This window comes from Salmo salar, chromosome ssa18 (genome assembly GCF_905237065.1).
Source record: "Salmo salar chromosome ssa18, Ssal_v3.1, whole genome shotgun sequence".
In the NCBI taxonomy this organism is placed as follows: Eukaryota; Metazoa; Chordata; class Actinopteri; order Salmoniformes; family Salmonidae; genus Salmo; species Salmo salar.
In genome coordinates, this window is record NC_059459.1 from 14,084,116 (window position 1) to 14,155,545 (window position 71,430).

The following is a 71,430-nucleotide window of genomic DNA, read 5'->3' on the forward strand; positions in this document are numbered from 1 at the left end:
TGTGAATGCTGGGCATGTCCATATAGCACAATGAGGCAGAGGCCTTTACCTAATACCTGGCCTAGTGTAAAGTAGATCTCTGTGGCAATGAAAAGCCTTTAAGTCCTTTTGATGGGGATGGAATTATCTTTATCCCCCACAGTAGCCCCTATCCATGCAATGCTGTTTTTATCAACAGTGCTGTGTTTGTGTTACCAATGATAGCTTCTCCTTTGGGTGTTGTGTTCAGCAGCTGTCCCCATTTCTCGGATCACTGACTGGAGCCTGGCAGCGGGCAGGCATTATGGAATGTTATTGTGCATATCACTCCCTCTGCTGATTGGGGTTGGGATTACAGTCTCATGTGGTATGTTGTCTCTCTCTCTGTTTCCTAATGTCCTCCCCGCTCCATATGCTTATGGCTGTTATGATTTTCATCTTGAATTTTTTTACAGATTGGTCTCTATGCAGTTAGTGCATCTGACGGAAGTGGCAGATAGAGTGAGAGCAGGTGAAAACGGGACAACAATATTTTGCTATTCAGGGATCTGCGATGGGTGTGAGGGAGTATGTGGGGCAGCAGAGGAAGGATTAGGTAATGTGGACCAGGATGAGACTGGGGCACTGTGGGTTTGCTGTGATGAACTGTGTAGGGATATACTGAGCCTGTGGGTGGCAGCAATACACCATGTATTTGTGTAGTCTGCCAGAAACGGAAAGGAAGAAGATGAGGAAGAGGATCACTTTCATTGTCTAGTGCTGCAAGTCGTGGTTCCAGCAAAGAGTGTCCATGTAGAGTGATACCAGAGGAGGCTGGTGGGAGGAGCTATAGGAAGAATGGAATAAATGGAATAAATGGACAGAGTTTGATGTGTTTGATACCCTTCCATTGATTCCATTCCAGCCATTACAATGAGCCTGTCCTCCTAAAGCTCCTCCCACCAGCCTCCTCTGATATATATACTGGTTGCGGTGTAGTTAAGGGGGTTAATCCTGGGTCATGTCCTTATTCTACAAACGCCGCTTTTCCTTTCTCATTTCTGCCCACTAGACGCATAGATAGGGATCTCTTGCCTTCGCCAGTCCATCTATTCCAATGGGGATGACTCATGAAAGAAAGAAGATGATGAAAGGAAAGTTCTAGTGCATCGTTAATCTACTACTTTGTTTATTTACTCGTTTGTTTAACCCAGACCTTGGATGTGGGGACTTTAATTTGCACATGGATTGGGTATATAGCTACCATGTGTTTTGTCCTCCCATAGCTAGTAGTTCTTTAGACAGTGGATCCATGGCAGCTGTAGGGACATGGGGTTTCTCTCAGCCTGATTACCACTGGACAAGATGCTACGGACACTGTAGAGAATGCCATGGCAGGTTGGCATGAGTTGGAGTTGATGACCCACCGACTACAGTTAAGCAAAGCAGCGTTTCTATTTAGATTTTTTTTTAATTACATTATAGTAATTTATCAGACACTTATTCAGAGCAACTTACAGTTAGTGCATTCATCTTAAGATAGCTAGGTGAGACAACCACATATCTCAGCCATAGTAAGTACATTTTTCAGCTATAAAGTAGCTATCAGCAAAGTCAGAGGTAGTAAGAGAGAAAAGAGTCAAGTGCGAGTGGGCACAAGCGGGGAGCCCAGCCAACAGCAAGTTGCAGGAGTCCAGACGGAAGTTGACAAGTGCCTGGTTTTGGACCTGCGGCACTTCCAGTGAGGTAGTGTCGTACTCTACAGGTGTTGTAGAACATAAACCTGCAGGAGCATGTTACTTCTTTGATGTTTGCAAAGAGTGACAGAGTGTTGTCCAGGGTCACGCCAAGATTCTTTGCACTCTGGGAGGGGGACACTGTGGAGTTATCAACTGCGATGGAGAGGTCTTGGAGCAGGCGGCCCTTCTTCGGGAGGAAGAGCAGCTTCACCTTGTCGAGGTTGAGCTTGGTGGCCGACATCCAAGCCCTAGATATCTACTAGGCACACAGATGCGTGTCCCCACCTGGGTGTCAGAAGGGGGTAAGGAGAAAAGTAGTTGAGTTGTCATCCGCATAGCAATGATAGGAGAGACAATGTGAGGATATGACGGAGGTGAGTGACTTGGTGTATAGAGAGAAGAGGAGAGGGCCTAGAACTGAGCCCTTGGAGACACCAGACGTGAGAGTATGTGGTGCAGACACAAATCGTCTCCACGTCACCTGGTAGGATGGGCCTGCCAGATAGGATGCAATCCTAAATTGTGCAGAGCCTGAGACACCCAGCCCTGACAGGGTGGAGAGAAGGATCTGGTGGTTCATGGTGTTGAAGGCAGTGGATAGATCTAGGAGGATGAGAACAGAGGAGAGAGAGTCAGCTATGGCAGTGCGGAGAGCCTCCTTGACACAGAGAGAGCTGTCCCGTTGAGTGACCCGTCTAGAAGCCTGACTGGTTAGAGCCAAGAAGATTGTTCTGAGAGAGATAGCGAGAGAGTTGGTCAGAGACAGCACACTCAAGTGCTTTGGAAAGAAAAGAAAGAAGGGAGTTATTGTAGTTTTTGACATCAGCAGGGACGAGTGTTGGTTTCTTGAGGAGGGGAGCGACTCGGGCCATTTTGAAGTCAGAGCGGACGCCGCCAGTGGTCAGGGGTGAGTTGATGAGGGAAGTGAGGAATGGGAGAAGGTCTCGAGAGATGTTCTGGAAAGGGAGGAGGGGATGGGGTTGAGCGGACAGATTGTTGAGTGACCGGACCTCACTAGTCACAAGATTTCATCTGGAGAGAGGGGGGAGAAAGAGGTTAAGGCGTAGAATGGTTCTGTGTGAGTGGGACCAGTGGATTCAATAGGCTGAGTGAATGAGGAGCGTATGTCGTCAACCTTCATTTCAAAGTGTTGACAAAGTTGTCTGCAGAGCGGGAGAAGGGAGGGGGAGGGGTGGAGGATTAAGGACGGAGGAGAAGGTGGAAAAGAGTTTCCTAGGGTTAGAGGCAGAAGCTTAAAATTTAGAGTGATGGAAAGGGGCTTCAGCAGCAGATACAGAGGAAGATAAGGTAGAGAGGAGGGGGAGAAAGGATGATAGGTCCTCCGGAAGTTTAGTTTTCCCTCATTTTCACCTGTTCTGTAAGCTCGCAATAAGTCACTCAGCCATGGAGCAGGAGGGGAGGGTGGAGCCAGCCAGGAGGAAAGGGGACAGTGAGAGTCATAGGATGCAGAAAGGGAGGATAGTAAGGTCGAAGAGGCAGAATCAGGAGACAGGAGAGAGAACGATTCAGCAGAAGGGAGAGATGACAGGATAGAAGAGGAGAGAGTAGTGGGAGAAAGAGAGTGAAGATTACGACTGCGCATAACCATCTGGGTAGGGGCGAACAGCCTCTAATAAAGATGAGGTCAAGCATATTGCCTGCCTTGTGAGTGTGAGGGGACTGGGAAAGGTCAAAAGAGGCAAGAAGGGGAAAGAAAGAGCTGGAAAGAAATTAATCAAAGGCGGATGACGGGACCTTGAAGTCGCCCAGTACGAAGAGTGGTGAGCCATCGTAGGAAATTAGCTTATCAAGGTGTCAAGCTCATTGAGGAACTCTCTATGGTGGGCGATAGATGACAACAATGTTAAGCTTGGGTCGGCAAGTGACAGTGACTGCATGGAATTCAAATGAGGTGGTGGACAGGTGAGTGAGGGGGAAAAGAGAAAATCTCCATGAGCAGCCCTGTGCCACCACCGCAAAGACCAGGTGCTCTCGGACCATGAGAAAAAAGGTTGTCAGATAAAGAGAGAGCTGTTGGAGTAGCAGTGTTCCCTGGGTTGATACATTTCTCTGTCAGGGCCAGAAAGTCTAAGGACTGAAGGGCAGCATAGGCTGAGATGAACACAGCGTTCTTGACCGCAGATCGGCAGTTCCAAGTATTGCTAGAGACCAGGAATTCCACATGGGTTGTGTGCGCAGGGTACACTAAATTAGAAGGGTTGCAGCCAAGGGGTGGGGAGTGTCTGTAAAGCAGACAGAGAGAGGGGCGAGCTGGGTTAAAAACACACATATAGTTGCAAAAGAGCAAAATTAGATCATCTGAAAATAACTAGGTAAGACACTCAAGTGAGAGAGTGGTGTGGCGGTCTTAGTTTTGCTGAGTTATTCCTTCCTTGAATAACTCAGCAGAACCATCTTTGTTTCGGTGGCGGTCTTAGTTTTGACGACGAGACCTCCGCTGACACTGATTAAACAAAACCACAACAGTCACAAATTGCCCTGCCCCTTAATCCTGGTTGATGTGTCAACAATCATCTGCAAGTTATGAGCAGTCATCAGTTCACACACCAAGTAGGCTACTGGGAAGACAGGCAGCATTTAAAGTAGATGGTCCTAGCTAGCAAAAACACAGTACTAGACAACAACAGATTAAGGCAAAAAAAATCAGGAGTCCTCTAGCTATAGAATGAAGCATAATGATAGTCTTGTGTTTTTTCCAGAGGTTGAAGATGACCCAGAGACTGGGCATCACATTGTGGGGAGGGGAGGATTCCCTAACAGTGGGGGAGTGTGATGCTGCGATCATGGAGGGCATCGCCGGCAGGTTCGGGGAAGTCACAGCACTACGATGGTAAGAGAACCACCTGCTGAAACCACTGCCATGGGAAAGAGATATCTTTGAAAATAAATACTCATAGGGAAACCCATTGATAAATGTTTTGTCTGTACGGTATGAAAGTATGATTTCCAGCGTTGGGGCTCCGGTGCGGGTGGCTTGTAGGGTGATGGACAGGATCCCCCACAGTCTGCTGGTTGGTGATGGAGCAGCAGCTTTCGCCAGGGAGAAAGGCTTTACTATAGAGTCCAATGACCACATGCTGAGTGCAGTCAGCCAAGGATTACTAGGTACCAATACTCCATGGGGTAATATGGCATGGCTAACTATTTTAAATATAAATTACAGATATTGATAAACTAAAATTATAACTCATAGTTGCAGGACTTGCTGGAACAGAAGCAAAGTGTCAGTGGACATGACACACTTGGTGAGAACGGAAACTTGCTTTTGAAATGTTTTATTTATCATGATCTTCCTGGTCATTGTAGAACATTGAGTGACAGTAGAACACGTAGCTATCAGAGGGGTTAAATGCAGAAGACACATTTCAGTTGAATGCATTCAGTTGTACAACTGACTAAGTACCCCCCTTTCCCCTTCTCTTTATTGTAACATAACTGAAAACGACTGGTAATGTATGACTGATACTTGTGCAGTAAATTGTTTGGTCCGCTAAGGGGAGACCTAATCCATACAACCACATTAGTCTGGGTTGTCTATTATATCATTTATGAGTCCCTAACCCGACACCAACTGTTTTGATCTGGAATCACTTTATAATAGTCTTGATTCCATTATCTCCAATATGAATGTTTCTCATCTCGGTTAAATAACCCCAGTTTCCCTTTTTTTCCATAATTATGATTACTGACAATTCCTGCAAGGAAAGTTGGTACAGTACAATACATCTGTGGACCCAGGTCTAAAAGTGCAGTTTAAGTATTTATTAGTTCACGTCTAGCACCTTCTCATCTTCCCGTTCTCAACAGGACTTATAGTGGCAGTTAGACAACATGGGGAACATAACTGTTGGTGAGGAAATTGGTGTCTTCTGTTTTTTTGTTTTGCTCTTTCTTCCTTATTATGTAAGGGTGTTTTCACATATAGTCCGCTTTAAAGGAACCAATATCAGCCCTTTTCAAAGGAACCAATATCAGTCCTCTTTAAAGTGAACTCTGGGGTAAAACAAAAAGCTTATGAACCCAGTTCTCTTTGTAGTCACACTGCATTTGCCTTTGAATGAGGCCTCAACTCTTTTGCCAGTTCACTTCAACTACTTTGTGGACTGCGTTCTCTTTGCATTCACATTGCTATGTTTATAAAGGAACCAATATATTTTTCCAACATGCACTCTGGGTTTTTACAAAGTGCAGGACAAGCTATTCAATTAGAATGCGTTATCAGACAGCTACATACACCTACTTACATTTTGGAAGCTAATAGATTGCATTGAGTTCAAATATGACATATAATAATTGTAATCAGAAGATACTATTAACATGTAAATTTGATTGGTAACAGAATAAATAGCATTAGAATAACTGCAGAATAAATAATGCTGTAATTGGGGCTAGTGCCCCTTGAAAATCTCTTAGCCTATAGATCACATATTGCAAATAAATAATCTGAACTAAAAACTCCATACATTTTGGAATTTCTGTGCATCCTTGACAATCGCTAATGAATATACAAAATCAGCACACATTTTTTTGCGCAAACCGGCACATCGTCATCTTCTCTTTTTTGTGGCACCAATGTGAGGGTTTATGGCAGGGGGAAACGGTGTTGCAGTAGTCTAGTGTGTGGTTTGGGAATAATGACAAGCGAACCTGGGGAGCTTTGCGTTCACATTGTCCTAAAAAAGGAAACCATGTGTTTGATGCATTTGATGGCATTCCGCTCCAGCCATTACCACGAGCCTGTCCTCACCAATTAAGGTGCCACGAACCTCCTGTGGTGAAAACACCCTAAAAGACATTCATTGACTATTTATATTCCGAATTTAGAGATACTTACATAGTAGCTACAGTATGAGGTCAGGTTGTAATATTATCATTCAGCGGATTTTCTCTTGTCCTATTTTTCAGTTGTTTTTACTTCAGGTGCCCCCTTCAAATCACCAGGGAGGGTGGAAGACTCTCCCCTATTGGGCTGTCGCCTATACACTGAACACATGGCAAGTTGGCAGCTACCAAAATTAACTCAATCAAAGAACTGAACACACTGATTAACTTTTTCCCCTCAATGTTTTAGTAGCCTTTTCTGGAAAGTTGTGTTATGTGACATGCTACATAATTAATTCATGTTACTGTATGTTTGTTAATCCTACAAAGACTGAAGGTGTATGTAAAGTTTGAATACATTATTGTAATGTTAATGTAAACAGTCTATTTAAAACAGTACAATATTCAATGGACAAGTGGAGCAAAAAAAGTGAATGTAGAATTGTTGGGGCGAGGGGGCAAATAATTTTGGCCTTATTCCAAGAACCTAGAAACAATCTCTCTTTGACCAGGATACTATCGCCTTTTCACATAACCATGTCTCTGTTTCAGTACGCTTGAGGGAAACTTATTCATAGACAATTCACCACACTCCACAGTTTAGCATCTTACGATCAATAAGAAAACACAAGAGCAAAGGAAGCGCATGCTGAATTGAAAGAGATGTGAATATTAAAACAGGCTTGTTGTTTTTCACGTGGGGGCCACTGCAGGTACAGTATGTGAACTACCCTAATCATGTAGTAACCAACAAAGTTTGAGATTGTTCAAATAGCCACCCTTTGCCTTGATGACAGATTCACTCTTGGCATTCTCTCAACCAGCTTCTCCTGGAATGTTTTTCCAACAGTCTTGAAGGAGTTTTTTGATTTGTTTAACACTTTTTTGATTACTACATGATTCCATATGTGTTATTTCATAGTTTTGATGTCTTCACTATTATTCTACAATGTAGAAAATAGTAAAAATAAAGAAAAACCCTTGAATGAGTAGGTGTTCTAAAACTTTTGACCGGTAGTTTTATATATATATAACGACCCTAAGCACACAGCCAAGACAAGAAAAAAAATAGAACAAAAATAGAACAATAGAATAATATATATATATTATTCTATTGTTCTATTTTTTTTCTTTGCATGCTCAAATATGCTTTAGACTATACATTCATAAGGGGTCTTCTCTTGTCAGCCAGAGGTGATGGTGACAAAACACTGTGTCATTGCCCAAGCTTTCATGCTGTTCAACTGATGAAACAGGCAGTGTTATCAAATTATCAAGCCATAAATCATTTTACTTTGTCAACCTTATACTGAGTCAGGTGTAGGTTTGATGTGCCCTGTGGTTAAGATGTTTGAGCAGCACCACTGTCCCATGAAATCTATCCAGCTTTAATTCACACAGCATTAGCCTGCCTGGAACTTGTCCTCCCCCTTAACTCAACTGACTCTCTGTCTCTCCCTCAGGAGTCATCATCCAATGAGGCCTGTCACGTTGTCCTGGATGACATCCTCAGGAGGATAGCCCCAGACAGGTGCTTTAAAGTTGGACTCATCACCCTGAACGTGAAGATGTCTTTTCTACTCTTAGACCTATATTATAGAAATTGAGTGGTCATTGGTATATATAGTGCATTCGGGAAGTATTCAAACCCCTTGACTTTTTTCACATTTTGTTACATTACAGCCGTATCCTAAAATGTATTAAATTGTTTTTTCCCCCTCATCAATCTACACACACAATTCCCCATAATGACAAAGCAAAAAGGTTTTATACATTTTTGCAAATGCATTAAAAATTAAAAACGGAAATATCACATTTACATAAGTATTCAGACCCTTTACTCAGTACTTTGTTGAAGCACCTTTGGCAGCGATTACAGCCTCGAGTCTTCTTGGGTATGATGCTACAAGCTTGGCACACCTGTATTTGGGTGTTTCTCCCATTCTTCTTTGCAGATCCTCTCAAACTCTGTCAGGTTGGATGGGGAGCGTTGCTGCACAGCTATTTTCAGGTCTCTCCAGAGATGTTCGATCGGGTTCATAGTCCGGGCTCTGGCTGGGCCACTCAATGACATTCAGAGACTTGTCCCGAAGCCACTAGTGTGTTGTCTTGGCTGTGTGCTTAGGGTCGTTGTCCTGTTGGAAGGTGAACCTTCACCCCGGTCTGAGGTCCTGAGCGCTCTGGAGCAGGTTTTCATCAAGGATCTCTCTGTACTTTGCTCCGTTCATCTTTCCCTTGATCCTGACTAGTCTCCCAGTCCCTGCCACTGAAAAACATCCCCAAAGCATGATGCTGCCACCACCATGCTTCACCGTGGGGATGGTGTCAGGTTTCCTCCAGACGTGGTGCTTGGCATTCAGGCCAAAGAGTTCAATCTTGGTTTCATCAGACCAGAGAATCTTGTTTCTCATGGTCTGAGAGTCCTTTAGCTGCCTTTTGGCAAACTCCAAGCAGGCTGTCATGTGTCTTTTACTGAGGAGTGGCTTCCATCTGGCCACTCTACCATAAAGGCCTGATTGGTGGAGTGCTGCAGAGATGGTTGTCCTTCTGGAAGGTTCTCCCATCTCCACAGAGGAACTCTGGAGCTCTGTCAGAGTGACCATTGGGTTCTTGGTCACCTCCCTGACCAAGGCCCTTCTCACCCGATTGCTCAGTTTGGCTGGGTGGACAGCTCTAGGAAGAGTCTTGGTGCTTCGAAACTTCTTCCATTTAAGAATTATGGAGGCCACTTGCGCTATAACACCTTCTTTACTATTAGTCCACCTTCTTTACTATTAGTATGTCGAGATCCTTCTTCTGCATGGAATTCACTGCAGACTATGGGACATCCACTTCCATCTCCTCTCTACTCAGTCCTTCAGCTATTTTCACTGCCTCCACATAGGAGACCGGTTGGATTGCCCTGATCCTAGCTACTGCGACCTCCATCATCCGCATATCTCACATACTCAATTTTTACATAAGTTGGGAGAACGACTTCCTTCTTTCTATCATTCGATTCAATCGACGTGCGTCTACCACTCCTGGAATGTTAACCCTAAACCACACAGCCCCTATGTCCAACGAAACACTAGAGATGACACCTTTAACCGGTGCCCTACTCTAAAAGTCAAAGCTTTCCACATCATGCGTCAACATCTTATTGAGCCACAGAGCTTTCTCCTTTCGTGCTGTTGACACACACGAAATCAGCATCATACTGCTCCTGGTCACTCAAACTGATTCCACTTCACCCAATTCGTCCTTCACCATCTTTGAGACCGCAAACGGGTCACCCAAAAACATCCAACTTAAGCCCTTTTCACTCCACTCTTCTTCACCATCGTCCACTCATTCTCATCAACTGTACTCGTGCCAAGAGAATCACACAATACTTCCGGTCCACCATTGCTCCTCCAGTCATCCCCTGGGACTCCCTCGCTCTTTGCTGTGAAAGATGCAAGAGTTTGTGTTCTCGAAGTAGCACCCATATTGTTCTCATTCCAGCACAGCTGTTGCTTCACCAACTTTTTCTCCATTTCATCGGCGCTACTCGCCGCGATTTCCCTTCCTGGTCATGTCCTGACATGCATTGTCAACTGTGGGACCTTATATAGACAGGTGTGTGCCTTTCCAAATCATGTTCAATCAATTTTAACACAGGTGGACTCCTATCAAGTCGTAGAAACATCTCAAGGATGATCAATGGAAACAGGATGCACCTGAGCTCAATTTCGAGTCTCATTGCAAATGGTCTGAATACTTATGTAAAGAAGTTTTTCTGTTTTTAATTTTGCATTAAATTTGCTAAACATTTTAAAAACCTGTTTTCGCTTTGTCATTATGGGGTATTGTGTATAGAGTGATGAGGAACCTTTTTTATTTAATCAATTTTATAATAAGGCTGTAACGTAACAAAATGTGGAAAAGTCAAGGGGTCTGAATACTTTCCGAATGCACTGTAGAAACATTAAATTGCAAACAAACCAGCTTGGGTCTTTCTGTATCCTTGACTCTCTAACACTAGATTGAAACCTGTCCTCTGTCCTTTTCAATGGAGTTTCCCTACACATTCTTGAACCAGGGGAATTATTCTTTGGAAACAAGTAATCAGCTTCCACATTCCAAAGTAACAGAGGGCACAGAACAATGTGACACACATGTACAGTGAAAGAAAGGGTGTCATTATTATCAGTGATTTCTTGAATTGTATTGATATTATCAGTAATAGATAATACAACTATTGTATGTTTACTATATATAAGGGACTAATAGTTCTGTCTGAAAATATACACTGCTCAAAAAAATAAAGGGAACACTTAAACAACACAATGTAACTCCAAGTCAATCACACTTCTGTGAAATCAAACTGTCCACTTAGGAAGCAACACTGATTGACAATAAATGTCACATGCTGTTGTGCAAATGGAATAGACAACAGGTGGAAATTATAGGCAATTAGCAAGACACCCCCAATAAAGGAGTGGTTCTGCAGGTGGGGACCACAGACCACTTCTCAGTTCCTATGCTTCCTGGCTGATGTTTTGGTCACTTTTGAATGCTGGCGGTGCTTTCACTCTAGTGGTAGCATGAGACGGAGTCCACAACCCACACAAGTGGCACAGGTATTGCAGCTCATCCAGGATGGCACATCAATGCGAGCTGTGGCAAGAAGGTTTGCTGTGTCTGTCAGCGTAGTGTCCAGAGCATGGAGGCGCTACGAGGAGACAGGCCAGTACATCAGGAGACGTGGAGGAGGCCGTAGTAGGGCAACAACCCAGCAGCAGGACCGCTACCTCCGCCTTTGTGCAAGGAGGAGCAGGAGAAGCACTGCCAGAGCCCTGCAAAATGACCTCCAGCAGGCCACAAATGTGCATGTGTCTGCTCAAACGGTCAGAAACAGACTCCATGAGGGTGGTATGAGGGCCCGACGTCCACAGGTGGGGGTTGTGCTTACAGCCCAACACCGTGCAGGATGTTTGGCATTTGCCAGAGAACACCAATATTGGCAAATTCGCCACTGGCGCCCTGTGCTCTTCACAGATGAAAGCAGGTTCACACTGAGCACGTGACAGACGTGACAGAGTCTGGAGACGCCGTGGAGAACGTTCTGCTGCCTGCAACATCCTCCAGCATGACCGGTTTGGCGGTGGGTCAGTCATGGTGTGGGGTGGCATTTCTTTGGGGGGCCGCACAGCCCTCTATGTGCTCGCCAGAGGTAGCCTGACTGCCATTAGGTACCGAGATGAGATCCTCAGACCCTTTGTGAGACCATATGCTGGTGCGGTTGGCCCTGGGTTCCTTCTAATGCAAGACAATGCTAGACCTCATGTGGCTGGAGGGTGTCAGCAGTTCCTGCAAGAGGAAGGCATTGATGCTATGGACTGGCCCACCCATTCCCCAGACCTGAATCCAATTGAGCACATCTGGGACATCATGTCTCGCTCCATCCACCAACGCCACGTTGCACCACAGACTGTCCAGGAGTTGGCGGATGCTTTAGTCCAGGTCTGGGAGGAGATCCCTCAGGAGACCATCCGCCACCTCATCAGGAGCATGCCCAGGTGTTGTAGGGAGGTCATACAGGGACGTGGAGGCCACACACACTACTGAGCCTCATTTTTACTTGTTTTAAGGACATTACATCAAATTTGGATCAGCCTGTAGTGTGGTTTTCCACTTTAATTTTGAGTGTGACTCCAAATCCAGACCTCCATGGGTTGATAAATTGGATTTCCATTGATTATTTTTGTGTGATTTTGTTGTCAGCACATTCAACTATGTAAAGAAAAAAGTATTTAATAAGATTATTTCTTTCATTCAGATCTAGGATGTGTTGTTTAAGTGTTCCCTTTATTTTTTTGAGCAGTATATTTTGAAGTAGGCCTACACACAGGTATGACGTTATAATGGTATGTAGCAGACACTTTTTTCTCCCCAATCTGTGGTATGGACGTTTCTAGCTTTAAACTGTGAAATGTTGAACTCTTTTCACATGCACGGTTTACGTTATGGACTAACTGTGACCGGCATAATCATAATTACTTACTTGCGTCCTCGCTCATCTCAAAACCCATTGGATGAGAAAGCCAGATGTCACGCCCTTCTGACCTTCTCCTCCAATAGCTTTTGAGACGGAGGCGAGGAGCTAACCTTTGTTGATATCTGATGTGGCTGATCAATTTCATAAGGGAACTGGACTGTGCCTTCAGTTAATTTTGCCATCCTTACATTGTATCCTCCCCAATGGTGGTTGTTGTCGTCTTTATTAATTTACTAATTCAAAACACTATCATGGTCATACATTTTGAGAAAGTAATGACAAAGAGGAACAATTTGTCAGTTGTTTTTTTTAGAACTAATCTCAGAATGTTTTTAATAAAACAATCACAGGCTTGATTTAGATTTGATTAAGTCATACGGAGAGCAATTTATTTATCCAGTCCAGACTGGAATTCATGCCAACATTTTGCCACGTTTCACTAATGACGTAACCTCTCCTTAGCTTTGACAACAAGCAGAAGGGGCAAACGAGTTGGAACATCGACCAGCCTAGTTGCCGACATTGTCAGTAGGGCGCTGTAGTCATATTCTTCACGGCAGAACATACTCAATATTTGACGACCCTTTAGGAACAAACTACGATTTCCGAAAATCGCTCAACTCTCTGTAAGGCTTCTCTGTTTGTGGAGTTGCTATTTCCTGGTTGGTAACGTTACTAGCAGCCATTTTGGGTTTCAGACAACTAGCCTGTTTTTGGAGGAGTAACTTATCACCTAGTTAAATTAGCTAGCTACTTTTTTTTATCGAAGGAATTAGTTAGCTAAGTATTTATTTCGATTTTTCAGAGCGGAAGGGGGTGTCGTTTTATAAGAAGAGGGGATTTACTGTGACGAGTCCACGATGAATCCCGAATAGTAAGTAGTTAGCCAGCTAACCTTAGCTGATCAACTGTCTAAGAAGTGCAAGCTAGCTAACTACTATTGTCACTGTGTTGTTTATTGAGCGCATAATAACGTTTCACACAGGTGAATTATGTTTGCATACAGTTGTTGTGAGTTTGCTAGCTAGTTGCTAAGTAGCATCTATCTTAGCTAGCTAGCTAGTTAACGTTACCTAGCAAGCTAGCCTACGTAACGTTACCAAACGTTCATCAGTTAGTTAACGATAAGTGCTGTTGTCAAAGGGAACATTACTTTGGTTGGTAACTAACGTTACTACTTCCCTTTTACTTAACATATTGTAGCTAGTAGTCTGACAATACAACGCACGTCTGCTAACGTTACATGTTATGATTATCGTTAGCCATGCAAGTCATTATGCGAGTGTGTAACGTTACGGCAGGCTTTGTGCGCTGGTGGTCAATAATTAATGTTAACTAGCTTGCCTTTTCCATGACATTCAGTGAATTTGGCCCTCATGCGGAAAACAAGCAAGAGGACGGTCAGTGCCACCCGCTCTCTACATCCTGAGAGTCATGTGTAGGTCACGAGCATGCCTGCCATATGCCATGCCTCTTTCAACACACTCATTGGGTTGTTTGGCAAGTAATGGTTTGTCAACTACTACCATCCCTCCATGCAGGTTGGCAAGTACCTGATTACTGTAGTTTAGGCCTATAGGTTTCCCTTTTTGTGATACAGCTTTTGTATTTCAGCTCAGTTTAAATGATCGATGTGTCATATTCAACAGTCCCACTGGCATGACTGAACATCTGATTCGAAATGGTTTTTATATTATATTCTGATGACACAATCTAGTGCATTGAAAGGTTAGCCCTTTCCTTCCTTTTTTTTTTGACAGGCACACTATACTATTGCCTCCATTTATTGCCATTTCAGTTATTTCTTTGAAACCTCAAGGGGTATGTTATTAATTGTAACTCAGTTGCTCTTGAACTCTTAAACTGTGTGTAGTATCAATTTTTTGGGGTCACATACACATATTTAGCAGATGTTATTGCGGGTGTAGCAATGCTCGTGTTCCTAGCTCCAATAGTGCAGTAGTATCTAACAATTCACACATAAAAGAATGGAATTAAGAAATGTATAAATATTAGGACGAGCAATGTCTTGAGTGGCATTGAATAAGAAAACAGAATACAGTGTATACATATGAAATGAGTTAAACAGTATGTAAACATTATTAAAGTGACCAGTGATTCCATGTCTATGTACATAGGGCAGCAGCCTCTAAGGTGCAGGGTTGAGTAACCGGGTGGTAGCCGGCTAGTGATGGCTATATAACAGTCTGATGGCCTTGAGATAGAAGCTGTTTTTTAGTCTCTTGGTCCCAGCTTTGATGCACCTGTACTGACCTCGCCTTCTGGATGATACTGGGGTGAACAGGCCGTGGCTCGGGGGGTTGATGTCCTTGATTATCTTTTTGGCCTTCCTGTGACATCGGGTGCTGTAGGTGTCCTGGAGGGCAGGCAGTGTGCCCCCAGTGATGCGTTGGGCAGACCGCACCACCCTCTGGAGAGCCCTGCGGTTTGCGGGCGGTGATACAGCCTGACAGGATGCTCTGTTGTCCATCTGTAAATATTTGGGGCCATGACAAATTTCTTCAGCATCTTGAGGTTGAAGAGGCACTATTGCGCCTCGGTGTGGTGAAGAAGGCTGTTGCGCGTTCTTCACCACACTGTCTGTGTGGGTGGACCATTTCAGATTGTCTGTGATGTGTACGCCGAGGAATCTGAAGCTTTTCACCTTCTCCGCTGCAGTCCCGTCGATGTGAATAGGGGACTGCTCTCTCCATTGTCTCCTGAAGTCCACGATCAGCTTATTTATTTTGTTGACGTTGAGGGAGAGGTTATTTTCCTGGCACCACTCCGCCAGGGCCCTCACCTCCTCCCTGTAGGCTGTTTCGTTATTGTTAGTAATCAGACCTAGTACTGTTGTGTCATCTGCATACTTGATTGAGTTGGAGGCGTGCATGTCCACACAGTCATCGGTGAACAGGGAGTACAGGAGGGGGTTGATCACACACCCTTGTTGGGCCCCTGTGTTGAGGATCAGTGTAGTGTAGGTGTTGTTTCCTACCTTCACCACCTGGGGGCGTCCCACCAGGAAGTCCAGGACCCAGTTGCACAGGGTGGGGTTCAGACCCACGGCTCGAGCTTAATGATGAGCTTGAGGGTACTGTGGTGTTGGCGGCTGAGCTGTAGTCAATGAACAGCATTCTTACATAGGTATTCTTCTTGTCCATATGGGGTAGGGCAGTGTAATGGCGATTGCATAATCTGTGGATTTATTGGGGCGGTATACAAATTGAGGTGGGTCTAGGGTGTCAGGTAAGGGTAGGATTTAATAGTCACATTGGAAACAACATCCCCTATACACTTCCTGATGAACTCAGTCACCTTTTCCGTGTATATGTCAGTGTTATTCTCAGAGGCAACCCGGAACATATCCCAGTCCGCGTGATCAAAACAATCTTGAAGCATGGATTCTGATTGGTCAGGCCAGTGTTGAATAGACCTTAGCACGGGTACTTCCTGTTTGAGTTTCTGCCTATAGGAAGGGATTAGCAGAATGGAGTTGGATGGAGTGATCTGATTTGCCAGCAGGGCGGGGGAGGGCCTTGTAGCCATCTCGAAAGGGAGAGTAACAATGGTCATGTTTTTGTAGTGCGAGTACTACAGGCAATTTGTTGGTAGAACTTCGTTAGCGTTTTCCTCAAATTTGCTTTGTTAAAATCCCCAGCCACAGTAATTGGGGCCTCAGGATATGTAGTTTCCATTTTGCACAAAGTCCAGTGTAGTTCCTTGAGGGCTATTGTGGTATCGGCTTGAGGGGAAATATACACGGCTGTGACTATAACCGAAGAGAATTCTCTTGGGAGGTAATACGATCAACATTTGAGATATTCTAGGTCAGATGAACAAAAGGACTTGAGTTCCTGAACGTTATCACAATCACATCCTGAGTAGTTAATCATGAAACACACCACCGCCTTTCTTCTTTCTGGAGAGTTCTTTATTCCTGTCTGTGCGATGTACTGAGAACCCAGCTGGCTCTAGGGACAGGGACATTATATCCGGAGAGCGCCATGATGCCGCGAAACAATGTGTGTTACAGTCATTGTGTCTCTCTGGAAGGAGATCCTCGCCCTGAGCTCGTCGACTTTATTGTCCAGGGACTGAACAGTAGCGAGTAAAATACTCGGAAGCTAATAATGTAAGAAATAACGTACAAAGAAACAAAATACTGCAAAGTTGCTTAGGACCTAGAAGCCGAGTTGCCGTTCCACTAATGAACTTACACCTGGACAACGGACATCCCATAGGCCTATCTTATGTCTTGGCGAATCCATCAACAATTACCCCAGCCTACACCATTGTGTAAATCATTACAGTTTAGCCTAATTGTCCTTTTACTGTCAAGCACTTTTGCTTTGGTATGACAATAACTAACTACCAGAGAGAGATCATTGCCTAGCAGAGGTAATTTCCACTCTTGCACTATTGTCACAAGCCCTTACACCTCCTTTAGCATTATTTGTTGCAGTGTGAAGTCCTTCCACACTGCTTCCATGGACTCAAATGCACCTGGTCAACCAGACAAACTGTCTTTTGGGCTTCTCTGAGTTCCCAGTTACTAGCCTAAATATTTATTTGGGTTCCCAGTTTCTAGCCTGTAGAAAACAGGCTACATTTGTGTTTTTGCAGATCACTTGCTTTCATTAGGCCTATCCTTTCCCTAATAGGCTAGAGCTTCTATCTCATCTGCTGGTACTGAGCTTCTGATCCACAGCCTGTTAGGGCTTGGCTGACACACTGTGATTCTCATTGACCTCTGTAGTAGTGAGGAAAGGGAACCTCTGGTCTGATCAAAACCCTGCTTTTCCTCGACACCTCTTATTAGACTGCCCTCCCAGAGGAGAGACTGAGACAGAAATGCTAAAATAGCAGTGTTTGATTCTGTGGCGTTTGTAGAATTTTGTGATTGAATGCCATGTAGTCTGTTTGCATGTGTTATAGGTGTGGGTGTTTTCAAAGGAGTTTTAAAGTCGAATGTCATGTGAAAGTCGAATAATGGTGGGTGGTGTCGTGTTTGCAGCATACAAAGTATCATTCAATCCGACTTAAAACATAAACACTGACTCTGATAGAGGAGAGGGATGGACAGGGTTTTTTCTGTAGGCTTTTCCCTCTCTGTCTTGCATGACCGGTCAGCGGTACTACTAGCCTTTCATAGGGGCGGTCATTATCCTCAACCATCTGCTTAACGAAGAGGGCATGACTGGAATTCATTCCAATGGGAGAGGAAAGGGACAGGGAGGCAGGAAACAGGGCTGCCTCGGAGCTTCTTAGCCTTGGGGCTGGGTCAGATCACACCAGACTAGAGCATCGCCTAAGTTCTTCCGAACCTGCCTTCCTTCCTTTGACTGTACTACTGGAGAGACTGGAAGGGGATCTGAAGTCCAGCGGAATTCCCCATTGCTGTGGAATGCTTAATCGGTTTACAGGAGTTTCCGTACCCTTTTCTGTGTAGTCTAGTTGTATTGCACAGCCCATGTTAAATAAAAAACGGCATACAGAGTGGAGGGGGTTGAAAGGGTGAGAGCTCTCTGTGTGAATGCCGCTTAGAGGTGAACATGAGTGGACAATAGCTGTAGCCTATAATTTGCGAGATTTAAAAAAAAAATTTTTTACTGGTCTGACCTATTTTGATCGGGAAGCATTAGTGTAGCCTAATTCACACGGTTGGGAGTGGGACAGGATGTATGGACTGTTGATGCTCAGCATTTTGTTGTCCTCGTATCTATCCTACTGGTGTTTCTGCTCATATAAATGAGCATAGCATGAATTGGTGTATTTGAACAAGCATCAGTGGAGCAAGGAATGGTGTTATAGAAGTTAGGCTGATTTATTTTTTGTTGCAAGATTAGTGTTTGGTAAGCTCATATGCGGTTGCTATGCTGTTACGCTTTTTTAGTTCTAGGTACAAGCCTATTTGACATGAGGTCCAATTAGTCATGTTTGTGTGTTTTTGTGTGTCTACGTGTTTTGTGTGTCATAACTGACCAAGGTTAGCAGCACTCTGAAATCTGATCTGTTGAACTACAGGGAGCTTTGGCAAACTCTGAACAATGGCTCTGTTGTAACCGCTCGTTAAACATGAATTGTCTGCGCTCAATTACAGTAGGCTTCTTGGTGAAGTCAGGCACAGGCCTACTAAGTTGGTAGTGTGTTCTGTTGAACATGCTATGCTGTTGTCAGTCACAGTGCAGTCTTTACCTCTCTTTTTTTTAATTCTCTTGTCTGAGTGTTTATCACATGAGCACTGAAACATTGACCCCCCCCCACTGACTTATTTCCTTATGTGGTTTTGCTGACCATGCACAGCTCAGTATTGTGAGATTTAATTTAATTTGCCTGTAGAAAACTTTCTTTTCTGTACCAACAACTATGGAAGCTTGTGTTGCTGTGTGGACTTGAATTGGCCTGGTTTCAACTTGTGTGTGATTGTCTATAAAAGGGTTGGCGTGAAAGAGCTTTTTAGGCATTATGTAAGAGTCATAAGACATCATACATCCTCGCTGCTGATTGTGTGGTGGTGAGACAAAAATAGTTATTCTAAGAGTTTGCCCAATGTAGTATCTTGCCTAACGCAGTGAAATCAATAGGCCTTACAGCAATGGCATCTTGGAATTGTCTGAAGCATGACCACAATTATATCTCTTCTGGTGATGTGGAGAAAGGCACTACATCGCTGGAGGAGTTACTGTAGATCCGGGTTCGATGGTCGCGACCAGGAAACCCATGAGGCGGCGCACACATTGGCCCAGCGTCATCCGGCTTAGGGGAGGGTTTGGCTGACCGGGATGTCCTTGTCCCATCGCTCTCAAGCGACTCCGGTGGCGGGCCGGGCGCATGTACGCTGACACTGTCGCCAGTTGGACTGTGTTTCCTCCGACACATTGGTGCGGCTGGCGTCCGGGTTAAGCGTCAAGAAGCAGTGCGGCTTGGCAGGGTCGTGTTTCGGGGGGGACACATGGCTCTCAAACTTCGCCTCTTCCGAGTTCATACAGGAGTTGCAGCGATGGGACTAGACTGTAACTACCAATTTGGATATCATGAAATTGGGGGAATGGGTAAAAAATTAAAACATTATTTAAAAAAAGAGTTGATCCGTGAGACACGTTTTGACAAGTAGCAAAAAAAGATTTGTGTATTGAACTGTTTTTCATGTTCTAGTATGGAAAAAGTGCAGAAGTTTCAGTGTACGCCGAGGCTTGCTGGTTATCAAAAGGAAGAGAGCTATTGTCGCTCTCAATGGATGTAAAAACAGACTGTTTACTTGCTGTTTGAGGTGAGGAAAAAATGTACTTTGAGAAGCTTCACAGCTCATTAGTGTAGTATTTCTGTCTTAACTATCAGACATCCCCAAATGGGCACATTTTATACATTTGTGCGCTGACCAGGTAGCCTAGGCTTACTTCTATGCGTAATCAGGTGCGTGGCGTCCTTATTCAACAATGACAGAAGCGCTCCAAACAAAAGACGATGCATAAATTGACAACTCGTAAATGGAAAGAAATGAACCAAAACTTGTTTCTCCAGTGTTGCATAGGTTGTGATCTCCGCAAACAACGTTTACACTCTGACAATGAGAATGGTAAATGACTGTAATAATAATATATAGAATGCATTAGCAGAAATTACTGTTATCAAACATTTCAGATGAGAAATTATGGTAAATGTACTACTGGTGATTTAGGGAGGGGGGGTGGAGAAAAAAAAAGATGGAGCACAAACTATGAAGGACAAATACTGGAGTTTTGGTTCAGGTACAGCCAACTAGGGCAAAAACGATAAGATATATCGTAAAAAATGATATCCTGGTATGTAACTATTGATTCCCCCTACCCCAATCACTACTGGTGATACAGTGCATCCGGAAAGTATTCAGACCCCTTGTCTTTTTCCACATTGTTACATTACAGCCTTATTTTAAAATGGATTAAATACAAATATTCTCATCAATCTACACACACTACCCCATAATGACAAAGAGAAATGTTTTTTTTTGTGTGTGCAAATGTATTAAAAATAGAAAACCTACCTTATTTACATAAGCATTCAGAATATTTGCTATGAGACTCGAAATTGTTCTCCGGTGCATCCTGTTTCCATTGATCATCCTTGAGATGATTGGAGACCACCTGTGGTACATATAATTGATTGGACATGATTTGGAAAGGCACACACCTGTCTATATAAAGTCCCACAGTTGACAGTGCATGTCAGAGCAAAAACCAAGCCATGAGGTTGAAGGAATTGTCCGTAGAGCTCCAAGACAGAATTGTGTTGAGGCACAGATCTGGGGAAGGGTACCAAAAAATGTCTGCAGCATTGAAGGTCCCAAAGAACATACTGGCCTCCATTTTTAAATGAAAGAAGTTTGGAACCACCGAGACTCTTCCTAGAGCTGGCCGCCCGGCCAAACTGGGCAATCGGGGGAGAAGGGGCTTGGTCGGGGAGGTGACCAAGAACCCGATGGTCACTCTGACAGCTCCAGAGTTCCTCTGTGGATATGGTTGTTCTTCTGGAACGTTCTCCCATTTCTGCAGCACTCCACCAATCAGGCCTTTATGGTAGAGTGGCCAGACGAAAGCCACTCTTCAGTAAAAGGCACATGACAGCCCGATTTGGAGTTTGCCAAAAGGCACCTAAAGGACTCTGACCATGAAACCAAGATTGAACTCTTTGGCCTGAATGCCAAGCGTCTCATCTGGGGGAAACCTGGCACCATCCCTACGGTGAAGCATGGTGGTGGCAGCATCATGCTGTGGGGATGTTTTTCAGCTGCAGGGACTGGGAGACTAGTCTGGATTGACGGAAAGATGAACGGAGCAAAGTACAGAGCGATCCTTGGAAAACCTGCTTCAGAGTGCTCAGGACCTCAGACTGGGGCAAAGGTTCACCTTCCAACAGGACAACGACTCTAAGCACAAAGCCAAGACAACGCAGGAGTGGCTTCGGGACAAGTCTCTGAATGTCCTTGAGTGGCCCAGCCAGAGTCCGGACTTGAACCCGATCAAACATCTCTGGAGAGACCTGAAAATAGCTGTGCAGCGACGCTCCCCATCCAACCTGAGAGCTTGAGAGGATCTGCCAGGAAGAATTGGAGAAACTCCCCAAATACAGGTGTGCCAAGCTTGTAGCATATTACCCAAGAAGACTTGCGGCCGTAATTGCTGCCAAAGGTGCTTCAACAAAGTACTGAGCATTTGGGTCTGAATATTTATGTAAATGTGATATTTCAGTTTTTATTTTTAATACATTTGCGAAAATTACAATAACTGTTTTTGCTTTGTCATTATGGGGTATTGTGTGTAGATTGAGGGGGAAAAACAAATCCATTTTAGAATACAGCTCTAATGTAACAGTGGAAAAAGGTCAAGGGGTTTGAATATTTTCCTAATGCACTGTATATGCAATTGATAGACACTAACAATAAAAGGACAAACAGTTCACTCAATCAAGTTATGAAACAATGCACACTAATTGGAGGGAGAGCGCATTCTGGTGAGAGATACGCCTTGTGCAGCTTAGCCACACTTCCCTTCTTGACTCAACATTTTAAATTATGCCCAGGACGCATTATCTTCAAACATACTGTAGTCCTAAGGAATATTCTCTGAAATGGTGTCAGGTCCAAAACATTAGCCATTTATGGAAAACCAATGCAATTTTGAAATGAATGAAACTTCACTTATTTGATCAATTGTATCAAATTGCTTGGTGTGCCATCTCCGCTACATCCTCAATGGATTAGTCCACTGAGACGGGCGGGACTCAGACTGGTGTGCCATGAAATAAATAAAAAATATATTTGCTACCAGTCGAGTAAATGGGGGTCAGCCCTAAAGCTAATGCTGTCTTCTGAGTTAGAGTCCCAAGCTTGACAAAACTATACTTTTGTTGAAACTGTGGAAAATCTGGAATCCTGTTTTAAAACAAGGTTGTTTAAAAAATAAAAACTTTACTCCTCTCTCCACAGTGACTATTTATTCAAGCTGCTCCTGATCGGTGACTCTGGCGTCGGAAAGTCATGTCTTCTACTCCGATTTGCGGTAAGTGTCCTGTTGATTCGTCCATGTCCCATAAGTGTCTCATAGCCATTCATAAATTGCTCGCACTAATCAGTCATTAGCTGTTCATAGGCTGAACCAGTCATATTAATAATAATAATAATAATGATGGCATATTAGTGCACTGCTTGGAGTAAATTCAGCACATAAGAACAGGATGCCCAGAAATGCAAACCAGTTTAAATCAAGCATAGGAATAGTATTCAACTTCTATATTAATACTCATGTATGTTAATTTTACTTATCTTGTTTACTCTCCTATTGCGGTGAATGGTCATACTTTTGATTCCTTTTTTCTGTCGACTGAAACTGTATGAAAGGGTTAAGGATTTGTACTTTTTCAGACTCCTCTCCTCTCTCTCTCCACAGGATGACACATACACAGAAAGCTACATAAGCACAATCGGAGTAGACTTCAAAATACGAACTATAGAATTAGACGGAAAGACCATTAAACTTCAAATCGTAAGTGTTTCCCCGCCACATCTTTTGTTTTTCTAATATGGAAAGGGAAGCTCCAAGCTATACTAACAAGGACCTAAAAAGTATGCCTTTCTGTATCTGGCCACATTTGTACCATGGAATTTCTGAAGAAATGCCATTGTAGGCATTCCTAAACAGAACCTAACTCTAGATTACTGTTCATCAAATATTGCAAGGCAGAGGCCTCCTACATTATTAAGACACATGGTTGACTATAAAATTGTGATTTGTCGATTTAGAAATGTCCTTCTCATCTGTTTGAGGTGCTTGCGTGTGTTCTTATTTGTCACATTTGGTGAATGTGCGACCAAGCAGCATCTATTTGCATGGTGTCCGCAGGTACTTAAAGTCTTAAATTAATTTATCTAAATTAAAGGCTGTAAAATGTCTTACATTTTTGAATTTAGTTTAATGGTCCGGAGATGACTAGTGTTTCCGCTACGTTGTGCAGCCGCTTAATGTGATGAAAAAAATGTACATCAAATTATAGCCTAGTCCTACCGAGGTGCATTTTTGATACGCTAGAGAGCTCCAAATGTAGCCTACAACTCTGAATGTGCGTGTGCCACTGCAAGTCGGCAGTGGCCAGATGAGAGAGCGCAGCGAGTAAGGTAGGCTACAAAATAGATGGCCAATTCGAAACAATGCTTGTAGCTTGGCTAGTTAGCTCACTCGTTAGCTAGCTAGTTAACTATTCAGCTATTATAGGATTTGGTCAAACGGTAAAGTGAATTATCTTCATAAATCCTTTAATGAAAGTGTCTGCCCTGCCCATTAGCCTGTTTCTCTGGGGCCTGCTGCAGTGATGAGAGCCACTTTTTACTGCCTATCCTACTGCGCTCCTGTAGAATATATATATTTTTAATCTGATTCTATCTGTAAGAAAAAAAACGTATATCCTGTGTAATACTCAGGGCCTAAAATGAAGACCCATCACCTGTCAAATGCTGGTAGATTTTGGGATTGGCGGGTAAGAATGTGTAATTCACCAGCCACGTTTCCGCGTGGTAACACTCCGGGCTCTACAGTGCGAGTATTTAATAAAAATAGTCAAGTATGGGCAGAAGTGCTAGTTGTGATTTTATAGCAAAATAAATGCTGCAGTAGCTGTTTTCAAAGTATTTCTGCCGTTTTTGTTTCATATCTGGTAATGCTCAAAGAAATGAATCCTAACGTTATAGCTATTCCACCTTGCACAGCAACACAACCTGTCTGGGGGGGCTCTGAGCACTGTGAGTGCTGAAAGAATAGTTTTTAGAAGCAGTGGGCACAGGCATAAAAGTTGTTCTAATTTACTCAAGTCTACTAAAGTGAGACTTTTTCGTAATGTTTCTTGGCTATTTACATTTATTTTGTTCACAAGCTAGGTTGCTTTTCAATGTTTGAGTTTGCTCCCACTGCTAGCAAAAAGAGACATTGTTGGCCTCAACTAGTGACATAACAGGCACACATGACTTAAGTGGCCCTGTTACCAAAGTAACCTTAAAGGGGCAGCTAAATATTTTTGTCTGATATTTTTGTTAGAATACTCAGGTCATAGAATACTTGTTAGAATACTCACAGGTCATTAAATTGAACTGTAGTCCACATTACTTTTTACTAATAATACATTTTATTGTCTTAGAAACATAACTAAGCATGCCCATCTGTTGTTTTTTGTGTGTTTCTTTGTGTAATTATGGCATCAACAAAAAAATGTGGTCTGGGAAAAAATTGGGGTGGCTGGTAGATTATTATTATTTTTTTATGTACCTGCCACAGTGGCTGGTATACAAAAGTTAGTTTTAGGCCCTGGTAATACAATTGAACAGTTGAAGAGAGGATGTTTTCAGCTTTGTGCAGGTATATATTTTTTTCTTGTCAGCTGTCTGTTATACAACTGGGATATTAATATGGATTTGAGATACGGAGTGTGCGAAATGAGAATTGGCCATTGCAAGCGCATCGGCCTCATTGGGCATTAGGCTATGACAGTAACGTTTTTGTTAATATTAATTACTGATCAATTAAAACATGGCTACTTCCAGTGATAATTATAGTTAGAGGTAGAGATCTAGCTAATGTGTTTTGAGTTTCCACTTACCCAGCTGGTGAATTGGCACCAAATATATTAGTCTATGATATTAGTGCACATAAAGATGTAGGCAAATTCATCTCTCTTTAACTACAAATACTGAGTCCTATTTTAACAGTAAACTGTAACAACAATGGTCTAATTGCCAAATTCATGACACTAACTGGATAAGGTTGCAGTGCACATCAAAATATCTTGAATCATGCATTCCTGCTTAGATTAAACAAGATATTTGAATACCGTCGCAGTAGTCAATTGCACTACTTTATTAAAGCACTGTTAATGCCATAAAAAATATGGGGAAATTAGCAGGTTTGTGGCGCACGAAGACCTCAAATTGTTATTCAATTGCATTTCAAGTTGCATTAAAAAGGTATTTTTAAAATGTCTTAAATTCAACTTGATGAAACCTGCAGATACCTTGTATTTGGCAGTGTGTGTGTGTGGCAGCATCTATTTGGCAGAGCGCGCGTGTGTTTGGCAGTCCTGTATTTATGACAGTGACTGAATATCTCTGCTGTGTATTGCTTCTGCTGCTGTGTATCTCTGCCGTGCTTCTTTCACATGCTTTGCTTGCTGTTTGGGGTTTTAGGCTGGGTTTCTGTACAGCACTTTGAGAATATCAGCTGATGTACGAAGGGCTATATAAAAATACATTTGATTTGATTTATTGACGCTGACAGTGGGACACGGCGGGGCAGGAGAGGTTTCGCACGATCACATCAAGCTACTACAGAGGAGCCCACGGCATTATCGTAGTCTACGACGTCACAGACCAGGTCAGTCTGTCTCTTTAGCACAGTCAATCTTTAACTTGTCACTGTGTTTGGACTTTCTGGCTTCTTTTCCAGAACTGAAAGTCAGGAGTGCAGGTGAATTAGTATTTTGAAAGACTTACATCACAAATATTGCCTACCCTGATATGTTGGTTTTGATTCTCTTTCTTCTTCTAGGAGTCCTTCAACAATGTCAAGCAGTGGCTACAGGAAATCGACCGCTATGCCAGTGAAAATGTCAACAAGCTATTGGTGGGGAACAAGTGTGACCTGACCACAAAGAAAGTGGTGGATTACACAACAGCAAAGGTAAGGGCTTTTAACCAAGACAATGGGTTATCAGATGGAGCAGAAGTAATGCATTTTTACAATTAATTCTTTGGAAAAAATGGTGTAAAGCTGTGGTTACCAAACTTTTGAATTTAGATTTTGTTGAGGCCCCCAAACATCCCAAATGGTTTTGGACAGTCGGGTCTCTACAACCCAGTAGTAAATTAGTAGCAATAATAGTCTACAGTCCTGTCATGAATGCAGCAGCTCCCCTAACCTTCTCTCGCCATTCCTTTCTCTGCAGGAGTTTGCCGACTCCCTGGGCATCCCATTCTTGGAAACGAGTGCCAAGAGCGCCACCAATGTGGAGCAGGCCTTCATGACCATGGCTGCTGAGATCAAGAAGAGGATGGGGCCAGGGGCCACGACCGGAGGCAACGAGAAGTCCAATGTCAAGATCCAGAGTACGCCTGTCAAACCTGCCTCGGGGGGCTGCTGCTGAGAAAGAACCCCACCAACGCCTCTACCCACATCTCAAGCACCCCCCTCTGGCCTGTCAGCCCCCTCCACCTGGCCCCATTTTCCACCATGCCCCACCTTCCTAGCCTAACCGTAACCGAGAGGGAAAGTCTGATAGAAAGAAGTTGTGTGTGTGCGAGAGGGAAAACAAAATGAAGTTGCCTGAATTTGTACTGTAGCTGTACTACCAAGAAAATAAATCATTATCCCCCCTCCCTTATTGCCCTGGTAATTGATGATTAGTAGTACTGTCTAGGCAATCTGTTAGCAGTCAGATGGACAGGTCCCTCACTGGCCCCATCCTGGAGAGGCTTTACCCCCACCCTTCCCCGGACCACCTCAGAGACAACTGATTTAGTTTGCCCCCCTCACCCCCGCAGTTATCGCCCCCTCTGTGTGCAGGGTTATGAGAATAATGTGTGTGTATCTCACTGCATTCCTACTTCGGGATTGGTCTGTGGTCAAATTCAATTATGTTTTCTATTCCTCTGTCCCCGTCTTTTTTTTCTTCTTCGCTTTCCTGTTGGTTATTTTACTGTTTGTGTCGGCATGTCTCTAAGGTGTTTATTCGCGAATATGAGTGTCAGCCAACTGCACAAGTCTCTCACTGTCTCATGAAAAAGTACTGAAAAATATACAGTACCAGTCAAACGTTTGGACACCTACTCATTCAAGGGTTTTCATTTTTACTATTTTCTACATTGTAGAATAATAGTGGACATCAGAACTATGAAATAACACATGGAATCATGTAGTAACCAAAAAAGTGTTAATCAAATCAAAATATATTTGAGATTCTTCAAAGTAGCCACCCTTTGCCTTGATGACAGCTTTGCACAATGTTGGTATTCTCTCAACCAGATTCATGAGGTAGTCACCTGGAATGCATTTCAATTAACAGATGAGCGTTAAGTTAATTTGTGGAATTTCTTTCCTTAATGCGTTTGACCCAATCCGTTGTTGTGACAAGGTAGGGGTGGTATACAGAATATAGCCCTATTTGGTAAAATACTAAGTCCATATGGCAAGAACAGCTCAAATAAGCAAAGAGAAATGAGTCCATCATTACTTTAAGACATGAAGGTCAGTCAATCTGGAAAATTAAGCGCAGTCACAAAAACCATCAAGCGCTATGATGAAACTGGCTCTCATGAGGACTGACCCAGAGTTACCTCTGCTGCAGAGGATAAGTTAATTAGCGTTAACTGCACCTCAGATTGCAGCCCAAATACATGCTTCAGAGTTCAAGTAACAGACACATCTCAACATCAACTGTTCAGAGGAGACTGCGTGAATCAGGCCTTCATGGTCAAATTTCTGCAAAGAAACCACTACTTAAAGGACACCAATAAGAAGAGACTTGCTTGGGCCGAGAAACACGAGCAATGGACACTGGTGGAAATCTGTCCTTTGGTTTGAGGAGTCCAAATTTGAGATTTTTGGTTCCAACCGCTGTGTCTTTGTGAGACGCAGAGTAGGTGAACGGATGATCTCCGCATGTGTGGTTCCCACCGTGAAGCATGAAGGTGTGATGGTGACAGTCTGATTTATTTAGAATTAAAGGCACACTTAACCAGCATGGCTACCACAGCGATACGCCATCCCATCTGGGTTGTGCTTAGTGGGACTATCATTTGTTTTTCAACAGGACAATGACCGAAAACACACCTCCAGGCAGACCAAGGAGAGTGATGGCATGCTGCATCAGATGACCCAGCCTCCACAATCACCCGACCTCAACCCAATTGAGATGGTGGTTTGGGATGAGTTGGACTGCAGCGCGAAGGAAAAGCAGCCAACAAGTGCTCAGCAAATGTGGGAACTTCAAGATTGTTTGGAAAAGCATTCCTCATAAAGCTGGTTGAGAGAATGCCAAAAGTGTGCAAAGATGTCAAGGCAAAGGGTAGCTACTTTGAAGAATCTAAATCATGGTTACTACATTTGTGTTAATTCTACAATGTAGACAATAGTAAAAAATAAAAACCCTTGAATGAGGTGTCCAAACTTTTGACTGGTACTGTATATATGCTTTGTATATATGTATGATCTGATTTGCTAGGTCTGTAGACTTCATTACATTATCAGAGTAGTCTTGACTTAATTTCTGAATTAGATTTGTGGCTGTAGGCAATTGTAATTTTGTTGCTCAACATGTCAGATTTAAACAATAAATATTGTACTTCCAGACTGTATGATACAGAAAGATCTGTCTGCGATTCTTGGTGGAATATGTAGAAACATTTTGTTTTAAACATTCTACATTTATGGCACCAGTAATTTAGGATTGGTTTGCAAATGGGCCATTACCTGTGGAATATCTACATTCAGAATTGCATATATAAACGGTTCTTTTTTCATAATAAAGGCAACTAAATACAGTTTTAAAATAAATCTGTTCCCATTTCTCTAGCACTGTTTACCTAGTTCAGTGTTGTTGCTGTATGGATGTCTTTCTTTTTTTTTTAGTACAGGGTAGTGGTCGGTCCAGATATCATTCTGTGGTAAGGTCATTCTACAGGTCAGAATATAATGCCTGTGTCACATTCTCATGAGTCCCCTCAGTAAATCAACTGCTCATTTCAGACTTAATGAAAAGGTCAGATTCACAGTTCCTTGGATCTTAGCTCTTACAATATGCCAAGCCACATTTAAGGTTTGTAACGACAGTATTTTCACTGACCTGGCCTCCATTGAGCTGCTCCATAAGCAGCTGAAGTGTGACCTGATTTCCAGTAGACCCGACTCAGCACAATTCCATAGTTGAGGAAATACTGTACCATGAATCTGGGGCCTGTAGACAGCCCATTTCAGATTACTCAGCTTTAAGAGCAAAAACTCATTAGGCAGCACAAATCTGATAATTATTTTACCTGAGCTCTACACAAACTGATTATACATTAAATGATGCCGCCAGATAATAGGTTTGTTTAATCAGAAGGAACAATGTGTAGTTTTCACCAGGTTCATTCTGTGAAAGAGGATAACAGTCTGATGAACAAAGTTTTCCATGGTGTTTGAAAGTTAACATTCCCAATTAATTACTACAGTAACAAAGACAGTTAAAAACATCCTGCACATTACAAAAGGCTGTAGTTCTGTCTGAGCGCTCTATTCAATCAGATCTGCTTTAGCCGACGTCCGCAAAGTGGTCGTTTTGGCAGTGAAGGTGGAACTGTGTTGGAGCTGTCAAATCCACAAGCGGCTCCTGTCATTATACCTAAAGCGGACATTGCCCTTGGCTGCACCGAGTCTCATTAAGAGAAATCCCATGCAGCCTTGTTTACATTTTAGAACACTGGAATTTCAAATGAAATCCTCATTATTTAGTTGAATGATTTTCAATTTGAGCATAATTATTTCCATATAACCTACTTTCTCATTCGGAACATCTTAACGCGAAGGGCGTGGCTTTGTGACAACAATCAAGAGCAGCTGCTCACCAATTTGAGGGCGCCAACGCGGTTACACCTCAGACACCGCCAAAACATCAGGTATGCGGGTGCCGACTATTGCCCGTTAATGCTTGATATGATTGAATTTAGGCACTTTTCATCCAGGTTTTCCATGCATATAAAAAAGTACCAAACTCATAAAAACATGGGACCTCCAAACTGTGCTGTTGTCTCTGGCTGGTGACGATCACAGTGGCCATATCTTGCATATAGCTGCCATCTGATCAATGATATGACTTCAAATACAACTGTAAGGGCACAATGGTTCACCATCCTATATTACCAATCTACATATACACAACATCAACACTGCACAAGTGCAGACATTCCCTTCTGTCACTCCAGGAAGAAGGCTCAACATTATGGACCAGAGACAGGTGATGACACAATCTGAGGCCATGATCAACTGGTTGAGTTCTCCCTGGGGAAAAAAAAAAAAGACTTGCTGGAAGATATTGCAGTGCTCTACCCAGTGTACTAAATTCACAGCACCTTTAGTGAAGACACTTAGATGCCACAGAGGGATATCAAAATAGGTTTAAAAAAAATAATGTCATGCATGTAACAGAGTGAGTTGCAAGAGGAGTGCAATGGGTCATTATTAATAACTGTAACTCAAAGAAATGATTAAACATCTGCTTGAGCATATATCACAAGGCAAATAATACTTTGCTTCTTCAGCACACATTATGCATACATTTAAAAAGCACTTCAGAAAATAATGAAACAAAAGCACGACAACAGTCAAGTGGTTCTCTTTTCAACACAACAAGGTCATTTCCTTTAAGGAATGTTAGTGAAGAAGCTCCTCCACCTCCTCAAGCCTCCTCCACCAATCTGCTCTCATTCTTCTTCACTGAAAAGGAAAATTACTTGTATTATTTATCATAACTGCTAGCCCGAAACTAGACGGTGATGTAGAGCAATCATAGCCCGATCTCTACGTAACCACGGAAACATACTATCCCCATCTTGCATGGAGCCTTCACTGAGCTGTCCCCTGGACCTCCACGCTATCGGTGTCCCCCGCGCCGGTCTCCTCTGCCCCGCAGGGCTCCCCGGGCTGGGTCAGGCTGTCCATGGCTGAGAGGATAGAGGAGAAGAGGTGCTCTGAGTGAGTCTCCAACGCCCTGGACTGCCTCTCAATAAGACCAAGGGTCTCTTTCAGAACTGGGGGACATAAGAGGAAGAGAGAAAAGAGTAGTATAGAGAAGAGAAAAAAAATGGAAAGCTTTAGTGACTGCCAGACATCTACAGTATGCCAGTGTTAGCTGTTGAACTGACACGTATGAGACCTGAAACAAAGACAAGCTCGCCACTGTTAGCAGACAGGAAATGTTACCCTTTGATCAAGGTAGCCTTCACACAAACTTGTAAGCTAATCATGAAATGTCATTTGAATTTGGATTCGATTTTTTTTTTTTTTTAAACAGGCAACGCCCACTTCAAGAGTCTCAGATGTTGCGGTGTCGCGCAACTCATTTGACTCTTCCTTTAGTAAAGGAGCACAAGCATATTTCAGAATTCACAAAGGGAAACAGAGTAGTGTGGCGTGTTAGCCTTTACTATGAAGGAGTCTGGTCTGACAGGCTGATCCGCTTGAGTTCGGGGTCGTCGCTGTGTGAAGGAAGCCTCATTCATCAGTCCTAATAGTCAGGGTGGGTGACACCTGAGATACAGTAGGTACCAATGAAATAGCTGCAGGCAAAGAGAAACTAGTCGGTGATGGAAAGCTCACCGGGAGAAGTGGCGGTCATACAACCCAGGAGAAGCTCCCCAGTCTGCAGAACAGAGGTGGTCAGAGGCTGGTGGGCAGTAACTTCTCTCTGAAACCTCTATGGAGGGAGAGGCAGGGGAACGAGAGAGTGATGGGGGGAAAAAGACAAAGGGAAAAACAGAAGGAGTGGGGAGACAGAGGCATACAGAGATAGAAAGATAGCAAAAGACAGAAACAAAAAAGAGGAAAGGGGGCAGTTGATTAATTATAAGCCACTTCCCCATCTCCCAAGATACTACGCCAAGAGTTATCACTTTTGAACAAGGACGTGTATTGTACACCCACAGAATAACATAGAATTGATTTATAGGATCTTTGGGTGTAAACTACGGACCTTATAATCCGCCAGGGACGACTTGACACTCTCAATGTCCACAGAGGGCGGAGCCAGCACCTCCATCCTCTCCACCACGGTGTACAGCCATTGGATGAGCTCCTCCAGGTTAGAACAGAAGGTCTGATGGGTAAACAGGTTGTCAGTCGCAGAATTAATATCAAACTGCACCACAACCGTTTGTTGGTGGATTGAAGAGGTGAGACCTGTGTACTGTACATGAATTACACATTATAAACTGGGTGGTTCAAGCCCTGAATGCTGATTGGCTGACAGCTGAGGTATACCACAGATTTACATTTACATTTTAGTCATTTAGCAGACGCTCTTATCCAGAGCGACTTACAGTAGTGAATGCATACATTTCATAATTTTTTTCTCCGTACTGGTCCCTATGACAAAACATTTATTTTTACTGCTCTAAATTACGTTGGTAACCAGTTTATAATATCAATAAGGAACCTCTGGGGTTTGTGGTATATGGCCAATATACCACAGCTAAGGGCTGTATCTAGGCACTCCACGTTGCGTCGTGCTTAAGAACATCCCTTAGCCGTGGTATATTGGCCATATACCACACCCCCTCGTGCCTTATTGCTTAAATATACCATTATCAACACATTGCATTGATAGTGTAACGTGTATTGTATTCCATTGTGTTGGGAGGTACTGTATCATATTGCATTTCTTTGCATATTGGTGGCAGAGGCACACCCTCGTCATTACATTGCACATAATAAAGCGATCATTTTAGCTCTCTGTCCTTACCTGGATGTGCTGCATGAGGGACTCCCTGTGCCCCTGCTCCCCCTGGCTCCCCCTCTGGAACTCAGGCAGGGTTAGTCCACTCAGCTGGTTCACCATGGCCTCCACCTCCCTCAGACTGGCCCTGCTCACTCCCCTGCCTGCTACCCCAGCCTCCATCCTAGAACCAGAGTTTCTGGCTGCCTGGGAGGATTCCCCACTATGGACCACTTTAGAGACTAAAAGTGTTTGAAGTCAAACGCATGCTAAGTTGAGAAATATTACAAATACAATAAAATACTATACATTTTTGTAAAAAGCCTACTGAAATGCTGGCACCAACACATACCTTTATTAAAGTATTGAAGTGCTTCAGAAATGGACACCTGCTTCTCACCCTCCCTTTCTTCCTTTTCATTCTGCTCCCATTCTTTTCCCTCCTCCTCGGCCTCCTGTTTCTCAGCCAGGGTCATGTAGGACTGGACGGAGGTGGTCCCCCTCTCGAGGGACTCCCAGCTGGCTGTGACAGGCTGACTGAGTTGGGCCGTCACCTCCCTGACCTGCCGGGACAAACCCCGGAGCTCCTCCAACTGCTCCGGGAGAGACCAGAACTCCTCATCCCAAGCCCCCCCTCTAATGCACCCTGGCTGGGGAAGGATACTGGTTGTGCGGATGAACGTGGTGGAAGAGATGCCGTGATGGCGGTAGCGACCTTCCCCGATACGATGCAGATGATCCAGACCACCACCTCCACTACAGTCCAGACTCTCTACGGATAGACCAATAGGGTCCGCAGAGGATAAGGGGCTACTGGAGAGGCGACCATCCGAGGACTTGGGGTGTGAGAGCCCACGCAGCTCAGATGACCTCTGACCTATACCCGGCATCCGCCTCTTCCCATCCGTCCCCACCCCTGCCGTGCCAGTCAGGGAAAAGTCCAAAGCTGACAGGCTGGTGGAGCTGCAGAGGCGGTCCAGGTCTATTCCAGAGTCCTGGAGGCCTGGGTCTGTCTGGATGAGAGGTCCACCCCCTGCATCTGAGGTATCCCACCCACCAACCACCCTACCTGGCCTCAGAGGGTAGGTGTAGTCCAGGAGGGCTTGGTACTCCTTATCAGGGTCCCAGCTCGAAGAGCGTCGGTCTGGGGAGGGGGGCAGGGAGCTGGGAATGGCGCAGGCCCAGTAGTTGGCCTGGTGGGGGGACATGGTGTGGAGCACAGGGTTGGAGTGGCCCTTGGAGTAGCCCACTGAAGGGCCTACATTTAGATACATTTCCCTTCCTCCTCCACGTGATTGAGAAACTTCACCAGCATCCAATCTCAGCTCTGTCCATCTCTGTCTGGACGGGCGCGAAGGGGGGGTGTAGGAGGGCGAGAGGGGGGATAGCAGAGTGGAGGTCCACTTGGAGTTGAGTGGAGTAGAGAAAGTACGGACCTCCAGGGGTGGGCTGGAGAGGCTGCGTTGGCCAGGCCTGCTGCCAAGGTACGATGAGCTGAAGGTGGGTTCTTCATGTGACAGACAGGTCCTGAGGTCTGACACCCCCAGGGAGGTGCTAAGATCCTCTCTGGAGGCTGAGCAGGTTGAGATGTTGGCCTGAGAGGGGTCGAAGTTGTCTGGGAACTTCTGTTCAGCCAATCGGGTCTGGAAGTCAAACTCGCTATGATGGTGTGCTTCATTACTGCTACCTTCCCACTGTCGCTCCTATGGTGAAAGAATAGGGAAGGATTAGGACATTAGGTAGAGCTAACATACAATGTGGCGTTCATTGTTGTTATTTGTACAGTAGTAGTAGAATTAGTAAAAAAGAAAAAGTGCAGTCAAAGGTAATCTAAATCAAACATGTTTTAATACTTGTCCTAAGTCATACAATAGTAGCAGTCCCATCGCACCTTTTCTGGGTGCTTCTGTAGGTAGGATTTCTTTAGGATGGAGGTCTGCTGCTCTGTGGTGGTGACCAGCGGTTTCCTCATAGAGTACTGCCTCCTGTCACTCATATACCTGGAGGTGGGTGCCATGGTAACACTCTTTCTGGGACCACCCCGGTCCATGGCCCCTGTCCCCCTCTCCCCGTCTTTGTCATGCTGCGTCGTGGTTGTCCCCGTCCGGATAAACTCTGGAATCCGGGTTTTCCATCGCCCACTGCAGCCCTTGGACTCCATCGGAGAGATGGATGCTGGAAAGGCCCTGTCAACTCCCAGTGCCATGGTTATGGGGAGAGGCCCAGAGATGCGTCATGTGTCCAAGCAACCTCTGAAATTGACAGCAAAAAGATAGATTTCAGTCTTTAAACAGTTGTTGTGATGTAAACCAAAGACGCTTGTGCTGTACTACTGGTACCATGATCTGTTGTGTGGTCAGGGATGGCAGCACAGATAAGAGGAAGAACACTGCCCTTTGTCCACTTCTGCAGTGTACCTTATAGTTGCATAGCTACAACCAGACAGACCAGCCATATAAACAAACATTTAGCATCCATCCAGCTACAGCCGCCAGTCAAGTCATGCTGAACTTGCAAATGTAAACCATCATATTAGCTGTATCCGTCACGAAGTTGAATAGCTCTCACAAGCTCGATTATATTTAATGGTAGTGAGATTCCATCCTGGACTCATTAGGAACCAAAATGATTGTTTTTACAATTGTATTTACAGACAGCTAATGCTCTGTGTGTCTCTGGGGTGTTACGCTCCCTCTAGCATCCTCCCTGCCGGTTTGAGTATGTCTTGTTGGCATGGGGCAATTCCACGGTAACGGAATTACGCTGACTCCGATTTTTCACTTTAAAATGTATACCAAACAAACACCATTGTTTTCAAAGTTTAACAAACCATAGGAGAACTCTATGCACAAGGACTACTTTTAAACAATTTCCACTGAACATTTTACAAAACCCCATTTAAATGGAAGAACTGTGCAGATGCAAAGTATGGTAACAGAATTACGGTAAAATCTCCCTCCGTTTTTTACGCTACCACGTTTTACAAAAACTCTTAAATATCTGCTCCGAATTAAGATTCAAAGAATGGGGTGTCAGCTATGACATGAAAAAAATACACATATTTTGGTTATTGAACTACAATAAGCAAAGTGGCTTTACACCCGGTAACAAAATTACAGTAACGGAATTACATCATGGGTCCCTGATCGGTACTACACAGAAATGCATAATTATGCATACGAATGTAATTCTCTTCATGGTGATGTACCCTGAATAGGTACACAAAGGTAGAAATAGGCAATCTCATCCTTTACATATGGGTATTATTCTACACACTGGCTATTATTCTAATGAGCCCTGCCCCCAAACCAAATTTGGTTGGTCCGGACCTAATCTGAACCAATCATAGACATCTATGTTTCACAAGTTTGGGCATCACAGTAGAGTACGGTACATTATACTGTAATATACTCTACTTTTATTTACTGTACTGTGTTGTCCAAACTTGTGAAACAGACATCTACGATTGGTTCAGAATAGGTCCAGTCACCAATAATGGACGTTTATGTTTGGGCCAAATCAACGTCCATGGACGTTGAAAATCAAGGCCAGGGCAGACTGAACAAATTTCAACATCCACGTATGTCCAGTGTCGGTCGGTACTCAGTGGGTGAGGATGCTGGTTATAGTAAATGGAAAGAGAGGGGGCTCATGGGTGTCATTAACAGCCGGAAGAGGTCATATTAACTGGAGAGAGGCCTTTTCTCAATTAGATTTGCTCAACTCCCGCGTCCTCTCTCATCTCCTTTTAAAAAAGGTCAAAGGTAATCAAGCAGAGACGGCGCAGAGAGTGAATGTAGACGAAAATGCACTTTTATGAAATGAGAAGCACCTTCTCCCCTAGCGTGCCATCGGTCAAATGGCGTTTACAGGGGTGGATCCCAAAATAAAGTGTAAAGTGATTTGTGCAAGAATTGTATAGCTAAAAAGGAGAAGTGGAATATTGTTTTTAAACGTGTGCATGCTTTTCTCCTCCGGCAATACAACATCTGATTCAAAGGGTGTGTGGCAGATATCAAACTCTTCCGCGGTAGTATACGCTTGTTCTTCCTCGCCAAAAGGAGGTTATCAAGGAGGGGAGGACAGTCTTCCGTTTGCCTACCAACGAATTGACACACTCCGCGACCACTTATCGGTTTCCAGGTCACGGAGGAGAGGACAGACTTTTGCCAAAACAAGAAAAGGCCAGAGAAGAGCGTGGCAGCGAGAGGGGGAGGGGTTGTCTAGACTGTTCACATTCTCTCTTTGACCACCAGAAGATAAAACAAGAAAACCTGTATGAGCTGAACATAACAGTATGCCATTGGTAGGGATGACAGTAGCAAGAGACCCAACTGCAGTTTGTGACTATGATTTTGCATTGTTGCCAATTCAATTGCAGTAATTCCGTTATGGATGTTTTTGTAATTCTGTTACCGATTTGGTAACAGAATTACGTGTTTTAATCACTTAATAATTCATATACAAAAATGTAGACCAGTAAAAACACTTACTAATTGATAGGTCTACCTTTACTTGCTACTTCTGTGAACTTTCATTATCCTCCCTCACAAGGGTGATAAATTAGATAATATCTTAAAGATGTGGGTTTTTGGTAACGGAAAAACATTTCCCCAAAACTAAATATGAAAGTGTTGATATTAGTTGGCAGGGGTCTTTACTTCACATTGTGTTTCGATGCATTTCTAAATCTTTTTATGTTAGAAAACATCTAAGACACATTCCATCTGTTTACCGAGAAATCAAAGCCATTACTTATGCCAAAAAAATGAAGATGAAAATGGTTGAAACATGGATCTATGCCTTCATTCCCCCAAAATATAGACTTAGCTTTCATTTGACATGCTCCTATAAACTTCACATGATGGTGCTCATGGAAATAACCCATGGCAAACGACTAGAGTGGCTCTCTAGAATGCTGATCATGAGGGTAGTGTCAATCAAAGCTTAACTACAGAACAAAGACTGACATAGAACACTAAGTCTGCCCCATTTCCTTCTTTGTTACCTATACTACAAGATATGATATAAGTGCAGAAAAAAGCTCCTACTGTGTTTTTTGAATACAACGGAAAAATACATCAATTTAATCCAAGTTAAACTTCTTACCTCTCTCTTGAAGCTGCCACTGATCAAATTATTTAAGCCCGCTGTGCCCCTTTGTTACTCTCATTTGAGGAAGAACGGTTGTGGATACTGGCCTAGCAACAACATGTTTGCCTTTACTCACATGGCATAGGTACACTCATTGAATTGCTGATCATGTTGTTCAAGAGCCAATGAGTCTTCTTGTAGCTTGCTTACCTGACTTCTGGGAACAAGACTCGTTTCCTTGTATAGATTTCTTATTATAGAATCAGCCTAGTAAGACTAGATGTATTTGGTGATATAATTTGATTTATTTTACTGAATAATCTTGGACAATTTAGATCTGTGAATTCATAAAGCCCTAGGGCAGCTCTCTGCACCTGTGTGTTTGAATGTGTTGCTCAATGATTTTCCGACAGTCAGGGTATTTATACATAGACTTCAAAAATGTACTTTGAGCCAAGCTGCCCTGGCCTTCCCTTGAATATGTAGGCCTTGTCCAGCCCAAGATAATGAGTCCTTGTGGGTAGAATGCTTGGCTGGCTACCCTAACTCATCGCTCTGGTCAAACGCCACATTTATTCTCCACAATGAGTCTGGATTTGAGTCCCTCCCCGATGATTTCTAGAACGCTAACACATTCTAGCTGTTTTGATTAGTCCAAGAAACCGCTGGTACAAAGCAGCGTTTTGAAAATTCGTAAACGGCTTTTGATACGCTGATTGGTTAGAGATGATCCAATTGCTGATGACTTTGTTTTGTACAACACCACCGCCTTCAATGAAGAATTCCGTTTGAGTAATCAGGCTAGTAGAATGCTTAGCAAACTATCGCTCTAGTAGTCTAGGCCACTGACTAGAGTTATACGTTCTAAATTTGAAATGAACCATCCACAAAGGCAACATTCTGTAAGACAAAGGCACTAGTTTATCCCAGGCAGCCGCTAGTGCGATCTAGCGCCCACTAGCTATATACCCCCAGAGAAAAACGTGACAACACATTCTAAATAATTATCAATGTAAGCTATAGTTTTACTCTACAGTGTGTACCGAGAGGTTACTGGTTTTCAAATAGCTAATGGCTATCCTCAACCAGTCCTAAAATGACATTAGCAGCCCTAGCCAGTTATTAACAAAAGCATTCACTCCACGAGAGGCTCAAACAGAACCTACCTTATTTATTTAGCGTCTGTTAGATGAATGTAATCCAACTAAACGTGTTGCAATGGACGCATCCTTACGGTAACATTTGTTTCACCACATCCCTTCTTGTAACAAAGACACATCGGCAAAGGAAATAGTTCAATTGTAAACAGGCGTGGCAAACGGAAGCGGCTACTGCACAGTTTCAGCCCGTAGCTAACACTACCCCCTAGTGGGGCCACATCTGTAACAATTACTGTAGTTCCTTCATTTTTATTATTCTATGCATTCGTTTTCACATTGTTCACAATATTTCATGATTTAATTTCACAACTGGACCCAATACGGGTTGAATAATGTCATATTGGTGTGCTGGTATTAGAACACTCATGTTATCTCAGTTTGTTTTAAAGAATCGTCAATACAGCCACAACGTATCAGACCATCGCAACAGATGAGTCCACTGCATTAATACTGAACAAAAACATAATCGGAACATGCAACAATTTCAAAGATTTTACTGCGTTACAGTTCATATAAGGAAATCAGTCAGGACATTGCTTACATCCGCTATGACAGGCTCATTGTCCACCCTACCAGAAACATGGAAGGGATGAGAAAGCCAAGCTTTTGGGTTCGTAGCTTCAACACTGCAGCACACACTTACACACACCAATTGATTAATGGACTGCTGAATGTATATTTTTTTCAATGTCTTTGTTTGCTATTTTCCATATTATGTCTATCTCTGTTAAGCTACCCAGGAAAGGGCTGAAAATAGGCCATATTAATATATGTAGCCTTAGAAATAAGGTTCATGAAATCAATAACTTACTAACATCAGATAACATTCATATATTAGCCATTTCTGAGACTCACTTAGATCATTCATTTGATTATACAGCAGTCGCAATACAAGGATATAACATCTATAGAAGAGACAGAAATGCTTATGGGTGAGGTGTTGCTGTATATTATCAGAGCCATATCCCAGTAAAGCTTAGAGAAGATCTTATGTCAAGTGTTATTGAAGTGTTGTGGTTGCAGGTTCACTTGGCACATCTAAAGCCTTTTCTTTTGGGGTGTTGCTATAAGCCACCAAGTGCTAACAGTCAGTATCTAAATAATGTGTGAAATGGTTGATAGTGTATATGATGTAAACAGAGTGGTCTACTTTCTTGGGGACCTGAATATTGACTGGTTTTCATCAAGTTATCTGCTAAACTTCTCACTGTAGCCAGTGCCTGTAATTTGGTTCAGGTTATTAATCAACCTACCAGGGTGTTTACAAACACTACAGGGGCAGCAGGTACCCTAGTGGTTAGAGCGTTGGACTAGTAACCGAAAGTTTACAAGATTGAATCCCCAAGCTGACAAGGTGAAAATCTGTCGTTCTGCCCCGGAACAAGGCACTTAACCCACTGTTCTCAGGCCGTCATTGAAAATAAGAATTTGTTCTTAACTGACTTGCCTAGTTAAATAAAGGCTAAAAAAAAAACGCTACAGGAACAAGATTATCCACATGTATGGATCACATTTTTACTAATACTGTAGAACTTTGATCTAAAGCTGTATCTGTACCCATTGGATGCAGTGATCACAATATGTGGCTATATCCAGGAAAGCCAAAGATCCAAAAGCTGTGCCTAAAAAGATTTTACTGTGACTCTTATGTGGGTGATGTAAAAAATCTTTGTTGGTCTGATGTGATTAATAAGGAGCATCCAGACGCAGCACTTGATGAATTTATGACATTGCTTCTTCCAATAATTGATAAACATGCACCTGTTAAGAAACTGACTGTTAGAACTGTTAAGGCTCCATGGATTGAAGAAAAACTGTATGGTTGAAAGAGATGGGGCAAAGGGGGTGGCTAATAAGTCTGGCTGCACATCTGACTGGCTTACTTACTGCAAATTGACAAATTATGTGACTAAACTCAACAAAAAGAAACTGTATTATGAAGCCAAGATCAATGATATAAAGAATGATGGAAAAAAACGTGACTACTTTAAATTAAATTATGGGCAGAAGGACAAATTCAACTCCATCTTTCATCAAATCAGATTGCTTATTCATCACAAAACCATTTGATGTTGCCAATAATTTTCATGATTACTTCAGTGGCATAGTGGGCAAACTTAGGCAGGAAATGCCAACAACGAACAGCAAACCATCGTATTTATGCATAAAAAAAACTAATAATGAAAGAAAAGCATTGCTAGTTTGAATTTTGTAAAGTTAGTGTGGGAGAGGTGAAAAATGATTGTTATCGATCAATTATGACAAACCTGGAATTGACAACTCAGATGGAAAGCTACTGAGGATGGTAGCTGACTCTATAGCAACTCCTATCTGTCATATCTTTAATCTGAGCCTAGAAGGAAGTCTTTGTCCTCAGGCCTGGAGGGAAGCCAAAGTAATTCCGCTACCCAAGAGTGCTAAAACAGCATTTACTGGTTCTAACAACAGACCTATCAGCTTGCTGCCAGCTCTTATCAACCTGTTGGAAAAAATAGTGTTTGACCAAATACAATGCTATTTCTCTGTAAACAAATTAACAGACTTTCAGCATGCTTATAGAGAAGGGCACTCAACATGTACTGCGCTGACACACATGACTGATGATTGGTTGAAAGAAATTGATAATAAGAAGATTGTGGGAGCTGTACTGTTAGATTTCAGTGCAGCCTTTGATATTATTGACCATAACCTGTTGTTGAAAAAACTTGTGCTATGGCTTTTCAACCTCTGCCAATCGTGGATTCAGAGCTATCTAATAGAACTCAACGGGGTTTCTTTAATAGAAGCTTCTCTAATGTCAAACGTGTGGTGTACCGCAGGGCAGCTCTCTTATCTTTTCTATTTTTACCAATGACCTGACACTGGCATTAAACAAAGCATGTGTGTCCGTGTATGCTAATGATTCAACCATATCAGCAACAACAGCTAATGAAGTCACTGAAACCCTTAACAATTAGTGGCAGTCTGTTTTGGAATGGGTGGACAGTATTAAACTGGTCCTGAACATTTCTAAAACTAAGAGCATTGTATTTGGTACAAATCATTGCCTAAGTCCTAGACCTCAGTTGAATCTGGTAATGAATGGTGTGGCTGTTGAACAAGTTGAGACTAAATTACTTGGTGTTACCTTAGATTGTAAACTGTCATGGTCAAAACATATTCACTACCATTCAAAAGTTTGGGGTCACTTAGAAATGTCCTTGTTTTTGAAAGAAAAGCAATTTTTTTGTCCATTAAAATAACATCAAATTGATCAGAAATACAGTGTAGACATTGTTAATGTTGTAAATGACTATTGTAGCTGGAAACGTCTGATTTTTTAATGGAATATCTACGTAGGCGTACAGAGGCCCATTATCAGCAACCATCACTCCTGTGTTCCAATGGCACGTTGTGTTAGCTAATCCAAGTTTATCATTTTAAAAGGCTAATTGATCATAAAAAAAAACATTTGCAATTATGTTAGCACAGCTGAAAACTGTTGTTATGGTTTAAGAAGCAATGAAACTGGCCTTCTTTAGACTAGTTGAGTATCTGGAGCATCAGCATTTGTGGGTTCGATTACAGGCTCAAAATAGCCAGAAACAAAGAACTTTTTTCTGAAATTCGTCAGTCTATTCTTGTTCTGAGAAATGAAGGCTATTCCATGTGAGAAATTACCAAGAAATTTAAGATTTTGTACAACGCTGTGTACTACTCCCTTCACAGAACAGAGCAAACTGGCTCTAACCAGAATAGAAAGAGGAGTGGGAGGCCCCGGTGCACAACGGAGCAAGAGGACAAGTTTGAGAAACAGACGCCTCACAAGTCCTCAACTGGCAGCTTCATTAAATAGTACCCGCAAAACACCAGTCTCAACGTCAACTGTGAAGATGCTGGCCTTCTAGGCAGAGTTGCAAAGAAAAAGCCATATCTCAGACTGGAAAATAAAAAGAAAAGATTAAGATGGGCAAAGAACACAGACACTGGACAGAGGAACTCTGCCTAGAAGGCCAGCAACCCGGAGTCGAATCTTCACTGTTGATGTTGAGACTGGTGTTTTGCGGGTACTATTTAATGAAGCTGCCAGTTGAGGACTTGTGACGCGTCCGCCATCCATTCCACACATACTTACCCCACCAGACATGCCACGAGGGGTCTTTAAACAGTCCCCCAAATCCAGAACAAATTCAAGAAAGCGTACAGTATTACATAGAGCCATTATTGCATGGAACTCGGTTCCATCTTATATTGCTCAAATTAACAGTAAACCTGGTTTAAAAAAAACAGATAAAGCAACACCTCACGGCACAACACCTCTCCCCAATTTCACCTAGATAGTTTGTGTGTATGTATTGATATGTAGGCTACGTGTGAAGTAGTTCTATCCTTGAGCGGTTCTTGTCTATTAATGTTCTGTATTATGTCATGTTTCATGTTTTGTGTGGACCCCAGGAAGAGTAGCTGCTGCTTTTGCAACAGCTAATGGGGATCCTAATAAAATACCAAAAATACCAACAATTTAAATAAATTCATTAGGCCCTAACTGGGAAAACAGATATGCATCTGTTGGTCACAGATACCTTAAAAAAAGGTAGGGGCTTGGATCAGAAAACCAGTCAGTATCTGGTGTGACCACCAATTGCCTCATGTAGCGCGACACATCTCCTTCGCATAGAGTTGATCAGACTGTTGATTATGGCCTGTGGAATGTTGTCCCACTCCTCTTCAATGGCTGTGAAAAGTTGCTTGATATTGCGAACTGGAACACACTGTGTACACATCGATCCAGAGCATTCCAAACATGCTCAATGGGTGACATGTCTGGTGAGTATGCAGGCCAAGAACTGGGACATTTTCAGCTTCTAGGAATTATCCTTGCGACATGAGGCCGCGCATTACCATACTGAAACGTGAGATGATGGCGGCAGATGAATGGCACGACAGTGGGGCTCAGGATCTCGGTCACGGTATCACTGTGCATTCAAATTGCCATTGATAAAATGCAATTGTGTTCGTTGTCCGTAGCTTATGCCTACCCATAACATAACCCCACCGCCACCATGGGGCGCTCTGTTCACAACGTTGACATCAGCAAATTGGTCGCCCACACGATGCCATACGTCTGCGGTTGTGAGGCTTGTGAGACATACTGCCAAATTCTAAAAAATTACATTGGAGGCAGCTTATGGTAGAGAAATTAACTTTCAATCCTCTGGCAACAGCTCTGGTAAACATTCCTGCAGTCATCATGCTAATTGCACAGTATTGTGTTGTGTGACAAAACTGCACATTTTAGAGTGGTCTTTTATTGTCCCCAGCACAAGGTGCAGCTGTGTAATGATCATGCTGTTTAATGAGCTTCTTGATATGCCACACCTGTTAGGTGGATGGATTATCTTGGCAAAGGAAAAATGCTCACTAACAGGGATGTAAACAAATTAGTGCACAAAATTAAAGAAATAAGCTTTTTGTGCATATGGAACATTCCTGGGACCTTTTATTTCAGCTCATGAAACCAACTCTTTACATGTTTCGTTTATATTTTTGTTCAGTGGATGTTACAGGACGTCCCAGACAACAAGACGTAGAAGAGCCGGTTAGGTCAGGATGTCAGGTTTCTGCCTGTTGAGTGTTGGTGAGCAGGAGTGGTTCTGTACAGTACGTATAGAATAAAATCGATAAACAACCGAGAGCCAGGTATGACAAAGGTAGTGGAGTGACGAGACATGGGCTAATGTAGGAATACTGACGATCAGAGGCATCAGGCATTGTAGATAACTCTCTTTAATGGGGAATAATTACATGCCAGGGTATTTTCCAGAAATGTTTTATTTTATTCACAACATTCAAATTTCTGTACAGGAAGCAATAACCATGACAAGCATTCACTACGTCATCATCATACATTTCAACAAAGGAACACAATATAAGAGAGACTGTTTTTCAAATTCATACACATGGAGTCTGTTGAACGGTCATCAGATTGTGTCGTTCGGGGGGGAAATAATTATTAAGCCTGATTCCGTATGGTGGACCGTTCCTGGTCTCTTGCACGACAGTCCAAAGATATAGATACATAAGTTATAGCTAAGGTATGTCCACATCGCATGTGTAATATACCAGGTATTGAAACTAGAAGTCGACACAGCGGCCCTTCCTCTCCCAGTCCCCGTAGCGTGTGGGCTCTGGGCCCCGTGGCCCCCCCTGCTCCTTTGTGGCTGGGTTCACATCATCAGGGAACTCTGGAAAATCAATGGGGAATAATTACAGTGTGAAAGGCAATGGAGCATCCTAGAAGGTACAGTTGAAGTCGGAAGTTTACATACACTTAGGTTGGAGTCATTAAAACTTGTTTTTCAACCACTCCACAAATTTCTTGTTAACCACCTATAGTTTTGGCAAGTCGTTTAGGACATCTACTTTGTGCATGACACAAGTAATTTTTCCAACAATTGTTTACAGACAGATTATTTCACTTATAATTCACTGTATCACAATTCCAGTGTGTCAGAAGTGTACATACACTTAGTTGACTGTGCCTTAAAACAGCTTGGAAAATTCCATAAAATTATGTCATGGCTTTAGTAGCTTCTGATAGGCTAATTGACATCATTTCAGTCAGTTGGAGGTGTACCTGTGGATGTATTTCAAGGCCTACCTTCAAACTCAGTGCCTCTTTGCTTGACATCATGGGAAACTCAAAAGAAATCAGCCAAGACCTCAGAACAAAAAAATTGTAGACCTCCACAAGTCTGGTTCATCCTTGGGAGCAATTTCCAAATGCCTGAAGGTACCACGTTCATCTGTACAAACAATAGTATGCAAGTATAAACACCATGGGACCACGCAGCCGTCATACCGTTCAGGAAGGAGGCGCGTTCTGTCTCCTAGAGATGAACGTACTTTGGTGCGAAAAGTGCAAATCAATCCCAGAACAGCAGCAAAGGACCTTGTGAAGATTCTGGAGGAAACAGGTACAAAAGTATCTATATCCACAGTAAAATGAGTCCTATATCGACACAACCTGAAAGGCTGCTCAGCAAGGAAGAAGCCACTGCTCCAAAACTGCCATAAAAAAGCCAGACTACAGTTTGCGACTGCACATGGGGACAAAGATCATACTTTTTGGAGAAATGTCCTCTGGTCTGATGAAACAAAAATAGAACTGTTTGGCCATCGTTATGTTTGGAGGAAAAAGGGGGATGCTTGCAAGCCGAAGAACACCATCCCAACCATGAAGCACGGGGGTGGCAGCATCATGTTGTGGGGGTGCTTTGCTGCAGGAGAGACTGGTGCACTTCACAAAATAGATGGCATCATGAGGCAGGAAAATTATGTGGATATATTGAAGCAACATCTCAAGACATCAGTCAAGATGTTAAAGCTTGGTCGCAAATGGGTCTTCCAAATGGACATTGACCCCAAGCATACTTCCAAAGTTGTGGCAAAATGGCTTAAGGACAACAAAGTGAAGGTATTGGAGTGGCCATCACAAAGCCCTGACCTCAATCCTATAGAACATTTGTGGGCAGAACTGAAAAAGCATGTGCCAGCAAGGAGGCCTACAAACCTGACTCAGTTACACCAGCTCTGTCAGGAGGAATAGGCCAAAATTCACCCAACTTATTGTGGGAAGCTTGTGGAAGGCTACCCGAAATGTTTGACCCAAGTTAAACAATTTAAAGGCAATGCTACTAAATACTAATTGAGTGCATTGTAAACTTCTGACCACTGGGAATGTGATGAAAGAAATAAAAGCTGAAATAAATGATTCTCTCTACTATTATTCTGACATTTCACATTCTTAAAATAAAGTGGTGATCCTAACTGAACTAGACAGGGAATTTTTACTAGGATTAAATGTCAGGAATTGTGAAAAACTGAGGTGGCTAAGGTGTATGTAAACTTCCGACTTCAACAGCAACATAGTGAAAATAGTTTATCCTACTTTCAAGGGGATCCTTGGTCTTCTCATCATTCATGTCGAAGCGGCCCTGGGGGGTTTTGGCCTTGCGCAGTGGCTCCTTGTCCTTCACTGCTCCACTGGCTGTCCGCAAGTATCCTTTACACAAGAGAGCCACATCACATCTGATGCATTAGGTCATTCCACCTCAAAAAGCACAAGGAAAAGGATTGACACCCACCATGTCAGATTGTTCTGAAATCGTTTCTGTAGTTAGTAACAGATATGATTAGCATTCCTGAAACATTATTTTGTTGACATATAATTTGATCTCTGAGAAAATAAACTAATTGATTACACTCAAGTTGGCCATTTTAATCTATAGGATTCAGACGTTCAATAAATAAATGGTCCAAATAAGATGTTGGGTACTATATTTATTGAATATGATCTCAATCCTATAAAATGAAAATAGACAATTCGGGTGCAATCAATTAGCGTAATTTCTCCAAGATAAAATGAAAGTTCAACAAAATAATGTTTCAGGAATGCCAATCGTATCTGTCTCTATTCACAGAAACAATCTCAGAACAATCGGAGTTGGTGGGTGTCATTGCTTGCTGAAATTACATTGAAAAACTATTAACAACTTCATACCTCACCTAGAAGATGAATTTGTGTTGACATTTTGACATATCAACACAAAATGATTGGTGGCTTGAGAAGGGTATCAATATCTTGGTAATTTGTAAACAAATTATGTATATGTGACAATGTAGAATCCATAGTTTTGGTCTCTGTTTCCCAGGGTACCCTTTTATTTATGTATTTATTTGCAATAATAACACAACAACAATAACACATTTAAACACAGGGACAATCCAGGGTACATCATAATACTACCAGACAAAGTTTGATTTAACAAGGCATAATTGGGGGATTAATGTGCTTGTGGGAAGCGGGAAACTGAACAGTGTTCAAATCCTCTCTGAATTTCCTACTCCCAGGGTACCCTAATTAGTGGGGAACATGTGAAGAGTATAAAAGTACTTCTTAGATATGTTCAGGTGGGAGCTTAGCCTGAAGGTGTGTCGAGACTGTGGCATCTTTGCTGAGCTGTGCTTGTTTGAGAATCATACTGAATGTTTACAGTGTGGTCGAATTTGTTCAGAAAGTATGTGTTGAGTTTCTCTATCAGTGTTTAGGTCTGGCAATATTCAACATTTTTTTTTTTTTTTTTAAAGATGCACTCTCAAACTATTGTATAATTTCAGGCAGTAGTTTTGAAAGTGGTGCTCACGAGCCAAAACGAGTCCCCGTTTTTTGGGTACTACTCCATCCAATTGTGTACTACATCATCCATTTCGTGTGATATGTTACGACACATTTTCCAATTTGTATGATACGTTACAGATTTGTTGTTCTTAAAGATTCCCGGAGTGCATCTTTAAGTTATGCCACTGCAGTAGCTAGCGAATGCCTAACCTATTCATGGGGTTAGGGTGCCTACACTGCCATATTTCCAGCGCTAGTTTAAGGAAAACAGACAGGAAGATAGCTAATTAATACAGGGACACATCTATCTGCGTCTCTAAAATACCTGTGTGTAAACAGAATATGGAAACCAGACACATGTTGAACTTGTCACAAAAAAAATACTGTAGGCTGCAACTGTTAAAACAGTGTATATTATGTATATATTTAGCATTTGTGAAATTATTTTGATGTGATATGAAAGAGAATCGATTCACGTTTAGATGGAGTATTTGGCTGTCAGAGCCAATTCGCTTGTAAACAGAAAATGTAAGGTCCTTGGACTATAAGGGAGTAACGTTAGGCTCCTTTCGTCCATTATTGGGCTAGCTAATGCCCTTATGCCCCACATGAAAATGCAACGGAATGCATTTGCTCCATAGTTGACATTTTTTAGGGATAGGCACATCAACCTACCTTCCGCTCATCCTTGAGCTTTACCTCAACTGTCACCACAAGTATCCCTGAGTTGATTTCTTTCGTTCTCATGTGTACTTTCCTTATTTATCGTGTGTAGAATTTACTGCATTGTTGAGGAACAGCTTGCAAGTAAGCATTTCACTGTACTGTTTACACCTGCACGTGACAAATAAACGTTGATTTTATGTTGTTTACCTTGCTAACGGTAACTATAGCCATCATGTGCACGCTAAGCCTTGAGACGCAACACTCTTCTTCGAGTTAAGACACGCACCTGTAAAAGCAGATTCCACGAATAACCCTTGGGTCACAAGACGTTTCGATGCAGAAGCGCAGACGCTTAGTAGAGACATGTTGATTGCCGTTAGATACACTCGCTCGTTTAGAAAGATGGTCAAACAGTTATTTACAAAATGTTCTGGTGTTTTGGCAAGCTTTAATGACGTATGAAAAGTCATCATCTTGCGACAGAAATCGAACTTGTAGTAACTACGTATGGTCACCAGGGCGAGCTAAAGTACAGGGTGTGGGTCAATCAGATGGAGCCGAGTCGCCATCACAACACAAACGACCACCACCGGTCCCTGTGTAAGTGCTTTCATCATCATGTCTTCTGGATGCAGAACGTGAGATAATATCACCATGGAGGGATAGTTATCAATGTATGTGGGAAAGTTCACGGGTCTATCATTCTCCTCAAAAAGTGTATACATGTGTGATAAAGTGTATTTTGGTTGACATGACCATTTGTGACATGCACAGGTTGAAAGAACCGAACAATTTGTAAAAAAAAAATAATAATAATAATAATATTTATCATGAGTTAATCTCAGTCTCTCCCTTTCCTTGGATCATTTATCACAAAAGTGTAAAGTGTGATGTAAAGTGTGAAAGAAGTATGGTATAACTTAATCAATCCACCGATCAGTGTTCCTATAGGATCGGGCGGCAGGTAGCCTAGCGGTTAGAACTTTGGACAAGTAACCGAAATGGTTGCTAGATCTAATCCGCAGAGTTGACAAGTTACAAATCTATCGTTCTGCCCCTGAACAAGGAAGTTAACCCACTGTTCCTAGGCTGTCATTGTAAATAAGAATTTGTTCTTAAGTGACTTGACTTGCCTAGTTAAATAAATAGGTTTAGACGAGAAAATAACTTGTTAAAAATTGGGATACAGCAGCTTTCATTTTCTTTTGTGGACATGGTTTTGTCTCATCTTATATGTTAAACAAGGGAACTAATGGAGCCAAATATTTATCAAATACAAAATCATGAATCATTTAATAAAAAAATTTGAACATACAAATTGCCATATTCTGTTCAAGAATATGATTAAACAATGATTGCAGGATAAAGTCTGCAATAGACAATTGATTTTGCATGCAGTTCAAAATGAGAAAAAAAAACTCGCTCCTTTCATCCATTTCAAATTCAGAGACAAAGGCTAAACAATGGCATTGAATGGTACAGTGATTCATCTGTGTGTAAAACCAAGAACAGATTACACTGTAGCTAATTTGACTCATACAATCATTTTCATAGAGCAATAGGATTCATTGCAAATTAATTGTAGCAATTAAGGACATGACAGAGATCGGTTTATTGATATTTATGTTTCAACTTCTTATTGATGATGTTAAGAATATACTGCTTTATTTCCCTGGTGGTGAATAAAAATGCATGGGCTTCTGTGAGTTACTGTGGCAGAATCATACATTACTGTGCCGTAAACAGGATACTAAGCTGTGAGTCCTGGTTAATGCTAATTTGGTGTTTGTGTAGTGATGAATGCATTGCAGCATTACAGATCATAAGGAAGCAAAGCGCAGTGAGATCAAACGTAGAACATGTTTGTGGAAATTTACATATTTCATACGGTACAAAAGAGGGTGAAAAATAATAACAGTAACACAAGAACTGAACATTATTTGTGGCTGTGTCAAGATATACGAATGTTGTTAGATTGTGGAGTTGCAACTGAATTGTGGCAGACAAAACAAACAGTAAACGCTCACTTGGTGGAAATGCAATAACATATTGCATCAGTAATGAAATGCATGCAGGAACTGTATTTGATGGCATAAAACAAGCCAAAATAACTGTAATTTAATAAAACCATAAATAAAGAATACTGATCAAACTAAAACTGAAAAGACTGAGGACAACGAAAAAAAATGGAAGATGTTATGCTTGCTTACATATTAAGCCCTCAATCTGCCGCTCACTGCACTTGTCCACTTCTTTTAAATTTTCAGCCATTTTTACCACCTTTTTCCATTGAGGGCTATGAAAAAACTGAAAGCCATCATGCCTGCTCGGTTTAAGAATTTCAGGAGTTTTGGGAAAGCCACTTAAGTGACGCTGCAGTGCTGATATTTCCGAGTAGATGAGGCAATTCTACCCTACATTCCTTTTTGACCATAGGGAGAGGCCCTGCCCTGGACTAACTCACAAACACACTGTCCTACAGCTGGATACGATCAACTCCACACACACACACACACATACACACACTTTACAGTTGCAATGAACGTTAACTAACACACAAAATACACAGCTGCATACTCCAAAATGTAGACATTCATCATGATCATGCAACCAGTATCAAACACTTCCTGGAAACAGCCATTATAAAGGTCTGGTATTGACTAATAGAGGGCAGGTATATCAGGGATGGTTCCTATAGTCAAAGAGGGTTTTGGTCATCAGTTGTCCCATACACAGCAATGTAGTTCACTCAATGCACTCCATGATGCACGATCATTGGTTTAAAACAAAATATGACAAATACACAAAGTACAACACTGCTGTATTAATTCTTTAAAAAAATATTTCATATGGCCTTATAATTCTAACCTGTCATTATACGTATAAATGGATCAACATAACTGAAATGATTATAGGATTATAGACTACAAGAAAATTGAACGAATAACACCTTATTTTACAGTCATAATTCAGCTGTTTACCTGGTATTTATTAAGAAATTACATCATGTAGTAACAATGGATAGGCTACTTAACGAAAAAACAATACATTTACACTTCAACAAATTCAAGGCCATATTAATATTGCTACCATTGTGCTTGTTTGAAAGACAAAGACAACAAATAATACTGGATAATTATCAGGCAACTGTATAACCTAATTTCTGCAAATACCAGGTAAATAGTAGAGTGCAATAAAGTATAATCCAAATTAGTAAGTGCTTGTGTAATGTGATAAGAGGTAAAAGATAATGAATCATTTATAACAGAAACTTGATGAGGTGGTACATTTCAACCTTTTGTCACGGATTCTTCCCTGTAAAGAGATAAAGGGGCTGCATAACTGCTAAAAGAAATTCATAACCATCGCTATCAATATAAACAGTTGATATATGAGACACAGGCAGGCTAGTGAATCTATACCACCAAATGAATATTTTTTAAACCAATACATTTTTCTTGAATTAGGCCTATTCCTCAAATGATCAGGTATGAATGAATATGTAAAAGTTTTCCTCGAGGAGAAAAGTGCTAAAAGAAGTGCTCACTTATTTGAATCAATCTAGCTATAGTCTTAGTTCATAGTTAGAACTGGATTATGTTTTATTGAAAAATGAATATAAATACAACTGCTAAAAATGTTATCACCTAAAAGCAGGCAGATAAGCTGAACTATTACCCAGTCCTCAAAAAGCACGTTGCTAATGGACTCGTGCATGGCTACAGGAAGATTTTTCCGGGTGGGAGTGCTGAGAAAGAAAATATATCCCCGCGCTAACGACTATTTCTCTCCACTCATACAGGAGTCATTAAGGACCAGTGCACTAATTTGGTGATTTTATATATATTGGTGGTTTTATATATATATATATATACGTATGTATGTGTATGTATATGTATATATGTGTATTTAATTATGATTTATCAGGGGGTGCTGCAGCACTCTCAGCAGCACCCTCAGCACCCCTTACTTCCGGTGGCTATGAGTTCCTTGTTCACTCCATGCTTTCAACCTAAACCTTTTTTGAGGCAGTCAGATAAATCCAGGTCCTCTTGAGTCATACTTTTCAAGTTGATGATCTTAAAAAGTTGTTCGCTATGACTCCACTCACTTTCAAAAAGAAGAGAAAAGAAAAGCGGTCCGAGTTTGTTATTCGCAGGCGGACACGCTGCTGATTCTGGCGGTGTTCTCAGTCCATGGCTGGAGGTTCTGAAGCGCGAACAGGGAGCTGTTATGCAGGCAGAGCGGGTCCGGGTTTGCCGGTTGGTTGATCGTTTTCTGAAAAGCCTCCTGTTGGAGTTGCAGGAGGATCCGGTTGGCCTGCTGTCGCTCTGCTTCTCTCTCCTCAGCTGTCTGCCGCCTGGAACACCGGAGACACAAGAGAGACACCGAGGCATCAGTGGGAAATTCTATCCAAAATAGGCTGCGTCATTATAGATCATAACAAGCCTATGCACATTACATTTTGACGCAAAGTGAATGTCTTCTGGATGAATTTAAACACGTTTATCAAGTATGATTATAGACTATAACAAATTGCTAGACAACATTTACCTAATGTAGGCTAGATTGCTTGGCTAAGCATTATTAACCGATAGGCTAAAAGCTGATATCCAAATGCAAATTTCCCACATATAGTATGACATTTTCACAGCCAACAATAGCCTATGTGAAAATAAATAACGTTTTGTCAATTCGTTTAGTCTTCGTCTGATGTCGCAGAAATGTTTCTTCAGATGTTTCTATTATGTTCTCCCATTGACTTCATACTTACTCTTAGGCCTATATACATAATATTTGTATTCCTTGATTGTTTTGTTGTTTTTTTTTTTCTAAAATCCAATCTCCAGAGATGTATTTAACTTCTTCAGTAGATAGGCCAAGGAAAAGATCCTCTATCTCAAAGCGTAAAATGTGTGGCCAAACAGGCCTTCTCCTTTTATGCACGATATGTTTCATCTGAAAATAGCTTTAAAGACCATTTAAAGAAATGACTGAAATGACATTATTTCGAAAGATTAAAGAAACGTTTCACTTTAAAAGAGTAGACATATAAGGGAAAGCATTATCCTTTAGGTTAGGATAGGATATAGGATATAGTAAGTTGCCACTGAATTGTACTTTAATTTTAAACCACTCATTATAAGAATCACAATAGTTTCCTTGACTGTCGCGAGACAATATTAATTCAATGAATTGCAAAGGTTTGCAATCGAAAACGTCAATAAAAAATACAATTGACGACCTGGGGTAGACTGTAAAATGTTCATTTGAAGCAGGGAGATGGGATTTTTGTATATAGTTTTAACAAATGCACACAATTATTTATCCCATATTCAAGACCGAGTACGCTCAAATGAATTTGCGGCATATAATAGGCCTAGATATAGTTAATATTTGTAAAATCTATCCGTCTCCCAATCTCTTTTTGGTGGGTTTATATAGCCTTCTTGGAGTGTAAATAAATAGCCCATGTTATACATAAAAGCAGCAATTTTGCTAAAACACACACACAAACAAATCATGGAGAGGACACTTTATACCTTAAATGTAATCTACAAATTAGCATCAGTAATCTCACCTCCATTTTGTTCTTCTGTTCTGGAACCATGTTTTGACTTGTGCGTCAGTCATCTTGAGGGCCTTGGCCAAAGCCGCTCGCTCTGCGGAAGCCAGGTACTTCTGTCGGTGAAAGCGTTTCTCCAGCTCGCAGATCTGCAGGCGAGTAAAAGACGTCCGGGGCTTTTTCTTCTTGGGGGGCGTCCGGTTCTGGTACGGGTGACCTACACGACGTGTTACAGTGAGGGGTGAGAGCGCCACTGGATTGGGAGACGGATAGATAGGGGCGAAAGCAAGCAGCAAAATCAGCAAAATAGCAACAACAGCGCAGCGAAGAAAGTTCAAGCAACGTCAGACAGAGAGGGGGCGATTACAGGTTTCAAATAAAGAACTGCAATTCAAATGCTAGGCTAGACCAAACATCCAATTGTTCATAATGCACTCTGATACAGCCCTGGATGATAATATACCCTATTGATTAGGCACCCGCTGTCCAGTCCAAAAACAAGATGATGCAGGTGGGAGGAAAACACTTGATGTTACGTTAATACCACACAGATTCTGGCAGATGCATTATCCAGCCCTTCCGACTGCAGAAACATTTAGTGTAAAAAACAACAACATACAATTAAAAAGCCCCAAATACTATAGCCTATCGTTAAGTGAACTTTTAAAATGTCAGCTTGAAGGATAATTTTTCCTTTTAAATCACCGAGAAATGAGAAACAAGGATGCATAAGATGTTATATTTGTTGTAGCCATTTTTGTAATAATGGAGGGGGCTACATTTCGACTATTTCGATAACATGCAGATGCTATACTTTGATTATCTTTAAATCAACGTTGATTGTAGGTGCTTCTTGTGAGATACATAGACTAGTAACATAAGTCAAATGCATTGGTGTTTATCAACTAAAATGGTATGAAATTACACAGCGTGTTAAGAAGAATCCGTAGTAGACAGCAGTAGACTGATTTATAATCGATTGTTTTCTAAGCTGAGTGCATCAGAAGACAACAACTAAGCCTAAGTGCATTCAATGACCCATTCTATCAGAAACAAAAAGCATGGCAACACACACACACACACACACACACACACACACACACACACACACACACACACACACACACACACACACACACACACACACACACACACACACACACACACACACACACACACACACACACACACACACACTACATTGTATGTGCATTATAGAGATGGTCTACCTGTGAACCTGTCTTTGGTGTATCTTCTGTTACTCTCCATCCAGGGGAATGTAAATCCCGTCAGGTTGTTAATCGAGCCTGGCATCGTGGACATGCCGCAGGGGATGGACGAGTGTCCACTGTTCAGAGGCCGGTGCGCGGGCACACGGATGACTCCAGCTGCGTTAACGTTATTCCCACTGACGTTCATCCCCATGTTCATGTTATAGGTGCCGCTCAGATTGACGACCCCACATGCGTTGCCGTTATATCCAGAGTTGTTGCCGGTGAAGTTACTAGTCATGGTGTTGTAGGCAGTGCTGACGACGCAGCCGAGGCTATAGTCCGGCTCGGGCATCCGACCGCCGAGCATACAGCTTTGGTCCACATTGTTAAGGATGTGGTCGATCCCAAAGCTGATGGGCTCCGCGTGAATGTGCTGGAGATGCGCTCCAATATGATCCATGGCCCCCGCGAGCCCCCCGCGAGGTACAGAGGTGCTCCACGCCGCGCGCCTTATCTTGGACCTTTAAAACGTCTTCAGCTCTCGCTCCAGTCGTTATCTAATATGTGTGTGTGTGGGTGTGTGTGTGTGTGTGCGTGTTTGTGAGAGTGTAAGTGTGTGAGAGTGAGGCTATACTAAAAGCGATTGTCTGTTTTTTTCTTCTTCCCTTTTGGCTCTGGCAGCCTTGCCGACTGGAGTGCAGCATCAATCAAAGTGCCAAATAGGCAGCACGAGATTAAGCCCCATTTTTAGGCCTCGAGACTCAATTGGCTGAAGACACCACCGCGAGGCCAAGCTCATTCAGTGAAAGCTGAGCGCAGGGTCGCATGATCCTCTGGACTTGTGGCAAACATCATAAACACCAGGCGGAGTCTTGTGAAAGTAGGCAATGTTTATATTCTGTATTTTATTAATTTCACCTCATGGTACATTTTTAGAACATCAATTACAAAAAAGGTTTTACGTAACACACAATAACCTAACGTCAATAGGTGCGTGGTCAGCTCCGTGCAAGCAGTGGAAGTGTTTAAAATGGCCTAATAAATGCGGAGGAGAGTGTCTTCTTCCGTCCATCATTGGCCTCTGTGTTCAACTTATTTCAGGTAGGCCTAATCAAATGTCTCCATTTGACAGTGTTTCTTGGAAACACAATTGAACAGGAGAACAATCTACATCCATGCTCGAGCAAATGATCTAAATCAAAGTGGATTCACAGTGCCTTCAGAAAGTCAAAGTGGAAGAAACATTTGTAATTTTTTTTTTTATATATCTTGTTTAGATAGCCTAAGTATTCAACCATCTGAGTCAATACATGTTAAAAATCACCTTTAGCAGCGATTAAACTGTGAGTCTTTCTGGATAAGTCTCTAAGAGCTTTGCACACCTGGATTGTACAACATTTGCACACGATTGTTTTTAAAATTATTCAAGCTCTGTCAAGTTGGTTGTTAATCATTGCTAGACAGCCATTTTCAAGTCGTGCCATAGATTTTCCAGACGATTTCATTCAAAACTGTAACGAGGCCATTCAGGAACATTCAATGTTGTCTTCGTAAGCAACTCCAGTGTGTATGTGGCCTTGTGTTTTATGTTATTGTCCTGCTGAAAGGTGAATTTTTCTCCCAGTGTCTTTTGGAAAGCAGACTGAACCAGGTTTTTTTCTGCCTGTGCTTAGCTCTATTATTTTGTATCCTAAAAAACTCCCCAGTCCTTGGCAATGACAAACATACCCATGATGGGATGCAGCCACCTTCCATGCTTAAAAATATGAAGAGTGGTACTCAGTGGTGAGTTGCCCCAAACATAAAGTTTTGTATTCAGGACATAAAGTTAATTTCTTTGACACATGTTTTGCAGTTTTACTTTAATGCCTTATTGCAAACAGGATGCATGTTTTGGAATATTTTTTATCCTGTACAGGTTTCCTTCATTTCACTCTGTCATTTAGGTTAGTATTGTGCAGTAACTCCAATGTTTTTGATCCATCCTTAGTTTTCCTCTATCACAGCCATTAAATGCTGTAACTGTTTTAAAGTCACAATTGGCCTCATGGTGAAATCCCTGAGCCGTTTCCTTCCTCTCCAGAAACTGAGTTAGGAAGGATGCCTGTGTCTTTGTAGTGACTGGGTGTATCGATACACTATCCAAAGTGTAATTAATAACTTCACCATGCTCAAAGGGAAATTCAATGTCTGTTTTTTTTACCCATCTATAGGAGCCCTTCTTTGTGAGGCATTGGAAAACCTCCCTGGTCTTTGTGGTTGAATCTGGGTTTGAAATGTACTGCTCGACTGAGGGACCTTACAGATAATTGTATTGGGTACAGAGATGATGCGGTCATTCAAAAATGCAACGTATTATTAGATCTGTTAAGCAAATGTTTACTCCTGAACTTATTTAGGCTTGCCATAACAAAGGGGTTGAATAGTTATTGACTCAAGACATTTCAGCTTTTCCTTTTAAATTAATTTGTAAACATTTCAAAAAACATAATCCCACTTTGACATTATGGGGTATTGTGTGTAGGCCAGTGACACAAAATCTAAATGTAATCCGTTTTAAATTCAGGCTGCAACACAACAAAATGTGGAAAAAGTCAAAGGGTGTGAATACTTTCTGAAGACACTGTAAACGAAACACCCCAAACGTCGAATTTATGCCCAATAAAACTCCATTGGTTATAGTTGATTTAAAACATCAACAAAATGTTAACTTTTATCGACATGAAGAAAGTAAATCGATTAATACCAGGCCTTTGGATAACTGCATATCCTAATGAATGATTAATCGACCTGCAATGTGCTCATATTTTAATATATAACGCATATTACTAATAGTCCTATAGGTCCATGCGTAATTCCAATTGAATTATGGACTCATCTCTCGATTGTACATGTCTTAGTAGCCTAGCCTATGATTGAATGCAAATCAAATAGTTCCAAGCAGATCCACGCCCTATACAGACGGTCCTGTGAGGGGGAGTTTATTAGACTTTCAAAAAGTGAGCTCAAATAGACCAATTAATGATAAGCATATCAGCTGCACAACTCCTATAATGAGCTCCTTCATCGAAAATAGGCTTGATATTTAATGTCCCACGACATTATTTATTTAGGCCTATGTTCGTATAGTGGCATCACTACAAAACGTTTTTTTTTTTAATTAGCCATTGACTGGCTGTGCATGTGTCAAGACTTTATTTTCAGAAATATTCATGCTATGGACACACGCCTCGCATGTAAGCATATGCCTATCAAATATCTCGTGAAATTAAGTTAAACGAAAGAGTATAAACCATTGGACTACAAACTCGTTATTTTTAATGCAACCTATTTATCCATTGTCTTATTCAGTCCAGCCAAATGGACGTCATTAATGATCAATGGCTTGGTATTATGTAGGCTATACTATAATATTCAAGTTAAATGAATAAATATTGGCTACCTGTAACATATCTACATAAAAGCTAAATAAATGATCAAAGCCCGTTTTTTTATTAATTTATATACCCAAGTCATTTCATAATTTCAATAGACAAAAATGCTAACTTCAAAACAATTACATGAAAATGAAACCATTTGGGTCATTGATTTTCTCTCCTCTCGAAATCTTCAGGGATGTGATTATTTAACAGAGTGCATTAAAGTATTAATATTTGATATGGGTTTCCAGATTCTCACTGGCCAATTGACCGAAATTAAAGTTTAATAGCTCGCGGTGCTCCCACTTGTGTGGTATAGGCTACTAACCAACTCGTTAAAATCTGGATTAGTAACGACCTTTGCAGACTACTAATGCAGTCACGGAGGACTGCAAGCTTTTTTAAATATATTTATAATTATATATATATATATAATTTCTGGTAACACAGACAAGAGAGAACATGGACAAAATACACACTATAAAACCCCCAGCCATCCCCATCCTCCACCCACACGCGATATATGTTTTTCACGAACAGTAAGGTCATTGAGAAGTGTAGTTGGTCAAAAGGATTCTATGTCGATAAAGACATAGAATCCTGAATCCAGAATGAGGAGACCTCTGGGCATTCCCAAACCATATGCAAAAAAAGTGCCTTGGGCACGATGGAGGCAGAGCAAACAATTTGGACTGGGAATTCTTTTCAATTGAAATATTTTAGAGGGTGTAGAGTATAGTCGATATATGAAATTGAAATGGGCCATTTGATGATTGGGATTGTTTTCAATTTAAATTGTCAAAAAGAAACTCAAGTAGCTTCTTAGCAAAGAGCAATTTCTCGAGCAAGAATTTTGCTAGGACTGTCTGGGAGTGGTCTGAGTGGGGAGGGGAAAGAGAAAACTAGCTGTTATTGGCAGAGAGGTTTGGAACTCTCTTTCTTATTGGTCTATTAACCAATTTACCACATGGTGATGTCACCAGGCAGGCCAAAACTCCATCCCACCACACAGGCTGACATTTCAGGTGGTCTTTTCAAACAGCTCTTACACTAAAATTGTAGTATCATAATTTCACAATTTCACAGTATTATTCTAACTTCATAGTGTGGAAATATAGAAAAAACATTGAAAAATCACATTTTTGACTGCACTGGCACTTTAAGGGATAATAATAATGTATTACATTTGTAAAGGGCTTTTCATTATACAATAATAATCTCAAAGTGCATAAAATGAAAATATAAAATAAAGAAATAGTAAATAATGAACACAAATATATATATGCTATATATAACCAAATCATTAAAGAGACGAGGATAGAAGTTAGTTTGCAGCTGTCAGCATATCATTTGGAGGACTGCAATCCTTTATTTATTTCTTCTGAGAAAAGGGAGATGGAGCATGAGCCTATCTGTAGTCTACATGCACACACGTTTCTCTTTGGAAAAGGTATCTGTGATTAGACTTATTTCAATTCATCTAAATGGTGGAGTAAGTGATTGGCTGTTCTCGTGCAGAGTGGGTCATGGGTCGTGTGTGTGTGTGTGCCTGTGTGTGTGTGTGTGTCCGTCCATAGATACTCAAATCCAACCCGCCGCGGTAACCCAGAGTAAAACTGTCAGCGGCTTCTTATCAAACTCGATTATTGAGCCACCACCTCCAATAGCAGCTTGGGTTTTAGTGTGGTTTGGAAAAAGTTATTTTCAGAGACATTTAGCCTATTGATTTCTTACCCCTTTAAGTCTGCCTGTAGACCGATGTATAGGTGTAGCTCATCCCTGTGTTGTATGCTACATTAGCCCATCGTAATAAATTAGGCCGTATGGGGTATTGAGGCCTATTTTCTATATTTTGTCGTTCTAAATGGTGCTGCTTTATTGTGCTGCTCATGGTGGTATGTGGCCCTCTGTCCGTTTGTTGTGTTTCTTTTCCCCTGTGGTTGTATCAGAGTGTATCATCTTTCTGGGTCTACCTGCTCAGTCCTTGACCCCTGACCCCGACCTATCTGGCGCCAATTCCATCATCTCGTCTCCTCGCGCACGCACTTAACAAGAAGGACCGCCCGAGCCAAGCGTGCGTGGCCATGAACGATGACAGTTTGGATAGGTCCTCTCTTCCTGCGTCCATTAAAATTAAACCATCACTCTCTCCCCAATCTCTTCTGTCCAGCACCGCCAACTGTGGAGTAAATGTGGACATATATTGATTGTATCAATATGAATAACAGGGCACAGCAACCCCATTCTCAAAGGAGCCAGATAAAACTTTTGGCATGTTGTATTGACACACAGAACAGCCGTCAAATACAACCAACTCCTCGAGCCAAACTTATGTCAGCGCCGACGCGCTTGTGCACCCGGATATCCACTGGAGCCCAAATAGGACTTCTCTATTGAACTCCAAACAGAAGGACAATTATTTTATACACAGATCACGTAACCAAGCTCAGAAAATACCTTACATATTTATCATACTTTCACTACATTTAATTGGTTTGTAGAGTGAAAAAATTATGTGTAGGCCTAATGGGATTCATAATTGATTTACCGTCTTCACTTGGGTGAATTAGACCAAACAGATTCCTTGGTCTACGTCTACATTTGTAAACTGATATGAGCTGAGTGTCCATGTGATCGAAACAGGTCAAATGTGCACTATTTCATACAGTGAATGACTTAGGCTGATGTAGGCTACTCCGCTCTACCCATGAGGGAGCTGAAGCCATCTCAGGTCTGAAATAACAGTTATCACTGAGACGTGAGCAATCATCCTGTTTGTTTAGTAACACAGGGAAATGGCTGCCACCACAGGGATTTAACGTGGCACAAACACCGCTAGCCCCACAACCCCTCAACTTCCTACCGAGTACACACACACACACACACACACACACACACACACACACACACACACACACACACACACACACACACACACACACACACACACACACACACACACACACACACACACACACACACACACACAGTCTCTGAACCAAAAACATACGAAACAGATGGGATTCACACACAGGAAAAATGTGAGGGAAAACATGTTTGAGTTCACTCCGCCGCAAGCAGACTAATCCATCAGAGCTAGACGCACTTTAGTGACACATGTCGTAACGTGAGGCGGTACACACAGAACATGTTGTCTTGAATACTGTCTAATTTTCTAGTTGACAAGGAACTCTTTCAGGGTGTAATCATTCTCATAGCGCACATAATGAAATGTAGCTGAACTTTGAGTTTATAAACGCAAGGAGAAAAGTGCCCGAGCCAAGAGCACATAGCCCGTGGCTACAAGATGTGTTGTTATGTATGTAGAGTTGCTGCAGTCCAGGCCATAGGTGTAGCCACATGAAAGTGTTGACAGACACAATGACCTCATACAGTCTGTCAACACACACACACGCACACGCACACACACACACACACACACACACACACACACACACACACACACACACACACACACACACACACACACACACACACACACACACACACACACACACACACAGACCATAATCTCATAGCGATGGAACAAACAGATTCCGGACCAGAGTTTCAGGGCCGGACAACAGAGTTCCGTGTTCCGTGTCTTGCAGGACACAAGGTTGACTGTTTCCTCAGCCTTGTGTGAGTGAGAGGTCCCTATCAGCATGCTTATCGTCAGAACATCAGCGACTTCCAGAAAATACCATTTCAATTGATGGATGGGACCCAGTCAGAGAGAGAGACAGAGACAGGGAGAGAGAGAGACAGAGACAGGGAGAGAGAGAGAGAGAGAGAGAGAGAGAAATAAAGAGGGAGAGCAAGACAAACAGCCAGACGGATGGAAAGTAACCATGGACACAGGAGTGAGTTGCCTTCATCTAGTTGCACCTTATTTTAATGACAGCCCTTCATGCTAACTTAAGGTTGGATCTACTGACCCCCAGCCTTTCCCATGTAAGGCCTCCTGTCACTCAGGTTCAGTGTGTTTAACCCCTCGGAGGGGATTGATGGTCAGGGTGCGAGGAGTGACTCAGGAATAGAAGGCAAAGACTGGGGAAAAGGACACGGAATGTTTGGCCTGAATGCTTGGAACGGAAGCAGGGACTTCACCATTTGAAGGGGACACTATCAAATATGAAAAAGGGCTTATTCTGAACCTTGACGCTGTATGGCGGATGTTAGCTATTCACTGCACTGTGTGAAGTTATACCGAGGGGAAGACAAAGACATGGATCCATCAATCAATCCCATGACCCATCTGTCAAATAATCCGAAGTCAAGAGGAGTTATTCAAACATTTAAAAATGAAACCTGAACTTTATCGATACATGTTTTGAATTCATATTCTCCTGGTTCAAAGTGTTTGTTGACACATGCTACAGGCAACACAAAGGCTGTGGGCCTCAGTCGAACCCTATTTCATGTTGTATAAAATGTGTGTAACCTCTGCCTTTGATTTCTAAAGCATTGTGCAGGAGCTACTTGAGGCACCATTGGTTCTAAACAGGCCATCCGGTGATAGTGGGCTCCATCGGTGGGTAGTGGCTTAGAGAGCAGGGAACTATGGGACCATGCTACATGGTGCTGTGTCTTCCTGGCTAATTGCTCAATTCAACTCCTTTGAAGGATCTGTCCAAATTGAACAAAATGATGTATGGTCATAATTTCTTCATTCTGCTGACATCCCAGAGAGCATTCAGACACCAGTGGTACCGATGAGACATAGCACTGATGATATTACACTTTTCTAAGTGGTAACCAATGAGGGCAACATGTGCCATGAGTGCGTTCAGAGATAGACACAACAGCAGAGCCACATCATATCATCTGGGACACAATCTGTCACTACACCCCGTGTGAATAATACCATTTAACGCCTAGCGTAATCATTGAGCTCAGTGCGGATATCGTTCGTTAATGTACTACACAGCCTATTAGTAGGCTGTGTGAATGCTATCAGCTGCCCAAGTGTAATGCTGAGGTGTGGTTTGGCAGAGCATACTGTTTGAGGACGTACACAGCCTCTGTGCTTGTTAATGGCGCATGGGGATTGGAGGTAGTTTGGAGGTGTCTGGATGCCTGTAGTAGTTGCTGTGATCACTCAAGGGGTTTAGGCTGTAGATTTAGAGCCCCCCCCCCCGCCCCTCCCCCCATCCCACATGCACTTCATGCACTGAACACAGGCACACACGTCCTGTTCCAGGCCAGCAGGTGGTCTCTGTCCGGCCAAACGGTAGCCCCTGTCAGACCCATTGCATCGTGGGTGCCTCTCCTCTCGTCCCATTGCACAGTGGGTTGAGTGTGAGCTTCTTGTCGCCTGTGTTTGAATTGGGAAGTGGGACGAGTGGGGCATTCCCGGTTCCCTTTCCCATCCCACATGGCCAGCTGGTAGACGTTGACGCCTCACAGACAGATGGGAATCGTCTCACTGGCTACTGAGCCCTATACTATGAATCTGGTTTGAGAAGTTAGCAAGGTAACTTTGGTCAACTCAGTTCAACTCAGATTAACCAGTGACACGAGCGAGGTAATTTTGGTCTACTGAGTTCAACTCGGAATAACCAGTGACACGAAAGTGGCTCACCTTTTCGACAGGTACATTTTGCAAAGAATCCTTCACATCTAACCTGCTCTGGGGCAGGTTAACTCAGGACCAGTGACGATCCGTCATTCAGGGCAGGTGGGGCAGAGTACCACCTGTTTTGAGCCCCACATTTCTAACCATAAAATAAAAATAACAAAAAAATAAACCTGATTATTTTGGGGGGGCTTGCCTGTTTTGAATGTTATTTTGGCAATAATACATGTCACATATCAGTTTGTAAACAAAGTAAAAAAATTTTTTTTTTAATCATTCAGTTAATAAAGCTGCATACACACATAGTCTCTTTTTTGTTTTCTTGAGTAAGGCAGCTCCTAAATGCAGGTATTTCAGCCTAGCTCAGTGCTTTCTGAGGTGGTGGGGCTGCCAGTGGAAAATACGGAGCGTAGGGGTTGGTAATGTTCTCTAGTTGCGCCATGACTGGCTCAGTGTTCTGTCACTCATGGGGACACTACATCACCTCCAAGTATAAGGGTAGAACAAAAAAAATTATAGCCCCCTGGGAGCTGCCATAGAGTTACATTAGAAGTGCTCATCCAAGAAGGCTCAAGTTCATTGGCCAAAGATAAAATGACGTCAAATCACATTATATCTACAGTAGCTTTGATTGGACTGATCATGTCAACATCATACTTTCAAAATCTTAGCTAGCAGTCATCATTGTGAATCAAGTCGACAATCTACTGGCAAATTATTTTTAATGCTTTTCATATGAAGATAAATAATGAAGAGAAATTATAGATAAAACGTATCGGTGCTCATCGGCCATTGGACATAAACATTACACACCATGTTGGAAATCGCAAATTCAACATTGAATGGTTTGGAAGGAACCGATGTCTAACTGCAAGCATTGCAAAGCAATCACTAGCCTACTATTCAGTGGAGCGGCTGTGTAGTCCCAAGTCTGGGATTAAGGGTCTCTTTTCCAAGCTTAAAATGATAAACATTCAACATTGGCCATGCTGTCAATGAAGCATGATTTGTGCCGCGCTAAAAACAACTGTTAACTCTGAACTGTGACATCTGACTTCAGTGAGTTCAAGACAACTGGGAACTCGGGGAAAAAACAAGCTCCCGACTGGGAAAATACATTTTGAATTGTCATCCAAATCGAAATTGTAAATCAGGAACTCAGGCCTCTTTCTAGAGCTACGATCTGAAGATCACTGATGTCATCATGATTTAACCTTGTTTTTTTCAGAGTTCCCAGTTGCCTTGAAAGCACCATAAATCCAGAGAATGCCAGACTTTGATGACAAAGTTTGATGATAAAATTTGCCCACAAAGGACAGCCGCGCCACCTTCCTGTCCAAGTGAGCCCAGCACGACAAGGCGAGCCTAAAAATGTCTTGTATGCTGCTGCATTATGTAATATGCCAGGGAGACATGCATACTGTGGCTAAGAAACTAATACAAAGTGTATGATGTGTCGTACGCTGTTAGTAGCCCAGTATTGTCTCAGCAAAGAGTTAGAATTTCAACTAGCCATGTGCAACTTGAACATGCAGTTAAAAGCCCAGCTCGATCAGGTTCGAGTAAGCGCCGGGTGCACGATCAATATCCACCTCCGCAACATGGATGAAACCATGTTAAAGGACCTGATTCTTCTTGTTAGTAAGCTGCATTGTAACAGAGTTTCAGACATACTGTATATTTAGGACCCTTAGCGCTATGAGAGGAGGCAATAACCCTTCATTAAGCCCTGACTAGTGGGCCTGGTCTATAACGCAGCAGAGAGCAGAGCAAAGGGTCTGTCAAACTAGACAGACCCTTTAATGGAAACCTAGGACTATTCAATCAAAAGTGTAGAACAATTCCGATTCAGGTTTTCTTTTTGTTTCTCACTGTAAACATTGTTTTGTGGCGTACATGAATCTTTACTGCAGAAGCTTTGAGAGAACACACAAACAACCAGACTGCAGATCTTTCAGCCAGCCATCACACACATAAACAGAGAGGCACACACAAAAACACTGACCTGTCATCACAGTGATTTGGACAGGTAGGATGTCGAACTGTTCACTGGTTTGTCGTCGTTGCCCGGCCCTCCTAGTTACGCAGCAACTTACCCCAAAACAAACAGGCCTCCAGCCACAACACACACACACACACACAGACTGCCTGGTGCCTATGCTGCCCCAGGGGCCCATGGCTAGCGTAATGACCTGCACTGATAGGGCTGTTGTGTCTCTCTAGTCACACTTAGTGGGAGGAGGAGCTGCAACAATTGATCCATACCTCAGCCCTCAGCCTCCCTTATCCTAAACCCTACAACAGACTTATCTGAGTCCCGTTCAGATCCACTCCCTCACTTCATTAAACCACTGCTGTCTGCGTTCCTCTATCTGTCTCTCTGTCTCTCTGTCTCTCTGTCTCTCTGTCTCTCTGTCTCTGTCTGTCTGTCTGTCTGTCTGTCTGTCTGTCTGTCTGTCTGTCTGTCTGTCTGTCTGTCTGTCTGTCTGTCTGTCTGTCTGTCTGTCTGTCTGTCTGTCTGTCTGTCTGTCTGTCTGTCTGTCTGTCAATATGCATGTGTTTGTAAGTGAGAGAGTGAAAGAGGAGCAGAATGACAAAGAGAAAGAGACAGTAGAAAGTGCGTGCAGACAGAGAGCTAGTCTGTGCTGTGCTGCGGTCCCTCTGGCTGTGCTGGAGCATGACATGACAGACAGCTCTCTCTGTGGGGTCAGAGGTCAGCTCTAATTGGGTTAATGGACCTGGAGAACCAAAACAAACAGATCTCAGGTCAGCCCAGATTAGAGTCCAAGCAGCGTCGCCCAGAATCAGAGAGGAGCAACAAACGAGCAAACAGAAGCCCCTAGACACAACACCAGCACACAACAACAGGATAGTGTTACACAGCAACACTTAATGCAATCTATGTAGTTGTCCTTATGACATGTAGTTACTTTGATACTACTTTGGTCACTAAAATATGTATACTCCTCACTGGCAAGATTCTAAAATTAGTCTAAAATGAGTTATTGGTATTTACACCAAGAAATAAAAAACCTCTCAAACAACACACTACAAGGGTAACATAAAGTCTGACTAGTTACATTGCGGCAGTACAATGAGCATACAATGAGCATCATTGATATTTTACAGTTAGGCAATCACTCACACAAGATCATAACATCTAAGATCCCGGAAATGTCAACCCAATCCTGGGATTCCCATCCCATTGGCTTAGTGTTGCATGTGAACTCTAACTTACTGTAAAAGACTCCTCATAATGTGAACTTGAGCCTGTAATACTAAAGCCCATGCCTTGGCCAATAAATATCCCTGATAATTGTGTGAACCCTGGGCTAGCGAGGCCATAAATATCACTGATGGAGGGGATGACAGACGCGGAGACAGCAGCTTCCGATCCGCAACAGGAAGCAGGAGGAACACACTTACTAAGGAGTCATGAAGAGTCGTGATCCTAACCCTAACCCTAACCTTACATTCAGTGGTGGTTTTAGACCATTTCAACTGGGGGGGCCAAGCTGGGGCCAGTTGTACTGTTAGAGGGGCCAGTTACATTAGACGTTATTGTTGTCATATCGTTTTCTTCACTGCATTGCAGGCAAACTTGCAGATGCATGTGGTACGATACTGTTGTGTTCCGCCTAAAGCCGTCCCTCTAGAAAATGTGTGGGTTAAATTAGTGTTCCGCGTTGCCACTGTCTAATAACGGATGTAACAACATTGTTGTCACAGGGGCACTGGCCCCCCCTGGCCCCCTCGCCAGAACCGCTAGTGCTTACATTAACACCCTAAACCTGAGAACAACAGTTATGATTAGCCTACCAAGGCCTGCAATGATGTCTACTGTATCTGATATAATATCTGATGGTATGTGATTGTAAGTGATATCCAAACGTTGCTGTCCTCACAGGACGTTTCTCAAGAACTCTAGAAAGTAATCACTCATATCAAGCAACAGAACCAAAGCTAATGGTCAATCTAATGGTCTACGTAAGTGTCTGCCCAGCTGTTAAGCACGTGCATCCATCTCTCTCATACACATTCTGTTTACACGATTTGGCACTTAATATGTCCGAGTGTGTGTCTGTGTGAGCTAACGGAAGCCTGGAGTGTGTGTGTCTGTCGTACAACGGAAGGGCTGTGTGTGTGAGTGTGTTGTGAAAGAGTTACGATCTGTTTGGGTCAGTAATGAGGAGAGGCAGCGCGGCATCACTCAGCAAGATAAACAGTGTCAGAGTTTAAACAGCCCAGACCCCTCAGTCCACACACACACACACACACACACACACACACACACACACACACACACACACACTCCCTGTTGCTCAGACCACCTCTTCTTTAACTTTACACACACCTATCTCTCTCCCCAATTCATCCTCTCTCCTCTCTTTCCCCACCAAGTGCAGGCAGGAAGAGCCACCAGCCAAGTGTTTGATGTTGTCATCCTGCCACCCAGTGACAACAAGACAATGTAAACACCTCAAACAGCCCCAGTGGGGGGGCCGCCAGGGGCCTCATGGAGGATGCGATTGTAACTGCCTTTAATTGACCAAACTTTTAGTTTGACATCACTGGAAAACATCCCAGCATCAATTTAGAGCCAATTACAGCGAGCTCAAGCCAGGCAGGTGGAGTCAACGTCTATCGGGCCTCTGTCGCCGTGACACCCGGATGATTGATCACCGCGCCACAGCAACGGCTCTCTAACCTGATCAGCCAAATTACCGTGGCGACCGCGGGGGCCATCTGAGCCTCTGAGCCTTGCGCCACAAATTAAATCCACAACGCTCATCACATCACACACACACACACACACACACACACAAGCAAGGCAGACAACATCCTCTTGTCCTCTCACTCAGAGAATGGGAGAGATCCCTACCATTGTCCCAGGGGAGCACAGCACCAGGTGATGGGAACGGCAGGAGGACATGAAGACATATTAATGTACTAAAGACTTAATGAAGCTCAGTCCAGTACTCAGAGAGAAGAGAGGCTACAGGAGTGGGTGTGGGGTGGGGGGGGTATGGTTTTTACTTTATTAGTTTACAGCAGATTAATGGGGCTAATCATTTAAGTGATGGAGATGGATTACCCTCTCAAAGCTGGCCCTGGACCCAATACCATCCATCCCCCTTCCTCCTCCACCAACTCACACCTCTCCTCCCCCCCCCTTCTCCACCACCACTACACCTCACCCACCTCTCCTCTCTGCATCCCGACCACTCTCTCTCCCTGCCCAGCCAATCTTAAAGCAACATGGGCCTGAAAGAGCTGTCCAATCACACAGCACGCAGAGGGCTCTCCTTTTTAACCTAGGTGAAGAAAATCAGTGCAAAACTGTAGAAGCAGAGTTTGTGGCTTACAGTATATAGATGATTTATCAGGTATTCAGCAGTAGTTCTCCTACAAAAAAAGATAAACTAACTGACTACATGTGTAAGAGGGGATACATGAACATGTAGCATCGTTTTGAGGTGCAACCTAATTGTAGTCATATGAGATTAAATGGACTGGATGCAATAATACATGAGCCTACTGTGAAACCTTCGTCGGATCCAAATCAAGATGAGGACATAATGTATGCTGAGACAGGGTCTGTCCGATGTGTTGTCTAATTGTGCTTGTGACTGTGTTTGTGGTTGGGCTTCTCCTCACGGTAAATTAGGACACCATTGTTACTGTGGCCCAGCCCCTTAGACAGGATATTGCATCACTCTGCTGGTAATAAAAGTGTCACACGCCCACTCTTCCTTACATCTCCCTCCTCCATCCATCCCTTCCTCCCATCTCCATCCCTTCGCCCGCTGCTGGCAGCGTTTGAGTGAAAGTGTCCACCAAGAGGTTTAATTACTGTCTCCTCTTTCTCTCTTTCTCCCTTTCTCTCTTTCAGTCCCCCCCCCTCTCCTGCCCACTGCAAGATAGAGCTCAGTGTCAGAGGCCTTGACAGATGAAGACAGAGCACAGGTACCCCATAGATATGCATGCATACACACACACTTCCTGCCCCCCCCCCCCCCGATTCCATTGTTACATGGGGAAACAGTCTGAGTGTTGTTCCAAGACAGAGTGAATGGTGAGGACTGAGATATAAATCAAAGTCAATGTTGAGTAAAGTTTAGATAAGAAAGTGCACACAGGAGAAGAGCTCATTCTAAACAGCACTTGGCCTGTAAGAGGCTAACATACATCTCACCATAGGTCCATATGAAGTGTAGTATACAGTGGTGCATCAATGGACAACGTAACAAATACAGACCCTCACACAGTTACATGAACTGATATTGTACACATAAATACACACCAACTCAGCTTTAAATCCCCCAACTGTAACCAAACCCCACAACCGCATAATCATATATTCAAACCTACACACTCTCATCCAGACAATAATTACACACACCAACCCAATAAACAATACCACACAGCAATTCATTATTGTCTACCGTTTTGCATTGAATTCAGTAGATAATATTGTGTTTTATGTTGCTTTCTGCTACTTCGCTTGAGATTCCTTGCTCAACTGTC

General features: G+C 42.5%; 4 protein-coding genes and 1 pseudogene across 8 annotated transcripts; 2 read left to right on the top strand and 3 right to left on the bottom strand.

The window, feature by feature from the left end:
- Positions 1-1,028: 1,028 nt before the first annotated feature.
- On the top strand, positions 1,029-8,019 carry LOC106576901 (isoaspartyl peptidase/L-asparaginase-like; annotated as a pseudogene).
- A 4,939-nt stretch (positions 8,020-12,958) lies between these two features.
- LOC106576702 (ras-related protein ORAB-1) lies at positions 12,959-26,956 on the top strand. 3 transcript variants are annotated; one of them, XM_014154017.2, is made up of 7 exons: positions 12,959-13,223; positions 13,367-13,435; positions 22,529-22,601; positions 22,989-23,084; positions 25,860-25,955; positions 26,130-26,261; positions 26,527-26,956. In XM_014154017.2, exons 2-7 carry the CDS (start codon positions 13,422-13,424, stop codon positions 26,722-26,724), a joined length of 609 nt encoding a protein of 202 aa, XP_014009492.1. In that variant the 5' UTR covers positions 12,959-13,223; positions 13,367-13,421; the 3' UTR covers positions 26,725-26,956. The 3 variants fall into 3 exon arrangements, with proteins under 3 accessions (XP_014009492.1, XP_014009493.1, XP_014009491.1); XM_014154018.2 differs by having other exon boundaries at positions 12,968-13,187; XM_014154016.2 differs by having other exon boundaries at positions 12,999-13,435.
- A 2,687-nt stretch (positions 26,957-29,643) lies between these two features.
- On the bottom strand, positions 29,644-39,503 carry cep68 (centrosomal protein 68). 2 transcript variants are annotated; one of them, XM_014154014.2, is made up of 8 exons: positions 39,306-39,503; positions 34,937-35,297; positions 33,398-34,748; positions 33,073-33,287; positions 32,305-32,427; positions 31,932-32,028; positions 31,156-31,276; positions 29,644-31,049 (listed from the first exon to the last, which is right to left on the bottom strand). In XM_014154014.2, exons 2-7 carry the CDS (start codon positions 35,249-35,251, stop codon positions 31,179-31,181), a joined length of 2,199 nt encoding a protein of 732 aa, XP_014009489.2. In that variant the 5' UTR covers positions 35,252-35,297; positions 39,306-39,503; the 3' UTR covers positions 29,644-31,049; positions 31,156-31,178. The 2 variants fall into 2 exon arrangements, with proteins under 2 accessions (XP_014009489.2, XP_014009488.2); XM_014154013.2 differs by having other exon boundaries at positions 31,156-31,363.
- Positions 39,504-45,092: 5,589 nt separating this feature from the next.
- sdhaf4 (succinate dehydrogenase complex assembly factor 4) lies at positions 45,093-49,585 on the bottom strand. Its single transcript, XM_014154012.1, has 3 exons — positions 49,412-49,585; positions 47,230-47,343; positions 45,093-45,523 (listed from the first exon to the last, which is right to left on the bottom strand). The coding sequence occupies exons 1-3, from the start codon at positions 49,488-49,490 to the stop codon at positions 45,414-45,416; spliced, it is 303 nt and encodes a 100-aa protein (XP_014009487.1). The 5' UTR covers positions 49,491-49,585; the 3' UTR covers positions 45,093-45,413.
- An 809-nt stretch (positions 49,586-50,394) lies between these two features.
- On the bottom strand, positions 50,395-56,694 carry LOC106576912 (T-cell leukemia homeobox protein 1-like). 2 transcript variants are annotated; one of them, XM_014154445.2, is made up of 3 exons: positions 55,921-56,694; positions 54,707-54,944; positions 50,395-53,485 (listed from the first exon to the last, which is right to left on the bottom strand). In XM_014154445.2, exons 1-3 carry the CDS (start codon positions 56,363-56,365, stop codon positions 53,275-53,277), a joined length of 894 nt encoding a protein of 297 aa, XP_014009920.2. In that variant the 5' UTR covers positions 56,366-56,694; the 3' UTR covers positions 50,395-53,274. The 2 variants fall into 2 exon arrangements, with proteins under 2 accessions (XP_014009920.2, XP_014009921.2); XM_014154446.2 differs by having other exon boundaries at positions 54,707-54,908; positions 55,921-56,686.
- Positions 56,695-71,430: the final 14,736 nt, after the last annotated feature.

Bases quoted from the DNA above. Each gene is read 5' to 3' on its own strand.
- cep68 (XM_014154013.2), bottom strand. From the start codon at position 35,251: ATGGCACTGGGAGTTGACAGGGCCTTTCCAGCATCCATCTCTCCGATG. The intron at 32,029-32,304 runs GTCCGTAGTTTA...CTCCCTCCATAG, and splicing joins CGTCCCTGGCGGATTATAAG to AGGTTTCAGAGAGAAGTTAC. The intron at 31,364-31,931 runs GTGAGCTTTCCA...TATGTCCCCCAG, and splicing joins TATGACCGCCACTTCTCCCG to TTCTGAAAGAGACCCTTGGT.
- LOC106576912 (XM_014154445.2), bottom strand. From the start codon at position 56,365: ATGGATCATATTGGAGCGCATCTCCAGCACATTCACGCGGAGCCCATC. The intron at 54,945-55,920 runs GTAGACCATCTC...CTCCCAATCCAG, and splicing joins CACCAAAGACAGGTTCACAG to TGGCGCTCTCACCCCTCACT. The intron at 53,486-54,706 runs GTGAGATTACTG...CCGGTGTTCCAG, and splicing joins AACAGAAGAACAAAATGGAG to GCGGCAGACAGCTGAGGAGA.
- LOC106576702 (XM_014154017.2), top strand. The intron at 22,602-22,988 runs GTAAGTGTCCTG...CTCTCTCCACAG, and splicing joins GTCTTCTACTCCGATTTGCG to GATGACACATACACAGAAAG. The intron at 23,085-25,859 runs GTAAGTGTTTCC...TGACGCTGACAG, and splicing joins AGACCATTAAACTTCAAATC to TGGGACACGGCGGGGCAGGA.
- sdhaf4 (XM_014154012.1), bottom strand. From the start codon at position 49,490: ATGTCTCTACTAAGCGTCTGCGCTTCTGCATCGAAACGTCTTGTGACC. The intron at 47,344-49,411 runs GTGCGTGTCTTA...TCTTGTGTAAAG, and splicing joins CGTGGAATCTGCTTTTACAG to GATACTTGCGGACAGCCAGT. The intron at 45,524-47,229 runs GTAGGATAAACT...TTGATTTTCCAG, and splicing joins GACCAAGGATCCCCTTGAAA to AGTTCCCTGATGATGTGAAC.